Genomic DNA, 72,089 nt, shown 5'->3' with positions numbered 1-72,089 from the left:
AAGGTTGCACAGTTTTAAAGTTTTGTGAACATTTCCTTTACTTTAATCAGATTGCTAAATCTTTTTAAACTTATAATCCAATCATTTCCCCCAAAGACCATGAAGAAGTGTGAAGGTAGTGTTAGTCACTCAGTCATGTCCAAGTCTTTGTGACCATAAGTTTTGTCAAGTCAGATCTCCCCATCCTTTGCTTTTAGATCAATTGATATTTTACATGTGACAAGCATGTTTCATAATTTTAAACTGTTTCATAGTATTATAAATAGAAATGCTTTCTATTTCAACCTTTTGAGTCCTAGTTGAACTATCCAACATTGCAATATACTAGCTATCCCTCCTCACTTTGAATTAACTTCAAACTTAAAAGTTAAACTTTCTAGATTTTCCAGCCACAAAATCAGTAACTGTTAAAAGTCACTTGAAGTCTTAAATCATATCAATGCTTTCTTAAGTCAGTCTACCAAGGCAATAGAAACAAAAGTGAAAATAAACAAATGGAATCTAATCAAGCTTATAAACTTTTGCACAGCAAAGGGAACCATAAACAAAACGAAAAGACAACCTACAGACTAGAAGGAAATATTTGCAAATGATGTAAACAACAAGGGCTTAATTTCAAAAATATACAAACAGCTCATAGAACTCAATAACAACAACAACAAAAAAACACCCAATGCTCGCTTCAGTGGCACATATAATAAATTGGAATGATACGGGGAAGATTAGCAGGGCCCTTGCACAAGGATGACATGCAAATTTGTGAAGCATTCCATATTTTTATTCACGTGAGGTTTGACAGAAAACAACAAAATTCTGTAAAGCAATTATCCATCAATAAAAAAATAAATTTAAAAAAAACAATCAAAAAAAAGGGCAGAAGGCCTAAATAGATGTTTCTCCAAAGAAGACATATAGATGGCTAATAGGCACATGAAAAGATGTTTAATATCACTAGTTATTAGAGAAAAACAAATAAAAATCACAAGTGTGTGGTACTACCTCACACTTGTCAGAATGGCCATCAATTAAAGTCTACAAATAATGTATGCTGGAGAGGGTGTGGACAAGAGGGAGCCCTTCTACATTGTTGGTGGGAATGTTAACTCATGCAGCCACTATGGAGAACAGTATGGAGTTTCTTTAAAAAAAAAAAAAACTAAAAATAGAGTTTCCAGACAATCAGCAATCCCACTCCTAGGCATATATCTGGAGGAAAAAAAAAACTGTAACTCAAAAACATACATGCATCACCACGTTCATAGAAGTACTATTTACAATAGCCAAGACACGGAAACATCCTAAATGTCCACTGAGAGAAGAATGGATAAAGAATTTGGAAATACCTATACACAGTGGGATATTACTCAGCCAGAAAAAAGAATGAAATAGTCATTTGCAGCTATATGTATGGACCTAAATGTTATCATACTAAGTGCAGTAAATCAGAAAGAAAACTATAAATACCATGTCACTTATAGTGAAATCTAAAATATGACCCAAATGAATTTATCTATGAAACAGAAACAGACTCACAGGTATAGAAAATAGACTTGTGGTTGCCAAGGGATGCAAGGGGTGCGGGAAATGACAGGATGGCAGGGGAGAGATGGATTGGGAGTTTGGGACTAGAAGATGCAAAGTGCTGTATATAGAATGGATAAACCATAAGGTTCTACTGTATAGCACAGGGAACAATATTCAATATCCTGTAATAAGCCATAATGGAGAAGAAAATAAAGCCACTTGACGTCTTACTGTGTCTTGCTGCCAAGTCTTGGTTATTGCACAAGTAATGAAGATGGCTATGGAACTCACTTTGCTTAGTGAACGTATAATTGAGGTATTTTCATAATGCTACACATTTTATTGACTATGTGATCACAGATATTTAAGCTCACCTCATTTCAATGTTCTGGAGAAGGCAATGGCACCCCACTCCAGTACTCTTGCCTGGAAAACCCCATGGACGGAGGAGCCTGGTAGGCTACAGTCCATGGGGTTGCAAAGAGTTGGACACGACTAAATGACTTCACTTTCACTTTTCACTTTCATGCATTGGAGAAGAAAATGTCAACCCACTCCAGTGTTCTTGCCTGGAAAATCCCAGGGACGGGGCAGCCTGGTGGGCTGCCGTCTATGGGGTCGCACAGAGTCGGGCACAACTGAAGCGACTTAGCAGCAGCAGCAGCAGCAGCAGCATTTCGATGTTCACACTTTTGCTAGGGTTTGTCATCATCCTTGGATGTGTCTGGTGACCCAGTACAATGTCACCTGACACCCTTTAACTAGACTAGGACATACTGCTAACTAGGCCACGACATACTGGCCTTTATTTTACAGAGAATTCTGAAAGTATCTCCCAGTTACTGCAAATAATGACAAAAGCAAAACAAAAGGGACTATGTGCAATAACGTTCTCCCCCTAGTATTCAGGGAGTCATCCTCCAGAAGAGGTTTCCTGTTATTTAGCAGCAGATTCATAAGCTCCCTTATCGCCCCCCTTCCTCACCCACACTTCTTCCCTTCCTCCCCGCCCCCTCATAAGGACTAAGGCACTTGACAAGCCTCTGGCTCAGCCTCAAGTGGTTTCTTTTGAAAGAAAATCACTGATGAGTAGATTACAGCTGATTGGAGATACCTGCCTGAGGGAATTTCCTAAGAACTGAGCGCAGACAAGCCTCCCCCAAGTCTTAGGAAAGTTGCTACTTCTTCATTGTGGATGACTACACGAAGCAGATTTTGCTCTGAACATTAGTGATAAATGACTTGGAAGCAAGAGGAGACTTTCTTTTACTTGCGTGATTTCAAAAGGAAAAAAAAAATTCTTTACAATACACTCCAAGACTAAGTCTGTCTTTCCAGTGGAAGGAGGAAACGTAGGAAGTGACTTTTCTGAAACAAGACAGCATGCCTCCCTTCAAAGGAACAGAGAAATCTGGGTAGTAAGTCCAAGTTCACGGAAAACTGATGACACGGTTTTATAAGATCAGAAATTTTGGCATTCTCAACACGTCTGTAGAGATGTGAAGGGCAGAAAGAATAATGAATTCAGGATTCAGAGGGGACCTGGCAGGGAGCGTTATCTGAAACACAACTAGGTGTAAAACTACCAGTTAGATGGAAACAAAAAGAGGAAACTGAGTCTAACACACTGACTTGGAGATGGATAAAAGTCACATTGGCTGTGTCATTTGGGGATACCATTTAGGATATACTATCTCAGTCACTTGGATGAACAGGGACAGAAGCTTCTTGTTCCTCCTCACCCCCTCCACATTGCACCAAGCCATATAGGTCCTTACATGCAGTAGGGATGCTCTGTGTCAGCAGGGCTGGAGAAAGAGAAGTCCGGTGTAGGCCCAGTTAACTTGGGAACCCCTCTGAGAGGTAGGCAGCAGGAGCCTTCCAGGTAGAGATGCAGCCCTTCTTCAGTGAGGTCTGCCACTGCCTCTGATGGCACATGTAAGCATTAACTGTCTGCTACCCTCCTCATTTCCCTTCTCAATCCAAGTATTCTAGTGCTGGCTGCTGCAAGAAATCCAGCACAGTCCTTCTCCAATTCTATGTTAAGAAAGTTCGGGGTTTTTCAGGGTTTCTTTTAAATTTCCAACCCATACCTTGAACTGGTGAAATGAAAAAAAAAAAAAAAAAAGTCTAAAATTTAAGTATTAAGTTTAACAAAGATAAAATTATTTTGTCAAATTGTTACAAAGGTTTCTGAATGCTTACTCTCAATTTCTGTATCTATCTTGTCTCAGACCAGTAACAAAGTTCACCAAGTGGCCCCACTTGGTAAACCACGCCTTGAGCCCTAGAGCATGTTCTTTTGACAATTAGAATAGACGGACATAAAAATGTCATTAGACAGCCCTAGGTTAGAACCGGAACATCAGCTAATATCTGTCATAAAATAGTCACCCAGGAGAGGTGAGAGCCATATGAGACACTGAAGGAAAGCTTAATCTCTAGAAGAAAACTGATGTTGAAACAGAGAAAGAAACGATGAACAGGTGAAATAGATATGCAGGAGCATGGACAAAGAAATATATAGACATTTATGCCTGCTTCAAAAATAAAAATAAGTTTAATCAAGATACTGAAAGACTGAATATACAATCAGACTGTGGCCAGACCATATATAAAAATAGAACATTTTTTATATATGGAACTTGCCCACAAGTTCCATACATAAAAAACAGGCAGCAACCTGCCCACAAAGTCAACCAATTATTTATAATAAATAACCCCAGAAGACAGTTGGCTCTAAGTTAGACTTGTAGGAAGCCAGACTGCCATCTCTGGAGATAATCAAAGCTAAACAATAACTTAAATAACATTCACTCAGAAACAGACAGGACTTGATTAATAACTGACAGATTCCCTAATTTTTGTCCCTTCTTCATCTCAGAATCAACCAGAAGTCAGACATGCATCTCTAACTAATCATTCAGGATGCCCTGCTTCCCAGTAGCCCACTTATTGCTTCCCCAGGACAACAGCCACCAATCAGGGCATTCCAGAAGCCTTCCCTTTCTTCACTATAAAGCTGCCTGCCTCTGGGTCTCAGCCTAAATTAGAGTCTCTACCAAAATGCAAATGTCAGTGGCTGACTCCCTTGCCATAGCACGCTCTGAACAGTCTTTGGTTTTCTCATTTAGTTGGCCTTCATTTATTTCCACAAAATGCTTATTTTTGTTTGGAGACCTCAGGGCTGTTCATAATGGATAAGCATTTCATAGAAATCTGCACATTCTTAATAACAAAGTCCTATCAGGAAGTCCTGTCAAGCCTGTTTCTAAAATGTAACCCAAATGGATTCACTACTCCCCTACCTCCAGTCCCATCGCTGGAGTCCAAGAGACCAGCCATGTGCTTTGGATCACCACAATGACCTCTTCACTGCTCACCGCTTCCTCTCTTGCTCATAAAGCAGCCAGAGAGATCTGCAAATCCAGTACATCATTTCTCCTCCGCTTAAGCCTTCAAATGGCTTCTATCCCACTCAGAAAAAAATTCAAACTCCGATAACATATGGCATACTCCCTCTCCGGCCTCACCTTGTTCCACCCCTCCTGTCATCCACAGCACTCCAGTTACACTGGCCTCCTCAAATGTGCCAAACGTGTACCCATCTCAGGGCCTCTGTGCCAGCTGTTCCCTCTGCAAGGAATACTCTTCCCCTTGACCTCAGCATGGCTGGCTGCTTTCTGTTTAGATCTGAGCTTAGCAATCACCTTTGCAGAGAAGCAAAGAAAACAGCTGCTCTACCGTAGTCACCCAGCCACTGTCACATCACCTGATTCTACCTCTCTGGATAATGCTCACCACTACCTGAGACTGTGCTTTGTTAGTCCGTTTGATTCTCTGTTTCCCTCTACCAGAGCAGGAATCTATCTGTCATGATTATCCACTGTATCCCCAAGCCCAAAAAAGGCCTAGAAGCAAACTGATGCTCAAGAAGTATTTGTTGAACAAATAAATGAAGGAATTAAAAATTGAACTGCCTGAGACTTTGGACTCTGGTACGTGAAACAAATTCTCCTTCATCACATCTCAGCTCAAATCTAACTCCCATTAACTGAAGCACCCAAATCAATTTCCAGCTTCTCTGGAAAGTCTTCCAGTTCCACTCAAAGGCTGTGCTTTTTCTCTTCCTCACATATAGCTCTGTCTGAAAGGTTCGTTTGAATTTGGTCACATCGAACTTGAAGCCTGCTGCCTAGTCCTGTTAAACTCTTCCGTTGCTTCTTTTTCCAAAATTACTTGTTCATTTATTTGTAATTTTGGCTGCACTGGGTCTTTGTTGCTGGGTGCAGTTTTCTCTGGTTTCAGAGAGTCAGGGTTACTGTCTAGTTGTAATGTGCAGGCTTCTCTTGTTGTGGAGCATGGGCTTTAGGTACGTGGACTTCCGTAGATGTGGCGCACAGGTAGAGTTGCCCTGTGGCATGTGGGATCTTCCTGAACCAGGGATCGAACCCTGTTCATTGGTAGGTGGATTTTTAACCACTGGACCAGCAGGGAAGTCCCTTCCCTGCTTCTTACTGTAGCACATGCACAAGTCCTACTCAGCAAACACACACTGCACTCCATAAAACAGTGCAGTGAACATAGTGAAAACTCGGTGACCAGCTGTTGAATAAATTTTCTCAGATGCATATCAGGTAAAACTAGGATAACATAAGGCTAAGTTGTAAAGGACAGAGCCGGTGATGAATGAGGCCAAAGCAGAGATCTCAGAGCACTTCCTCAAATCCACATGGATTCCTTCTTGGGGTGATGGCCTGTGTTACCCATTGCCTGTTCACTGGTTTGTTCTGTGCAAAGTTATCTCATCTCTTTTCCTAAGATGCATTCTGTGCTCCAAAGGCAATGCCATGCATGGCTTAGGATAACATTATTAAAGACAGGCTTATAGGCCCAGTGGGCAGCCAGCCAGAAAGTGCAGCTTGAATGACATTTTTTTTGTTTGTTTGGCAAAAAAAAAGCATTGCTTCACCACCCTGGAGCTCAAACACCAGTTCACCCAGTTGGTGAAGGCTTCTTGCTATTTTATTGAAATTATATTCCTGAAAACTCATATAGTGGTTGCTCCCATAGAGTCTGGTTTGTAATACCACTCTTTCTGAAGTATGTAAAAGAGCTAAAATAATGTTTTTAGGAGTGAATTTTCAAAAAAGATCAGCAATTCCACAGGTTACTCCGGCTTTTTTTCCCATCTGCTGTGACAGCAGGTGTGATTTCACAAGCCCACTCCCATCAATCATCCTCCCCAACCTGTCTCTGGTGCCTGACAAGGTGTTTATGTGCATAACATGGAAACCATCACTAGATCCTGCAAACGAGTAAGGCTGCCTTTCACAATCCTCTAAAGGAAGACTTCCATGGAAACCTCGGTGCTGGGTTCAGGTGGGTGATTTACTGAATCTCCACAGTGTCACCTGCTTCCAGGAGTTGCAAACTCAAAACCCTTCAGGGGCAAGTGGGTACTATGAAATTCGGAAGCATCCTAGTATAAGACAACAGAGTGGAGAAAAAAGTGGCCAAAATGCATAGTGCACGCTCCATCTTAAAAAAAAAAAATGCATTTGCTTTACAGAAAAATGTGCTGGCTAAACCCAAGTTTAATATGGACAGGCATCACCAGTTTTCAATCTCTATGCTTCTATTCAGTCAGTATCCTAGCCTGAGGCCCAAGCACAGATGCTTTCCACAGAATTTGAGAATTTATAAAATTATGGACAATGGAAACTGGAAATGATCTTAGAATTTACTTATTTCAACTTCATCTTTTCAAGTAAGGGAACTGAAACCCAAAGGTTGATAAACCAATCAAAGTGTGCATAGCAAGCATGTAGCAGTGTCAAGATAAAACTCTAGTCTCCAACTCCAAGTCTGATGATTTTTCAGCTACTTGCCATCACTTTTCCTATGTGTTAGTAACAACCTTAGGCTTCATGTTAGCATGCTTAAAGTGAATATTGCTTTAAAGCTATTACAACATTAATAACAGTAAAAGATATCACTTTAAAGCTATAACAGTAATATTAATAACAGTTATAGTAACATCTGAATAGTAAAAGTTCAGATGATAGAGACTGGATTAAAATGTTATCACATCCCTAGTGGCTCATATGGTAAAATATCTGACTGCAATGTGGGACACCTGGGTTCTATTCCTGGGTTGGGAAGATCTTCTGGAGAAGGGAATGGCAACCCACTCCAGTATTCTTGCCTGGAGAATCCCATGGACAGAGAAGCCTGGTGGGATACAGTCCATGGGGGTCACAAAGTGTCGGATACAACTGAGCAACTAACATTTTCAGTAATTTTGTCATTTAAGATAACAATGTTTAAGATGTGTTTCACAGTTATTTTACATGATAAACAATGACTATAAAATTAAAATTTCAACTATGCAAAAGTATGTGTGCACGTGGACAAAGACAAGAATGAAATTTGCAAAATGAACTTAGAGTAGCATGATGATACTGTCATTCTTTTAAAAAACATTTTAATGTGTAGTAATATTCCCCGTGGCATTTTAGATTATTCTCTTTAACATGAGAATTCATTTTAATCTCAAGGGTAGTCATTTACCACTTCCTATCTTCTTCCTTATTAGCAAAACCTCATATTTGGTTCAGCTATCTAGGAAAAGCCTAAGGAGAATGTCCTAATAGATCTGTCAATAGAAATGTTTCCATTCCCTTTGCTACTGATTGGCTGAAGCATGGACATATGATATAAATCTGGAAAGTGAAACACAAAAAGAATTTGTGTAGAACTACTTGGAATAGGTTTCCTAATCTTAGTAACAGGCCTCTTTCTCCACTTCTGGATGTTGTTTGAGAATATGAACACCTCTAGCTGCTGCAGCCATTTTGTGACCATGAGGCGAGCCAAACTAAGATCAAGACCTATAAACTGAGGCTGGCAGAGCAGAAAGATAGAAATGACCCCTAAAGAGTTAGTGTAAAGTCACCTACCTCTTGTACATATTTTCTTGTAGTAATCAACTCCTTATCATTTAACTCAGTTGAAAAGGAAGTTTCCTGTTGTCTTCCAAAGCCCCAGCCAAAATAATAAGCTTAATTCTCTCCTCTGTATTTTGGGGAGTGTAGCAGGATGCCTTTGTGGAGAGTGGAGCATACCTTATGTTTTCTTCTCCTTTCCTCTTGCTAAGGCATAGGCAGCATGACTACATTCAAATTCTCTGGTGCCTCATTTCAGGGGTGTGATCAAGAAGGATATAAGCACAATTCTCGTGCCTGAGCTATCAGTTATGGTTCTACTAAGCCCCCCAATATGACCAGAACCTGATGACCATCAGCACTTTAATCTGACATCTTTAAACCATAAGAGAGTTGAAACCAATGTGAGAGAGAAATCCTCTCTTAAGAGAAAATAAGATAGAAAAGAGGAGGAAATGAGCATTTCTAGGATAGGCATGCCACCCAATAAATCTGAAATTTTAAAAACTCCCCCAAGAGCTCTAGTGATACCAAATATCCTTGTTTGGATGCTTGTATTTGTCCTATTTCAAACCAGCTAGTTTGTAATAATCCATCATTTTTCTTTACTCTGAGAGTGACTGTATTTCAATCACAGTACTGCAGTAGGCTATCTGGACATCAATGACAAGTTTGCAAAGGGGCTGTGGAGGGGACAAAAGCTACCACTGAATGCAAGATTATTGTTATTAACATACAAAGTTCTACAAGTCTTGTCTGCTAGGGAGAACTGAACTTTGGAGGATTAGAAAATGTAACCCACAGAGAACAAACTGCAGATACATTTTATACATGCTGAGAATCTTGAAAAATCAGATATGAAGATAAAGGAGCTCCTTTGTGCTCGAGGGCAGGGATCAAACTATTATAAAGGCACTTACCCAAGAAAGGCATGGTGTGTGAACACTCAAACCTCAATTTATGACAATAATAATAGTTTATTTTTAATGGGAGAGAACATTTCCTCCTGGGAAATCCTAAAGGGTTTAAAAGAATTTTTACAAAATAAACATATTTTTCATAGGCATTTGCAAAAAAAAAAAAGTACAACCTATCCTATAACAGAATGTTATCAACTATGAAAAAGTTAAGAAACATCTATTAATCCTCCATCTTATTCCCCACAATGCCCTTCACCTCTTAATGTAAAACAGTTGAAACATGCCACACCCATTGTAGGGCTTCTAGGCCCCTTCTGCTTTCTTAGGTATCTCTCCTTCTGTCATAACATTTCTCCTCCATCTCCCGCATCTCTACCCCCTACATACAGCCTCCTAATTTCCAGGAGAGTGGTAAAAACAAATGGAAAATAAATAACAAACTCTTCCTGTTGTATCTGTAACTTTTAGCAGGCTTGTTCTTTACACCAGTGCTTCTCAAACTTTAATGAATAACCTAAGACTCTTGTTAAGACAGTGATTCTAGATCCAGCAAGTCTGGGGTGGTACCCAAGATTCTCCATTTCTAACAACTTCCAGAGTAAAGTTACCATTGCTTCTCCTGGTCCATGGCCCAATACTTTGAGTAACACAGTTTTATAAAATCAGTTACATAAACAGCAGCTGAGACTCAAAAAAAAAGCCCACTCTAAATAATTAAATGGCAATTGCTTCAGAATGTGATGGGATTTGATAGAATTTGAAATGTGCTGTTCTGAACACTAAATATGACAAGTGCTATAAAGACTGAACTCAATATATTACCTATTGCCATATAATAAAATTATTGGCTTAAACCAGTATCAGACATTTATAATGCTCATGAATCTGAAATTTGGGCAGAGCTTTGCAGAGATGGCTTGTCTCTGTTGTACATGGCGCCTACTGGACAGCTCAACTGGAGATTAGAATAGCCACTTACAAAATGATCTACTCTTAGGGTTGACAAGTTGATGCTAGGTTCCAGCTGGAAGCTCAGCCAGGGTTGTGGGGCAACTGTCTTTGGGTTGCCATTTCCTTCTCCAGATCTTCCTGACCCAGGGATCAAACTCACATCTTCTGCACTGGCAAGTGGACTCTTTTACCACTGAGCCACCAGGGAAGCCCTCTTTGGAAGATACAACCTGCCATACTCATCAACCCAAATTCCTTTTTAAATAAATGATGAGTTAAATTTTTCTAATTCTATTCCATCCCCATTCCCATTTGTATGTAATTCGGGGAAGAAGAAAAGAAATCAAATATTGGGAAAAGTGAGAAAAAGGTTAAAGAATGAAAGATTATCTGATGGAGATAGGGAAAAAAAAAACAGGAAGAAAATAGGTAGAAAAGTGAAGACAGAATTATAAAAAGGGAGTAAGATGCAAGCAGACAAACTTGTGCTTGCATGCAAAAACAAAGGAAAACATCACTTATTTACTTCCTACTCTTACTCTCCTACCTGAAAAACAGTGGAATGGGTACTAATCTGATTGGCTGGGAAGCTTATATTGTAACTTGCTGCCATTTTCTGATAGAAAGGAAGAAAGACTGGAGCACCGTACTAAACAATAATAAATTAATTGAACTATTTTTCTCTTTAGCACATTTATTACAGTAGCAGAGTGAATTCAAACATAAAATCCAGGGCTTTCTCATTTATGGCAAGACCACTACATCACCGGTGAGACATGGGGGCAGGGATTGGGACGATGCGACCATACTATCTGGACCACTTACTACGTCTGCCAGAGTACCTTTGCACTCTGCAACTGGAAGTCTGATTCCGGTGAAAAACATGCCAAAACATTATTCATTGATGGTATTTATGCAATTTAAGATCATCGTGACAATCAAATCTACCAGTTCACACTGAAAAATCCTAGTTACCTTGACCTTGACACCGAGAAACAAAATGTTCCTCTGTTTATACAGAGCCCTGAAAATTGACTCCCCACATTGCCTCATTTGGTCTCCACAGTGTCATGCTGAGTGTGAGCTCTGTGGCAGCTTAAAGTGATGTCAGAAAGTCATGTTGCACTCAGTGGTTGGTGCTGAAGGCAAGATTCCTGTAGAGAAACCGAAGAGTTGCCACCCTGGAGCCAAATTTCAAAGACTTCAAAGAAGCATTTCTACCACAAAATTCACACCAATCCCCTTTCAGACAAAACTCATGAACACGCCTATGTATCAGAAACCTACCACCTTTTAACTGTCGCTCCAAATCTCCCAGTTCAGCTTCAAAAGATGAAGACTTCCTTGATGAAGCACTGATGACTGGAACATGAGCTGTTCCAGTTATGCTATTGAGATGGGTTCCTGGAAAGAAAGTGAAAATGATCTATATTTTTCTTGATTTCTGCCCAAGCATGTCTGTTTTGTAGGCGTCCTGGAGTCCTTCCCAGAAGGCAAATCTCAAAATCTTCAATGCCAATCATGAATAAGAGTTTCACTCACTTAAAAGAATGAAACTTGTTCAGCGTTGTATGAATGGAAAGTGCCAGATAAAAGGAGCAATTGCTGACTGTCATGTACACTGAAATCCTGAGAAAAAGGACCCCTCCTTCATCCTCCCCTGCCCATTCTCTAAGGCACTGAGTTGACTGCTTAGATGTGTGACTTTGGGCATGTCAGTTAATTTCTCTATCTGCTGCATTATCAGGCAGGTTCTTACCATGGAGCTGCCTGGGAAGTCCTTGGATGGCTTCAATAGCATAAGTTAATTTTCCCATAATTCTGGAGGCTAGAAATCCAAGATCAACTTGTTGGCAGGTCTGGTTTCTCCTAAAGACTCTTCTTGGCTTGCAGACGGCTACCTTCCTGCTGTATCTTCATGTGGCCTTTTCTCTGTGTCTCCCTAGTGTCTTTCCCTCTTCTTATAAGAACACCCATCAGATTGGATTAGACACCCCATAATGGCCTCATTTTTACCTCATCACCTCCTTAAAGATCTTATTTTCAAATAGAGTCACATTATGAGATTATGAGCTTGAAAAGGATACAATTCAATCGACAACAGTCTCTGTAAAAATGGGCATCATGAGGATTTATGTAAGATACAGATGGGAACATGAATTAGAGGATGCATTATAAATGATAAGTCACCATAATATTGTATCATTGAATATTATCATTTTTGTCATCATAATTATTATTCTGTATGACATATTGGGGGAAGATCCCCTGGAAGAGGGCATGGCACCCTACTCCATTCTCACTTGGAGAATCCCATGGATAGAGGAGCCTGGTGGGCTATAGTACATAGCATCACAGACTTGAACACAACTGAAGCGAATTAGTATGCATGCACACATGACATACGTCAGACTCCTGAGAAATCTAAATATTTCACTTTTGAGACAACTGTAGCATAGCAGTTAAGAGAACGTGCTCCAGAAATAGCTGATGGCAAGATCCAGATCCTGGCTCTATGACATGTTAGCTGTGTGATCTTCAGAAATTCTACAAGTCTCAATTTCCCTATTTATAAATTAGGGATGTAAAAATATTACCTACCTTTTAGAGTTGTTGAAGGGATTAAAAGAGAGATAGCATTAAAATGACTGGCTACTAGTACATGCTCAATAAATGATGGCTGCTGTTAATAGCCATACTTAGACCTTGCTGCTGCGGCCTTTCTCAGCCAGCAGAGATCCCTATCATAGTCAAACGAGGACTAGCTTCCCCATGACAGTCCACACTGCAGCTGCCAAACATATCCATTGCCAGTGGTGAGGGTAGTGAAACAGTTCCCACCCTTTCTGAAGGAAGGAAAAGAAGTCAAAAACAAGAGAGTAGGGGATAGTTAGGATTCCATGGTTAAACATTATATGAACAGGTGATCATGAATTAAGATTGTCTAAATTTTAGCGCTGCTTCAGAAACTGACTTTCACTGACTGTCCTTCATTGCATCTCCCTTTAATCAGTTCTAAATTTGTTTTTTTTTTTAATTACTCACATATACCTCAGAGGAGCCATAAGAATGAATTGGCAAATGTTATTGTAAAGTTCTCCAAAAACAAGTAGTGCCGCTAAATAAACATTTTAAATTTCTCATAGTATTAAGCTTATTTCATCTTTATCACCAGTTACATGCCTTGATTTTGCTTCCTCTGTAATATATTTCCTTTAACCTTCTTTTCCAAGACAGGCTTACACCTCCAAGTTCAATTATTCTGTCAGTTGTGTTTTAAATTGTACTGATTTCTATTAACCACTTGTGGTATCAATTTGTTGATCTGCTCATTCTTCTGAACCAATCATCTTTACACCCACCAAAAGCTGGAATGACAATTAAACTGAGAAAGGTGAGAATTATTCAAAAGAAATTAAAGCCATAGAAGTAAAGACAGTGGGAAACTGAGATTCAAAAGAGCATTGAGGGGAAAATACATATGTACTAAAAAGCATAGCACAAAGCACGTAGAGGCACAGAGGGAAAAGAGAAAAGCAAGGTAGAAAACGGATTCTGCTTCTGCCTGCTACACTTCTCTTTCAGCACCAAGGACAGAGCTTCTGAAGGGCTGACCCAAGCGACACTCAGTTCAGGGTCCCTCCCAAATCCTCTAGAGAAAATGATGCATTTGAAAGTAGTCATGAAACATGCAGTAAGATCTAATAGGGAAGCTGAAAGAGCAGCACACAAATGATTTCACCTTAGAGGCAAAAATGGGTGATTTTATTTCTGTTCATTTCCACAGTTTCTGTGTCCTGAGAATGGCAAAGTTTGCTTTGCTTGGGCAAGTCTGCTGTTCGTAAATGGTTATAGGAGCTGAAGTGCTAAACCCCACAGCCTCCAGAAATCAGAAGAAATTTTCAGGGTAAGTAATTTTATTTCATTTCTAATTTAATACACAGTGTTTTCCTAAGAGGTTATTTAAGCAGCTTGGGGTTCTGTGGTTCTCTGAGACTATACGTTACAACTCTGTACCCTCTCTCAAAAACCTGAACCCCTGAGGAAACTGTTTTCATTTTCTCCTCATTTTTTGGACAGTAGAAATGTATTTTATTTCTCGTTTTTCCCCCAAAATTAGATCTTCATGGGCTCTAGAAACTATATCAAGGCAGAATTTTAAAATGAAAAATAAAAAGCTGTTACTATTCCTGAGATTTGTATGGAAGTTGATTATTTTCCTCTTAAGGGTTTTACTTAATTGAAAGTGTCTGTTATTTTAAACTCCCCAATTCAGCACCCTGGTAATCCAGAGCTGAGGGTTTGGAGAGGCACTGTTTTCAATGGTTTATTTTAAGTTAGGCTGCTTCCAAGTCAGAATCCAATTATTCCCAACAGAGATATGCAGTACTTGAGATGATGATTGTGTATATTTTCTTTAATGATGGCAGATGATTTTGAGGATATTGTTGTTTAATTGTGGGACTTTCATTACTTACAGTAGCTTATTGGGTCAATGGAAGTTGTTGCAATTAGGCATTTGTTCCAGTTCATGCCTTCAGTTTAATCAAATACTATCAAAATGAATGCACAAATAATAAGGCAGCAATAGCAAGTGAACTTGGAATCTAGACACATTCTGCATCCTGCTTGAAATTTATAGGTGAAGCCGTTTGCTTACTGACACCGAAAGGTCAGTAAAATGCCTGTCCTTAGGTAAGAGTGAAGAATTGATGCTTGATACAGCATTGGATTTCTTGTAACCAAAGAGAAGCAGATACAATATGAGAAAGATTCTTACTCAGACACTGTTTATTTATAGTTGAACATTTTCAAGGGTCTGCTTGGCCAGCAGTGTGCAGAGGTGTTGAACAGAGTAAATACTGACAGCATCAAAATGCATACCTGATATTAATGAATCTATACAGAAGGCTGCTTATTATGGAATGTGAATTAAAACAAATGCCAAGTAGACTTTACCCAATACTAAACTCAGTTTCTAATACATTGCAGTTGTCATCAATCAATATTTGCTTATTGATTGACTAATCCATTGAGTTCCCCATTTTACCTCTGACTAAAATAGTAGGATATTCAGATATCAGAATTTGTGATGGAAAGTGGGGATGCTCTGCTTTAATGGGCAAGTTTAATGAAGAAAAAACTATATTACCTTAGCTACTGGATCTCAATAACCAGGCATGATTTTTCTCTGTATATTTGCCAACAATGTAAGTGTGCCCAAATATATAAATAAGCTATGGATTTCAATTCATTTATGAATCTTCAGTAGGAAAATAAATTAGACACAAGTTTGGAGAATTAAGTGCCATAGAAATGCTAAAGACTGTCTCTAATAATAATGACAATGTAACTCCCACGGCTCCTACGTGCAGTGTGCACCTGCGTTGTCTTCTCTGAGCTTGGTCAGGTCATGTGCACAAGATACTCTGAAAAAGTGAGGTTTTAAAATTAGCCCCCATTTCTGGCTTGTCTGTCTCACCTGAATAATGGGGAAGTTAAGAACATGGGGCTCTGGAAACAGACAGCTCTTGGGTTGAATCAGCTACATAATTACTGGTGTATGACCTCAGTGACATCCTTAACCTTTCTGTTACTTACTTTCTTCATCTGCAAAAATGGCGATAATAATAGCACCTATTTCTTTCATCAAGTTGTTATGAGGTTTAAATAAAATAATGCTTATAAATGAATAAATTAGTTATGATTATTAATTTTTTCAGGCAATATAGCAAGTCTGAATTGAATTCCCAAGCCAGAAAAGCCTTGGAGACTAGAGATCAGGATGTAACTGAGTAAAAGTTCAGAGATGGCAAAAGACAGGGATCTGTGACACAAGTAACTGGTCTTGCAACCCTGTTGTCACCTGGAAATGATTGCCCATAGCTACGGCCACCCCCAGAATGAAAGAAAGTGAAAGTGAAGTCGCTCAGTCATGTCCGACTCTTTGCAACCTCATGGATGGTAGCCTACCAGGCTCCTTCATCCATGGGATTTTCAATGGCAACCCATTTCCAATACTGGAGTGGGTTGCCATTGCCTTCTCCAGGAGATCTTCCCAATTCAGGGATTGAACCCGAGTCTCCCACATTATAGGGAGACGCTTTACCATCTAAGCCACCAGGGGAACCAGCACAGATACATTAAATAAGTCACAAATTTTGGATTTAGGAAGACACAATCTGAAGTTGGGCTCAACTCAGACCCCTATATTGTGCAATCCTGGGAAAGTTACTGAAATTCTGTCTCAGTTTCTTAATCTGTAAAAAGAAGATATCAGTATCCACCTTCAGGGTTACTATAAATATTAAAATGAGGTGATATCTGCAAAGTACTAGTGCCTAGTACAGAGGGCAGCCAGAAGTGGTAGTGACTCTTATCTTCAGAAGGAGGTTAAGAACTCAAGGTGTTTTTGTTTTTGTTGTGTTTTGCTTACTCCATGTCCTCAAAGAAAGAAAACAAATAATTAACACCGTATAAATCTTAATGAGTAACTTCCTAACAAATTCAAATGGGAGTCTGGTATGGAACCAGGAGCCCAAAAAAGGCAACGGACAGATATTCCAGGCAGATTGTGGTTCCACACTGAGGGACAGAATATCATCAAAGCAGAATGCATGTCATAGCTCATGGGGGCCTGACCACACAATGTTCCTCTGATTTTTAAAGCAGATTAGACACTCACTCAAAGAGATGCTGTATAATCATAAGGGATTTGATTTAGATCATACCTGAATGGTCTAGCGGTTTTCCCTACTTTCTTCAATTTCAGTCTGAATTTCTCAATAAGGAGTTCATGATCTGAGCCACAGTCAGCTCCCAGTCTTGTTTTTGCTGACTGTAGAGAGCTTCTCCATCTTTGGCTGCAAAGAATATAGTCAATATGATTTCGGTGTCGACCATCTGATGATGTCCATGTGTAGAGTCTTCCCTTGCATTGTTGGAAGAGGGTGTTTGCTATGACCAGTGCGTTCTCTAGGCAAAACTCTATTAGCCTTTGCCCTGCTTCATTCTGTACTCCGAGGCCAAATTTGCCTATTACTCCAGGTGTTTCTTGACTTCCTACTTTTGCATTCCAGTCCCCTATAATGAAAAGGACATCTTTTTTGGGTGTTAGTTCTAAAAGATCTTGTAGGTCTTCATAGACCCATTCAACTTCAGCTTCTTCAGCATTACTGGTTGGGGCATAGACTTGGATTATCGTGATATTGAATGGTTTGCCTTGGAAATGAACAGAGATCATTCTGTCATTTTTGAGATTGCATCCAAGTACTGCATTTCAGACTCTTTTGTTGACCATGATGGCTACTCTTTTCTTCTAAGAGATTCCTGCCTGCAGTAGTGGATATAATGGTCAGCTGAGTTAAATTCACCCATTCCAGTCCATTTTAGTTTGCTGATTTCTAGAATGTCGACGTTCACTCTTGCCATCTCCTGTTTGACCACTTTCAATTTGCCTTGATTCATGGACCTAACATTCCAGGTTCCTATGCAATATTGCTCTTTATAGCACCAGACCACTGGTCATTCAGGTATGACCCAAATCAAATCCCTTATGACTGTACAGTGGAAGTGAGAAATAGATTTAAGGGACTAGATCTGATAGACAGAGTGACTGATGAACTATGGATGGAGGTTCATGACATTGTACAGGAGACAGGGATCAAGAACATCCCCATGGAAAAGAAATGAAAAAAGCAAAATGGCTGTCTGAGAGGCTTTACAAATAGCTACGAAAAGAAGAGAAGCAAAAAGCAAAGGAGAAAAGGAAAGATATAAGCATCTGAATGCAAAGTTCCAAAGAAAAGCAAGAAGAGATAAGAAAGCCTTCCAGAGTGATCAATGCAAAGAAATAGAGGAAAACAACAGAATGGGAAAGACTAGAGATCTCTTCAAGAAAATTAGAGATACCATTGGAATATTTCATGCAAAGATGGGCTCGATAAAGGGCAGAAATTGTAGGGACCTAACAGAAGCAGAAGATATTAAGAAGAGATGGCAAGAATACACAGAAGAACTATAGAAAAAAGATCTTTATGACCAAGATAATCATGATGGTGTAATCACTCACCTAGAGCCAGACATCCTGGAATGTGAAGTCAAGTGGGCCTTAGAAAGCATCACTACGAACAAAGCTAATGGAGGTGATGGAATTCCAGTGGAGCTATTTCAAACCTGAAAGATGATGCTGTGAAAGTGCTGCACTCAATATGCCAGCAAATTTTAAAACGCAGCAGTGGCCACAGGACTGAAAAAGGTCAGTTTTTATTCCAATACGAAAGGCAATGCCAAAGAAGGCTCAAACTACCACATAATTGCACTCATTTCACATGCTAGTAAAGTACTGCTCAAAATTCTCCAAGCCAAGCTTCAGCAATACGTGAACCATGAACTTCCAGATGTTCAAGCAGCTTTTAGAGAAGGCAGAGGAACCAGAGATCAAATTGCCAACATCCGCTGGATCATCGGAAAAGCAAGAGAGTTCCAGAAAAACATCTATTTCTTCTTTATTGACTATGCCAAAGCTTTTGACTGTGTGGATCACAATAAACTGTGGAAAATTCTTCAAGAGATGGGAATGCCAGACCACCTGACCTGCCCGTTGAGAAACCTATATGCAGGTCAGGAAGCAACAGTTAGAACTGGACATGGAACAACAAACTGGTTCCAAATAGGAAAAGGCATATGTCAAGGCTGTATATTTTCACCCTGCTTATTTAACTTATATGCAGAGTACATCATGAGAAACACTGGGCTGGAAGAAGCACAAGCTGGAGTCAAGATTGCCGGGAGAAATATCAATAACCTCAGATATGCAGATGACACCACCCTTATGGCAGAAAGTGAAGAGGAACTAAAAGGCCTCTTGATGAAAGTGAAAGAGGAGAGTGAAAAAGTTGGCTTAAAGCTCAACATTCAGGAAACTAAGATCATGGCATCTGGTCTCATTACTTAATGGGAAATAGATGAGGAAACAGTGGAAACATAGTCAGACTTTATTTTGGAGTGCTCCAAAATCACTGCAGATGGTGATTGCAGCCATGAAATTAAAAGACGCTTACTCCTTGGAAGAAAAGTCATGACCAACCTAGATAGCATATTCAAAAGCAGAGACATTACCTTGCCAACAAAGATCCGTCTAGTCAAGGCTATGGTTTTTCCAGTGGTCATGTATGGATGTGAGAGTTGGACTATGAAGAAAGCTGAGCGCTGAAGAATTGATGCTTTTGAAGTGTGGTGTTGGAGAAGACTCTTGAGAGTCCCTTGGACTGCAAGGAGATCCAACCAGTCCATTCTAAAGGAGATCAGTCCTGGGTATTCTTTGGAAGGAATGACGCTAAAGCTGAAACTCCAATACTTTAGCCACCTCATGCGAAGAGTTGACTCATTGGAAAAGACTCTAATGCTGGGAGGGATTGGGGGCAGGAGGAGAAGGGGTCGACAGAGGATGAGATGGCTGGATGGCATCACCGACTCAATGAATGTGAGTTTGAATGAACTCCGGGAGTTGGTGATAGACAGCGAGGCCTGGTGTGCTGCAACTCATGGGGTCGCAAAGAGTTGGAGACGACTGAGCAACTGAACTGAACTGAACAAAGAGATGCTACAATAAACTCTAAATACTGTGTAAGAAATTAAAAGCCTCATTTAAATTTGTAAGTAGTGTGATATATAATGATTCTTGAAAGAGTAAGACCAGCAATAATCTTCTAGTCCTTGCCTTCTCCACTTTCTCACTTCCATCCACTCTTAACTAACACCCTTCACTGAGGTCATCAGTAATCTCATAATTTCCAAGTCCGTTAGACACTCTGCAATTGTAGTTTATTTGACTCCTTCACCTATTCCCACTTGCCCTTAAACAATAAAAGCTACAATATTTTATGTGAATTGTGCCAGACATGATGTTAGAGCCATGATTCTCAATGGGGAGAGCAATTTTGCCCCACAAGGGACAGTGACAATGTCAGAGACTTGTTTCACTGTCACCTCTGGAGGGAGGGCCATGTTACTGGCATCCAGTGGGTAGATGTCAGGGATGTTGCTAAAAATCCTACAGTATAGAAAACAGTACCCCCTCACCCCAACAAAGAATTTTCCAGCCCCAGTTGTCAATAGTGCCAAGACTTTGCATGTATAATTTTATTTGATCATTACAATAACCCTATAGAGTGGGTAGGATTGTCCTCATTTTGCTGATGAGGAAATCAGGCTATTGTTATGAATTACTTAGAAAGTCAAAGAATTGATGCTTTTGAACTGTGGTGTTGGAGAAGACTCTTGAGAGTCCCTTGGACAGCAAGGAGATCCAACCAGTCCATCCGAAAGGAAATCAGTCCTGAATATTCACTGGAAAGACTGATGCTGAAACTGAAACTTTGGCCACCTGATGCGAAGAACTGACTCATTTGAAAAGACCCTGATGCTGGGAAAGATTGAAGGCAGGAGAAGAAGGGGACAACGGAGGATGAGATGGTTGGATGGTATCACCGACTCAATGAACATGAGTTTGAGTAAACTCTGTGAGTTGGCCATGGACAGGGAGGCCTAGCGTGCTGCAGTCCATGGGGTTGCAAAGAGTCAGACACAACTGAGTGACAGAACTGACTGACTTAGACAGTGACTTTTTTTTTCCCAGCTGGGCTGGGTCTTCATTGCTGTGTGTGGGTTTTCTCTAGGGGCAGCAAGAGGGAGCTACTGTCTAGTTGCGGTGCGTGGACCTCTCATTGCAGTGACTTCTCTTGTTGCAGAGCATGGGCTCTAGCCTGTGCAGGCTTCAGTAGTTGCAGCATAAAGCTTCTAGAGTACGGGCTCAGTAGCTGTGGCACTCAGGCTTAGTTGCCCCATAGTATGTGGAATCTTCCCTGATCAGGGATTCAATCCTTGTTCCCTACATTGACAAGCAGATTCCTAACCAGTGGACCACCAGGGAAGTCCACTTAGAGAGTGAATATTAAGTTCACAAATTCTCTAGACTCTTTACTTCTCCTACTAGAGAACAGTTTACTTGATGGCATATCTATCAAAAGAAGAAAGAAAAAAGAAAATCCAGCCCTGTTCTGTGTTATATAAGCAGTGCTGCTTAAAAAAAAAAAAAAAAAATCCTAAATAAAATCTAAGGAGGGAGGAAGTTGAAACAATTAGCTGAGAAATAGGGAGTAACCTAGCATCTCAGTCATTTTCTGCTTTCATCTCCCACACCCACAACCCATCAGGAACTGCCTGGGCAACCAAGGCTTACCCCACAGCTATGCTAAAGAATCTAAGACCAGAGATAGTGTAACGCAAAAAGTAAGTAAATCAGAAATTGTAATGGTGATTCCAACATCAGGCTCAGAATTGATTTTCAGAGTCAAGGGTTTCCCTTCATATAATTAGTCACTGACACTCAGCTGTGCTATTTTTAAGCAGCTGCCAAACCTCAGCAGAGTAAAATGTCCAGCACAATGGTAACAAATATCCCAAGGTTTTATGCTTCCCTCCTATCCAAAAGATGAGATAAGGCCAAGACATCACTACCCAACTGCAGACCCCAGGAAAATGTGATTCCTGGCCACTGATTTCCAACATGGCCTAGTTGCAGAAGCAAAAACGTTCCAGGCCTGAGCCTGTCTCAAAGGTGAAAATATCCTTGAACAATCAGAAAGCTTTGTATTTTCCCAAAAGCTCTTGGCAGTAACAGTGCTATCTCCGGGGTAGCGGCTGCCCTTCTCCGAATAATGAGAAAATTATAATTATTATCAAAAATTATTATTATGCTTTAAAATATATTTAGTGCAAACAGTGTGCCAAGATAAAGAACGTTTTTTTTTTTTAAACAATCCTCTGAATCCATTCCAAACTGCTCGCCCCTTACAATTAATTATTTGTTCACTTTAACACTTTCACATTCCAGGCTGAAACATTCAAAATGAGATACAAAATGACAGCCAGGAATAAGCCAATCTCCAAATCAAAGGAGAGCTGCAGTTAGCAGAATTGAGAGCAAATGCTGGCCACCAAGCCGGGTCCTGGAGCAAGAATTCCCATGGAGGCCCATATACTACATGTCTACATAGTTTAGTTATAACTAACAAACAGTATTGAAGGAGATGCTTAATCCTCCTGCCTTAATAAAGGTGCCTTTTCAAAAACCTGGAAGGCCAGGTTTGAATTTAGGATCCAGGCAAAATGTGAGAAGGCAGGAGAAACTACCCCACTCCTCATCCTGTCCCAGGCGCTCTGTCTTCTCTCCCCATCTCAGGCTACCTCCAAGCTATTCATCCAAACTCCCCCAAACAGCTACCCCGGGGGCCCATGGGTCCCAAACATATGCCACAGTCTTCCTTCAGGGTGACAAATCCAAAATGAGGCTGGTGCTGCCCTAGAAATAGGGTCCAAGCAGTCTGGGCAGAGAATCCTGTGATCCGGATACCAAGAGTATGGTCTAGAGGGCCTCCCTGGTGGTCCAGCGGTAAATCATCCTCCTGCCAGTGCAGGAGACACGGGTTTAATCTCTGGTCTGGGAAGATCCCACATACCACGAGGCAATAAAGCCCGTGCACCGAAACTATCAGGCCTGCACTCTAGAGCTCGGGAGATGCAGCTACTGAAGCCCACTTACCCTGCCGCCCATTCTCTACAATGAGAGAAGTCACTGCAACGAGAAGCTTGCACACCACACTACAGAGTAGTCCTCGCTCGCCACAACTAGAAAAAAGCTTGCACAGCAATGAAAACCCAGCATGGCTATAAATTAATAAGTTAATTGAATTACATATTACACATGCATATATATACACATATACACATAGATAGATAGATAAAGAGCATAGTCTAGAAAGGGAGTGTGGACTCTGGGTGGTTCTGCTCCTTAGTGCCACGGGAAGGCACAACTTCATTCTCTGGGGAGGTTATGACCAAATGGGGTCCAGAGTGAAGGCCTCAGAAGCACAGAGCCCCCAGGAAGCACTCTGCCCAGGTCTCAGGGTCATGCTATAGGCTACAAGCTTTGTGCTTTCCCAGCATGTGGCATGTGGGATCTTCCCGGACCAAAGGCACTGCTACCCTTGGCACAAAGGCATTTCCCTCTCGTCCCCCATGGACACACACAGCTGGCTTTAAGGGCCCAGAGTCCCTTCTGGCTGCAACAGGTTGGTGTCGTTGGCCAACTGATGGGCTCTGTTGCCTTTGCCACTCTACATCAAATGTCCCCACAGTTGGAAGGTTGGCTTTTCCTAGTGGGTAGTAATATGACTGCTACTATGGCTTTCAGATGCCAAAGAGCACTGGAAGGCCTGCATGCTGGTTCCCTAAGAAGCTGTATGATTTAAGATATGTTACTAATCTCTCTATGTCTCAATTTTCCTGTTTGAAAGTGAGAGCATTGAACCAGGTCAGGGATCAAAAACTGGTGACATATAGTTCATTGACCTATGGATGCTGGATTTTTGGGGGGGGGATGGGAGACTTCATAAGGCTTAAATTTTTTTTAATTAGTAATGAGTCTTTAAAAATTAGGAAGCTTCAGGAATTCCCTGGTCATCAAGTGGTTAGGGGGCTTCCCCAGTGGTTCAATGGTAAAGAACCGGCCTGCAATGCTAGAGCTGCAGGAGATGCAGGTTCAGCCCCTGCATTGGGAAGATCCCCTGGAGGAGGGCATGGCAACCCACTTCAGTATTCTTGCCTGGAGAATCCCATGGACAGAGGAGCCTGGGGGGCTGCAGTTCATATGGTCACAGAGTCTGACAGAAAGCAACTTAGCATGCACGTACTCGTGGTTAGGACCCAGCATTTTCACTGCCGTGGTGTGGGTTCACTTCCTGGTCTGGGAACTAAGATCCCAGAAGCTGCGCAGCACAGCCAAAAATATAAAATGAAATAATTAGGAGGTTTCAAATAAAATTCCACATGTGGGTTTTTCCTAAATATAAAAACCACTATACTGCCTCTAAACCCCATTACTCTTCAGACTTTCTCCCATAACCCAGTCTCCAAAACCACCATGTCCTACTACCTAAGACCCAAGAGAAAGAATGGTAGACTGAAGGAAGTGAAGAGAGACAGAGGGAGGCAGGGGAGAAGGCCAGTGCAGGCAATGGGAGTGGGGTGAGCAGGAGGGGAATAAGGAAAGGGGAGTGGGAAGCTACGAGAAAAGGACCAATCAGAAGAAAAGAGCTAACACGTCACTTTCTAGCTGTTGGGCATGGCTATCAATGTCTTACATATATTATAACTCATTTAATCTTCACAAAATCCCTATTTGGACAAGTTCCATTACTTCCCCATTTCACAGAGGAGGGAAATGAAGCTCAGCAAGGTGAAGTGACGTGCCCAAGTCCCCAGAGTTAGGAAGTGGTAGACTTGGGGTTGTAATCCTGCAGCGGCTACCCAGCTCACTCAGAGCCCAAGGGAGGTTCTTTCAAGGGCCCTGCATGACCTCTCAACCACACCCCTCCACTCTGCCCCTGCCTCACCTGGCTCCAGGCACTCTGGTCTCCCTGCAGCCCCTTCCCCCCACCAGCCGCTGCCTTCTGTACCCGCTGTTCCCCCTGCTTGGCTCTGTGCAGTCGGCTTCCTCGGGCCCTCCAAGTCATGACTCAGTGATCATCTCCCTGAGGGCTTCCTGATTACTCAAGTTAAAATCTGCACTCAGAACCCTTACTGGGTGTCTAGTGTGGGAAAGTCACAATGTCCATCTAGATATTGGTATAGGAGACACTGCGACTTCCCCACACTAGCAGAAAATTGCACACACACACAATCCTCATCCTATCCTCACCTCCTTCCCTAATTTATTGTTTTTCAAAATACATATCATCATCGAACACACCGTTGTCGTTTTTTTTAGTCTCTAAGTTGTGTCCGACTCTTTTGTGACTCCGTGAACTGTAGCCTATCAGGCTCCTCTGTCTGTGGAATTCTCCAGGCAAGAACACTGGAGTGGGCCGCCATTTCCTTCTCCAGGGATCTTCCCCACTCAGAGATGGAATCTGCATCCCCTGCAATGGCAAGAGCCACGACTGAGCCCCCTGTGAAAATCTTCATCAGACAAACTACACGTTTGATGTACCTTACTGCTGTCTTCTCCTCTGGAATGGAGGCTTCACAAAGGCAGGAATTTTTATCCCTTTCCTCACTGCTGTATATCCAGGCCTTGGAATAGTGGCTGGCATATAGAAAGTGCTCAATAAAATATCTGTTGAAGAAATAAATCAAAAAATGTACCCAGGCAAGTCAAACTCCAAAGAGTCTAATTTGACTGACATTGTTTTCTATCTCCTCCCAGGAAACGTGCGGGGGTTACCCCGCTCCCTCCAGACGATGGCACCTCTCAACCAGCTGGGGGGCCACATCAACGTGACCTGTGCAGCAGAGAACTCCACAGGGGCCGGCCGGGCCCGCCCACACGCCTACTACGCCCTCTCCTACTGCGCACTCATCCTGGCCATCGTCTTCGGCAATGGTCTGGTGTGTGTGGCTGTGCTGAAGGAACGGGCCCTGCAGACCACCACCAACTATCTGGTGGTGAGCCTGGCCGTGGCGGACCTGCTGGTGGCCACCCTGGTAATGCCCTGGGTGGTGTACCTGGAGGTGAGTAGGTCACACGTGCAAGCTGCCCATGTGACCGTGCTTGTCTTTGTCTTCTTCCCTGAGCATCTGGCGCCTGGGCTCAGAATGCTCCCTGCCATGATGCAGGGTCTGGGGAAGGAAGGAGAGTTCCTGTTACTCTCCCTTTCTCGAGGGAACTGAAGGTCCTGAGAGCGGCATTTATTCAGCGTTACTTGCCCACGCCAGAAACAGGGAGCCGGGAGTGATTCTTCCCCGGGCCTCCAGCATCCAGGTGACTGGACCTGAGTAATTCATCCTACAAAATACACCAGGTTTACTCCCCGTGTCAGTCACGCTGCAAAGGCATGGAGGGTTGGGGGAGGCAGTCCAGTGGCCATCCTCATCAGTGTTTCAATATACGAATACCTAGGGGTGAGGATGTGCAGCAAGGGCAGAGGAATTCTTTTTTAATGAAATCTTTTTTACTGAATGAGAGGAAACAGGAAACGGGGATGGGAAGGTAAGAGAAACAGAGCAGAGAAAATTAGAGAAAAAGAGAGAAAGAACAGTCTGCAAACGGATCAGACTTCTGATGGCTCAGTGGCCCTTGGACTCAGCACTTTCCTCCTGGGTACCAGCTCTCCACATTCTGCTTCCACAGGAAAAGACCAAATTTTCATTTTCGATGCCTCCATTAATAGTACAGAGCCCTCACCAGTTAGATAATGCAGCAGACCCTGGAGAATTCTTCCAGAGAGAAACATTTCTTAAATTTGAAAGTATTTTCATTGGAAAGTGCAAAACAGAGTCAGGAGGTGATCAAGGCAAAACATCCATTTGCTAACAAGGAGATCGGGGTGCCCACACCTGTTCAAGAAACAGACATTCCTACCAGGAAAACATGCAATTACTAAGGAGTTTTTTTTAAAAACACCTTAATACACTATTAATATTTCTCCTCTGCACTGTGTATCATCATTCTAAAGAGGTATCCAATGAAGGCTCAAAATGATGCCATGATTAAGAGAAATTAAAATTCATCAAATTAATATCTCAGTTAATATTAATAGTGAAGATGACAGTTAATTAAGTATGACATATCACAGGAGAGCAAAAACCTCGAACACAGACTGCTTACCCGAGTAACCATATTAAAGAATGACTGGGAACTAAAATTAGACTTATGATCTCAACAGGGAGATATAAAGGAACAAAATCAAGAAGACAGAAAAGGAAATTCAAGAATAAAAGCAACTAGGCTGACTAGGATAGATTTCAAGGCTAAGGGAATACTCAGAGTGAAAACTACGCATTTATTTTTCCATTAGGATGTTCCTGATGGTAAAGGGTCTTGTAATTATCTTGACTTTTCCATCAACTCAATTGCTGTGCTTAGTCACTCAGTCGTGTCCAACTCTTTGTGACCCCATGGTCTATAGCCACCAGGCTTCTTTGTGCATGGGGATTCTCCAGGCAAGAATACTGGAGTGGGTTGCCATGCCCTCCTGACCCAATTAGAAACATTCTTGAAGTCAGAAGCCATGTCTTTGTGCTTTTTTCCCCATAGTCCAAATATACTACTTGGCACATAATACGTGCTAAATAAATATTTGATGTATGAATGGTTAAATGAATCTGCTCTGAACAGTATGCATTAAATAGACCATTTCTGCTTACACCATCGGCAGCTACATCTATTGTTACAATAAACTATTTACTTTAACTTTTTAATAATGATGCTGAAAAGGAGTTAGAAGCATATATTTCTGTTCAAGAGAGAGGAAGACTTTAGCAGCCGTAACCCAGTGTGGATGGATCAGGCAATACTTCAGAACATCCCTACACCCCACTCAAAAGTGTTTCTGTCTATCCTATACACTATAAGGATTTCTTCAGTCTTTCAGAAGGATGGATGTCAGAAAAAAATGCAGGAACAGAACTTTCCCTCTGATAAGCATCTTAATTGCATCTGAAATAAAACCAGGCTTTTGGTGTCTGTGCACTTAGGCCCTCTTTGGCTGTCCATCTGTGATTGTTTCCAGGACTCTGGACGGATCACGGTTGGAGAATCTCTGTAGATACTGGTATAGGAGATGGACAGTGTGACTTTCCCACACGAGACACCCACTGTATCCCCTTCTGGCCCCAACTGCCAGTATGGCTGGTGCCCCCACTCTACTGCTGAGCACAGAGGAGCACCTGAGTCTGCAGAAGGCCAGCATGAATTCTCTCCAAAGGCCTTAGTGGACTCCCTGCAGGTTATATCTGTGGCTTTTCTCCATTGGAAAAGCTCTTGTTTCTCCTTATCAAAACCAATACACCCTCTGTCCCAACAGGTTATTGGCAACAAGCAGGCATTCAGTGGTCAAGAGGATGGTCACATAAGTCTGAAATCAAACCAAAAAGATTTGGAGGCGCAAAGCCATCTCTCCACTGGGAAATATAGGCTTTGTGACCTCTTTTTGGTCCTACTCATTCGCTTCAAGGCTCCAGTAAATGCAACTCAATAACTCTGCATCACTTTTTCCAACAGTCAACTAAGGGCCTGTCTCAACAAAAGACAAAATATGGCATTAAGTAACTCTCATTAACAGACAACCAATTAAGACAACAGAAGATTCTATTCCAGAGGATCAGGTCTCCCTACCCCACCCCAGTCTGTATATTTTCCTTAGTCTTAGATGCCAGCTTCCTGTGGACTTCAGAAGCAGACTGGGTGGTTAAAGAGAAATAAGAGCACTTTGAGCTCTTAAAGGAATCATGAATATATAAATCCATGTGTCTCAGGGAAGAACAAACTGTTACTCCCACTAACTTGTCTTAATGACAGTACAGTTTGGGTAGCTGGTCCAGAAATTACAAGGTCATACCAAAGAGGAGAAAGAGGGAAGGATGCGGTGTTGACCAGAGAGACTACTGTGGGCCTGGGGGTCCTCAGGGGGACAGGATGAATATGAGAAGACACCATGAGAGTGCAAAATTAACTGTCAAATTCCCAGCTTTCTGTACTTTGATTTGAATGCATCCATACTGTTTGAAGGGAATATTGGCTCACATTGGCCAGACCTCCTCCTTCAAAGGAAAATTGGCTCATCATGCCAGACACCAGTTTGTTTGAGTTACGAATGTTTTGGCTGTAAATATTGGAAAATTTGACTCACTGTGGCTTAAACAAATAGGAGTTACTTTTCTTACATAACCAGAATTCTGGAGGAAGGGGTTGTGTGGGTATTGGGTCAGCTGCCTCAGGTGTCATCAAGGATCAGACTCTCCCATTCTTTCTGTTCACCATCCTTGATAAACTGACTCACTTCCTCATGCTGCTCACAAGAGGGCTACTATCGCCCTCAGCATCATGGCCATATTCAAAAATAGGATGGGTGGGGACAGCAGGGAAAGAGAAAAAAAATCCTTCCTGGAGTAGCTTGAAGATCTCTCTAAGGGACTTCATTTAAGTCTAATTGGCCAGAACCAGAATATAAGGCCAATTTTAGCCACAAGGGAGGATAGAAAAGAAAAAGTGAAAATGTGGGTTTTATTAAAACAAGATGTGGGGGAGAGATAGGCAATATAATGTCATATAACTTTGTGCTTCTGCTGGAATTCACTGGGATGAATGTTATTTTGATACAGTCATGCTATGAGAATGACTCAGAATTGGGAGTCAGAAGGCATGGAGTTACATGAATAAAATGGAAACGACGACTACACTTTCCCCAGCTCAAAGGGTTGATTTAGGCTCAACTGTCATCAACTGAAAAAGTGCTCTGATAACTAAAGTGTGATCTATAAGTATCTTAGTTAATACACTTTAATTTGTAAGTAAAAGAAACCTTAACTCCAGTTGACTTAAACAATGAACATTGTTTGTCTTCAGTGCATTGGCTCTCCTGTCCTGTGGCAGGGTGGACTGCAGGCACAGTTTGAACAGGGTGCCAGTCCCATCTCTCTACAATTCTCTCAGCTCTGTCTTCTTCCATATCCTAGCCTTATCCTTTGGCAAAGGACCTCACATTGCACACCATGCCATTCACAGCAAGAGAGAAAAATCTATATCCCAGAATTTCTATTAGAAGTATCCAGATGTACTTGGATTGGATTGGTTTATGGCACACGATTTTCTGAATTAATCACTGAAGAGAATAATCAGTTTGGCACAGGTTATGTGTACCTTCCATAGAACACATCAACTGCTCAGGGATTCTAAGTGGAATCCAAGGACAATTGGAAAGAAGGAACACTGTCAGCAACAATGTACCACAGTGGCTTTAATGGGTAGCATTTTCATCGTGAAGGCACGCAAGAAGGCTGGGCTTGGACAATATATTAAAAGGGACTAGAGGGGGCCAGTCACTATCCTTCTTCAGATTTCTCTGTCCTCAGGGCTGGCAGAGAAGTTGAGGACAAAAACCATGCGGGTAACCTCAGAGTACATTATATTCCAGAGGGCCCTGGCCATCTCTTTAATTCAGTTTGCAGCATTTTTGTGAAAACTCTTTTCTGGGTTATACCAAATAGTTCTATCTCAGATTCCCTCTCAAGTTTTTAATTTCCTGCTTTAGAAGCTGCAATCTGTTTAGAGCTCCTTCTCCAAGCACAAACATCCCATCTTGTTCCACTTGGTTAAGCACCTTTTGTGATGTTTAATGCACTTGTATCAGGGCAGAAAGGCAGCGTAAGCAGCCAGGGGAACATTGAGAATACTAACCAAAGAGTATTTGGGTCCCAATGTGGACTGAAGGAAAGATTCGAGGGTTAGGTAATATAAACAAGTAAAAAAGTGCCAAGTGGGTTCAGGCAGGGGCACTCATCACAGAGAGCATGGTCCAGGTCAGAAAATGGTGACAGAAAAGAACAGCGCTATTTTGGGGAGAGAGATGCCTTTGGACCTTGTAATGATCCTGATTATTAAAAATAAAGACTTTTTTAAAGGAAAATTTCACCATTGTCAAAAAACCCCAAATGACAGCAATTTAAGCTCTAGAAACAAAAACACCAGGAGTCTTTTCACCAAACTCTAGATTTTGATGGAAGTCATAGACTGTGAAAGCTGGAGGGGCTTGGAGAGTGTTTCTACTGTCATTTCTCTTTTTCTTTAAATATATATTTATTTATTTGGCTGTGCTAGGTCTTAGCTGTGGCATGTGGGATCTAGTTCCACCACCAGGGATCAAACTCAGGCCCCCTGCATTGGGAATGAGGAGTCTTAGCCACTGCATCACCAGGGACATCCCTCTCCTGTCATTTCTAAAGTGTCATCCAACCTCAGGAAGTTTCTGGCAATATCCTAGTGACCAGGATTCTCTGTGGGAATGGGCCTCAGGGTTGAGCTAAACCTTCATTACAGGGAGCTGCTTGTTCAAAATACAGACTGATGGGTCTACCCTAAATGTACCAAACTGGACTGTGGCAAGCAAAACTAGAGTGAAGAGGCTAATCAGAGAAGTAATTCCATGTCTACCCCTTGGATATCACCCCAAACAACTAAAATTCCACCCCTTAGAGCTGAAATTCTTAATCTGGGGAGCTCATCAACTTGGATATAAATAAAATTACTTCTTTATTTTCACTAAACCAAAATTAAGCATTTCCTTCAATTATGAATGTCAGCATCAAGCCACAGAAGAAATCCTTTGTGTCACCAGTAGAAGTCACAGATGTTTATATTTTCAAATCGCATTTCAGTTTTTACAGACACCAAAATAGCATTTACACTCATCAGTACTCTGAAACTATAGGAATTTGAGGCCTGCACCAAGGTCTTGTCATTTAATGCATTATTAAGGAATCACATATATTTTTTAAAAATTTGTAACTACAGTTTGATATAATTGGTATCCTTTGTGAGTCATTGTATTTTATTTTATGCATTTAAAACACTCTTCTGAGAAAGAGCTATAACGTCAAAGGCACCCAAGGGATAAAGGATGCTTCAGGAGCCCTAGGACAACCATTTCTTTTTCTTTTAATATTTTTTTGTTTTATTAAAATACAGTTGATTTACAATGTTGTATTAATCTTTGCCGTATAGGAAATTGACTTCATTATACACACAAATATGTTCATATATTATACATATATTCTTTAGGGACATATATACACATATATTCTTTAGGGATAACCATTTTGGAAGACAAAGTCATGCCCTGCCCTCACACAACATCCTGTGGACCAGTATTTCCCAAACCTCCCAGGCAGCATGAATCACTGGAGGTATTTATTATCCTGAATTGGGACTAAAAATCATTTTAACAAGAGCCTCAGGTGATTTGGAAAATGCTGCCTTATCAGTGAATTTGGGAAATGCTGCCCTGGCTGTGCCTGTTGAAAATCAATAGCCAACTTCAGTACCTAAGACACTCTCCTGCTCCACCCCCTTCTGTATTGCCAAAGGGAGTCAGTTATATTCATTAGCAAGTGAGAGTAACACCACCTGGCTGCTGTTTAATTCTGAAGTGAGTTATTCATTAAAATTTAGGGGAAAGGTAGAATCACATCTCTTAAAAAGCCTTAAGTCAATCAGATTTCTTTTTTCTGCTTTTCTCCTGCTTTAATTTCAAAAATCACTTTACCTTCCATTTTCTCCCAACCCTGTACTCATCTGTCAGCACTTATAGAGATTTTCTTAGTGTGCCTCTCCCGGGCCTTCAGTTCACCCCTTCCCATTCACACATGACTTCCCGCTCCCCCGCCACCCCCTGCCATCCCCCCCCCCACATGCACTGTATTCTGGCCCCACAATACAGTTTAATTCATCTCACAAGTTTAATTCATTTCAGTACACCCACCCCAGCAAAGCGTCAGCCCCATAATGGGCCCTCAATAAACACCGGACGCGTGGGTGGATGGATGATGGACCAAGGCCAAGTCTTCCCCCTCCTGTGATATGAGAATGGAGTTAAATTGTACACGTCTCAGAGGCAGCGTGTCAAGGTGCTGATCTCTGAGAGGCTAAACAGAGTAACGGTTAACATTAAGGTTTGAAATTCCAGCTGCTTTTACTAGCTATGTGTCCTTAGGCAAATTATTCAACCCCTCTCAGACTCCCATTTCTTTTCTATAAATTGGGAAGAATATTTACCTCATTGGGTTGCTGTGAGAGTTACTTAGCATGTTCTTTACTTGGTGAGGAGGACTCGTTTTTAAAAAAATATATAGATATTTTCATTATACATACCACCAATTAGAGACACATCTTGACGAGCAAGCTCCAGAGAAGGCCAAGTGATGGCACCTTAGCGGGAATTACTTAAATAGCTAATCAGGTTGTTTTCTTCTTGACACTGAGCTGAGATCAAGGGGAGAGTATTTTGCTGGCAGAGTTGGAGACGGGAGGAGCGGAGAGCCAGAATGGGGTAGCACAGAGGGGGCCTGGAAGACAGAGGACAGCTTGAGGGCTTTGGCCCTGAGGAGCTCAAGAAACCAGGGACCTGCCCGGTATGTACTTTCACTAGCTCCAAAGTCAGCGGGCCCCCACTGTTTTGCACTGTTTTTCTGGAATCCTGGGATGCAAGCAATCAGAAGGTCTCCCATTCCCTGGAAGGCGGGTGATGTGGTCCATTCCACAAAATTCCCTGATGAGCACATGGTTTTCTCTTCCTCCTTGTGTCCACCCACTTCCATCCCTTTCCAACAGCTGCCCCCTCCTCACCTGATACCCCCATACAGTGATGTGTAACAATCTACATTCCAGGGCCCCGTCTGTCTCTAGATCCATGCCTTCCTGGGCCAAGGTGCTGCACTTCATCAAATGTTAGTCTCTTTCTCAGCAATGAAGATAACAACAGTCCTCTCTCACAGGACAATAACCAGCCCCAGAGGCCATGTATGTAATTGTTAGTATTAACACAGATTATGTCAGAGACCCTTCATCCTGTCAGAATATATTTGCAGGCTGGGATTCCTCTAGGAGAGGGATGCAGCGGCAAACAAGAAAAACTCCTTGCTCCTATCAGATTGATTTAGTAGCAGTCATTTAATCTCCTATCAAATAAGTGTATAATTTGTCCTCAAAAAGTGTTGAGAGCACATACAGTTAAAAAAAAAAAAACTCAGGGATCAAGTTCCAAAGTTACAGAAATTTCTGCAATGGGTCATGTGGATTGAAGACCCACATAGACTGAGTTCTCAATAAATGTTAGCTTCTATTAATGATATTATCATCTCATGATGATCTCTATTTTATTTAGAATGCCTTGCTTCTTCAGTACTCTACAAGGACGGGGCCTGAAGAACTCTTTAAAAAACACATAATATACCCTCCTCTAATGAACTAATAGGAGTTTTGCAGGTACTTGTGTTATGGATGAATGAATGAATGAACAGGACGTCCAGCAAGCCTGGAGTTTGCTACTGTTCTAATGATCCTCTCTCACATACACAGTCCCCCAACACACATAAACAAACAGGCACTCACAATTTCACCCCCCAAAAAATGGTTTCCCCCAATTTAAGTTACATAAAGAGATTAGCATATAAAGAGATGTTAAAAGAGATTTAGCATACAAATTCCCCTGGTGGCTCAGACAGTAAAGAATCTGCCTGCAATGCAGATTCTGCCTGCGGGTTTGATCCTGGAATTGGGAAAATACCCCAGAAGAGGGAATGGCAACCCACTCCGGAATTCTTGCCTGGAGAATGCCCTGGACAGAGGAGCCTGGTGGGCTACAATCCACAGAGTCACAAAGAGTCAGACACAACCGAGTGACTAACACACTACTACATACAAATTTCACCTTTTGCAAGAAGCTTTTATAGCAAAGAACTGTCCTATGGACTGAGCAAAACCCTCTTCTATTCTCCTGGCTGCCTTAAACAGACGTCCCTTTAAAAAATTTTTCATTTTCAGAATTCCTCTATATTCATTACTAGGCTTTTATTTACATAGCACCAAATGACTGGACTAAAAGAGAGAAAGTAAATCCACAACTAAATGAACAAAAATGATGACCTCATCACTAGTTTGAACTTCTCATTGTTGCTCTTAAAATACTTTTGGTAAGAGTTTCTCATACTAGAGGCTGGAGATGACCGAATATAGGGAGAAGATCAAATGCTGAAAAGGAAATAATTCTACGGGGAAAAGTTATTAGTGGCGGGGAAACAGAGAGAGCCTTCCAGGAACGTGCATTAATGCCATAAAACAAGGATACCCAGTGAAGTGGTCTGGTGATAATAACAAGACTCTTGGATGAGAAAAATTAGAGGAACAACAGGATTTTCGTGCACTATTGTTGGCAGTTTTTTCCTTGAGAAGCTACTTCAGAGGCTACTGAATCTATGTCTCACTCCCCTTTCTCTTAAATAGCCATTTGGCCTGCCAGCAGAGCTATCAAGAACACCCAGCTAAGCCTAGGGGGCCAGCCTCACAGGTTTCCCCTTAAGATCCATGGTGCTCAAGAATGGCAGCCCCAGGGGCTGGAAGCTGGCAAAAGCACAAAAGCCTCCGGGCCCCAAGAGCAGCGTGTGTGCATGAAAGTGATAGTCTCCCTGACATATCTCTCTGGCTCAATTACATTATGCAAAAAATTTTTAAAAATTTACTAAAATAGAAAGGAGCTAGAATATAACTTAAATTATCTAAATTCCTGACTTATTTATATATGTTACTCGGAAGAGTTATGGAGCTCGGAACACACGTGTACATGCATGAAGTCAGAACCATCTTCTCTGATTCTGTGAGTAGCAAAGAGGATCTGGGCCCCTTTCCAATGCCCTGGACACACCTTTCCCCCCACATCTTGGTGAGCAGGACCACGGTGATGAAGGTGGGGGCACTGGCAGAGACTGATTTTACATAGGCTCTTACAGATGCTGCTAAAGCTTCCAAGCTTTAAGACCAGAAGCCAGATAGACTTTTATTGTGGAGGGAACGTTTACAAAAAATGTGTTCTCAGCTTATTTCCTGAACAGGGTGAGCTCTGCACTGGGTGGAGGGCTTCGAAGAGGTAGTCTTGGCACAGCACACACATCTGGCAGTCACCCAAGCTCTTTCACCACGAGCTGCGCATCTACGGACACATCACCTAACCACGATGAGCTCAACCTCAGTCGTGTCCGACTCTTTGTGACCCCGTGGACTGCAGCACACCAGGCCTCCCTGTCCATCACCAACTCCTGGAGTTTACTCCAACTCATGTCCATCGACTTGGTGATGCCATCCAACCATCTTAACATCTGTTGTCCCCTTCTCCTCCCACCTTAAATCTTTCCCAGAATCAGGGTCTTTCCCAATGAGTCAGTTCCTCACATCAGGTGGCCAAAGTATTGGAGTTTCAGCTTCAGCCTCAGTCCTTCCAATGAATATTCAGCACTGATCTCCTTCAGAATGGACTGGCTGGATCTCCTTACAGTCCAAGGGACTCTCAAGAGTCTTCTCCAACGCCACAGTTCAAAAGTATCGAATCTTCGGCACTCAGCTTTCTTTATAGTCCAACTCTCACATCCATACATGACTGCTAGAAAAATCATAGCCTTGATTAGACGGACCTTTGTTGGCAAAGTAATGTCTCTGCTTTTTAATATGCTCTTCAGGTTGGTCATAGCTTTCCTTCCAAGGAGTAAGCGTCTTTTAATTTCATGGCTGCAGTCACCATCTGCAATGATTTTGGAGCCCAGAAAAATAAATCAGCCACTGTTTCCACTGTTTCCCCATCTATTTGCCATGAAGTGATGGGACCAGTTGCCATGATCTTCGTTTTTTGAATGTTGAGTTTTAAGCCATCTTTTTCACTCTCCTCTTTCACTTTCATCAAGAGACTCTAGTTGAAACAGATCAGTGATTCACAAACCTTGGTGTGATGGGTGGGGAGTGTTCATTTTAAAAAGATGATTCATGGGCCCCAGATCCAGACACTGTGACTCAGTTGGTCCAGGAAATGGTTCAGAAATCTATGTCTTTAATGAGCACCCCACTGAGGACTGCACTTTGAGAAATGCTGGAATATTTGATTCAGAAGATCCATTTCAGTACTGACATTCCGCCAGTTTGACCTTTCTCAGGCAAGCAATCTTGGGCACCCTGACATTCGCTCAAGGTCTGCCTACCCTTGGTGATGAGATTGTACCCACAGAGATGGCATGTCTACGTCTGTGTGGGACAGCCCAGGGAAGGCAGTATAGTTGATTGGGTTGCTGTCCCTTTGTTGGGAGGAAACACTAATGTCCTTGTCTCTGATGCCCAGGTGACAGGTGGGGTCTGGAATTTCAGCCGAGTTTGCTGCGATGTATTCGTCACTCTGGATGTCATGATGTGCACAGCCAGCATCCTGAACCTCTGTGCCATCAGCATCGACAGGTAAGGCTGGGCTTTCCTTCCAGGCTTAGGAGAGAGGTGACTAGGTCAGGTGGTGAGGGACCCCTCCTAGGGAAGCTGGCCTTGCTGTGCTGAAGGCACAGGCTCGGCATCTAGGGCACGGGGCTCATTGTGAAGTGCAACTTAACACTGGGACATTTTCTTTTCTCTCTTTTTCTTTTAAATGGTGGTTTGTAGATGAGATGAAACTCCTGTGACAGGAGAGAAATAACTATTCTGGAAGTTTTCCTTTCCCACAGATCCCTAAGGAGGATTCTGGTTTCACTTTTCCACCATCCTTGAGGCTTTCACGACTCTTTGTAGCGAGAAAGCAGAGAGACAGGGAGGTGAGATTAGGAGAAAACGTTCCTGCTGCTATTTTGTTTGTTTTTGGTAAAGGGAGGGAGACAAAGGGGCCAGGGGCAAAAGACAGAGAGGAGAGAGAAAAGTTTGGGAGTATCTGTGAGGACGGAGAGAGGAGTGGATGAGGAAGAAAGGGAATTGCAGAAAACGTGGCCATGACCTGTGTGTTAAATATTTATTTCCCTCATAGAGTTTAAGAAAAACAAGAACAATGTTTTGTAGAATTGCTTTTCAGTTGCTGGAGTGACATCTACGATTTTGACTCGAGCCTGTGTGTATTCCATCAGAACAGCATCACTTTCCAGCCCTAAGTGTGTCCTGCCCCAGCTCTGGGTGCTCCGCTCCTCTCTTCCCTCCTCTCTATGTTTCCTCTCCTCTGTCCCTCCCTCCATCCTGAGTCAGATTTGTCATGGTTCCCATGGACACCTCCAGACCCGCGGAGCACCCTGGGAAAAGGAGGTCGCTGTCCAGCCTGTGGCCTCTGTGGCCGGTCAAGAGCCTCCATCTCCCCTTTTCCTACTCGCCATCTACCTCTTGTCTTCCTACACTCTTTCTCCCAGAACTTTCTTTATCCATCCACTCCATAGCTTGAACAGGTGACCCCAGATAAAATCTGCCATCTACTGAGAATTTACCACGTTGTGCGAAGGCATGTCTAAACCTTAACCCATTTCCTTTTCACAACAACCCTTCAGCCAGTCGGTTCAGCCGCTCAGTCGTGTCCGACTTGTTGCAACCCCATAGACTGCAGCATGCCAGGCTTCCCTGTCCATCACCAACTCCCAGAGATTACTCAAACTCATGTCCATCGCGGTGGTGATACAATAACCCTTAGGTAATATTATTAGCTTCATTTCCAGCTTCTTGGAATAATGAAGTTTTCCCAAGTCACACAGCTAGTATGAAGCAGTGCCAGGATTTGAATTCACGTCTATCTGATTCCCAAGGTAATAATCACAGGCTTTGTGCTAAGCCTCCTCGAATCTCCAACCTCACCTCTAATCTGATATCCAGACCACATTACTACCTGGATATACCACTGGCTCCTATGAGGCAAAATGTTAAAAACCAAACCATCAAAGCACCAAACCTTCTTGATGATCTCTCACTGGCAACATCATTCTTCTCGAATCTGGGATTTTGTTCAGCTCCCTTCTCTTCCTCATCTCCTTGTTTAGATACACTGATGTAGCTAAACAATCGGTCCTTTTAGACTCTGTCTCTGAAATGTTTTCTAAATATGCCCCATCTTTCCTTTCCTTCCTCACCTGCTTGTTTTAGACTCCTCTGACCTCCCACAGCTTCCTAATTGGCCCTTCAACCACGCTCAGAATTATTCCCCCAGAATTGGAGCCTGAATGCCCACTGCCCTACTCAAAACCCTTCAGTTACCTTGGCCTGAGGAATAGAAATGGAAGCTACCCTCACAGCCTAAGATTCAAAGGTTTCCACAATATGGCCTCCCTCTATTTTGCAATCTCATCTCTTTCTGGGTTGCCCTCTGGCTCTCTTATGCTCCAAGGCTGATCACACCAGTCCCCTTTTCTGCGAAGCCCTTCCAAACCGTCTACAGTTTAATTCAGTCACCCCTGACCTCCCATGGTGCTTCCCTTGTAAACATGTTGTGGCATCGTCAGGCTCCTTTCGCAGGAATCCTGAGGCAGGCCCTCCTCACGGCCCCACGTGTGACATTCACATGACCCACAGTTCTGCCCTAAACTTCCCTGCATGTGTGACCAGTGACTGGACGTGAAAACCCAACCCTCTGGGGATACTGCAAACCTACCAGCCAACTCAATGGTCTTGACTTTTATCATTTGATTGGCTAGCACTTGACTTTTATTACTTGACTAGCTATGCTGAGAAGGAACATCAAAGAATGTGTCTATAACACTAAAACTAATACCATCAAAGAATGTGTTAAAAATAAAGGGGAACAGTTGTATAACTCTGTAAACATACCCAAAAACCCACATTAATTTTATACTTAGATGAACTGTGTGAATTACATCTTGATAAAAGCTGTTTAAAAGTAAAGGGATTGTTAGGGATTTTATAATATTTTTAGCTCTCTGAGAACAGAATTCCTCCCATAGCATCTATGCCTTTTGTGTGATTGCTGGACATTTAGTACGTGTTTTCAGAAATGTATGATTTACAGAAATAATGGACTGTGTTTGGTTTGCTACATGACCACCTCCACCACCCAACAATTACACCATCCTAGCTCATCGCCCATGAATGTCCCTGCTGTACCTATTTCAGAGCCTTGAACAAGGAATATTAACCTGGATCCAGGGATCCCTGCCTGAGGATAGCCAGTGTGTACACCACAAATATGCATCTTCAGAGAGGACATGAGAATGGAATCAGACCAGCCTTGGAGGAGTTAGGGAAGAGCTGCGTAAAGAGAGCTCCTAGGACAGGCTCTGGGCCTCTAGCCTTCTAGTTCCAACCCTACCCTCTCCCATCTTTGAGGGTGTGCCTATACACTCCTGGAATGCGGAGTCAAGTGGGCATTAGGAAGCATCACTATGAACAAAGCTAGTGAAGGTGATGGAATTCCAGTTGAGCTAGTTCAAATCCTAAAAGATGATGTTGTGAAAGTGTTGCACTCAATATGTCGGCAAATTTGGAAAACTCAGCAGTGACTGACTGGAAAAAGTCAGTTTTCATTCCAATCCCAAAGAAAGGCAATGCCAAAGAATGTTCAAACTACCACCCAATTGCACTCATCTCACATGCTAGCAAAGTAATGCTCAAAATTCTCCAAGCCAGGCTTCAACAGTACATGAACCGTGAACTTCCAGACGTTCAAGCTGGATTTAGAAAAGGCAGAGAAATCAGAGATCAAATTGCCAACATCCATTGGATCACTGAAAAAGCAGGAGAGTTCTAGAAAAACATCTACTTCTGCTTTATGGACTACACCAAAGCCTTTGACTGTGTGGATCACAACAAACTATGGAAAATTCTGAAAGAGATGGGAATACCAGAACACCTGACCTGCCTCCTGAGAAATCTGTATGCAGGTCAAGAAACAACAGATAGAACTGGACATGGAACAACAGACTGGTTCCAAATCAGGAAAGGAGTACATCAAGGCTGTATCTTGTTGTCATGCTTATTTAACTTATATGCAGAGTACATCATGAGAAATGCTGGACTGGATGAAACACAAGCTGGAATCAAGATTGCTGGGAGAAATATCAATAACCTCAGATATGCAGATGACACCACCCTTATGGCAGAAAGTGAAGAACTAAAGAACCTCTTGATGAAAGTGAAAGGGGAGAGTGAAAAAGTTGACTTAAAATGCAACATTCAGAAAACTAAGATCATGACATCCATTCCCATCATTTCATGGCAAATAGATGGGGAAACAGTGGAAACAGTGCTGACTTTATTTTGGGGGGCTCCAAAATCACTGCAGATGGTGACTGCAGCCATGAAATCAAAAGACGCTTGCTCCTTGGAAGGAAAGCTATGACCAACCTGAAGAGCACATTAAAAAGCAGAGACATTACTTTGCCAACAAAAGTCCATCTAGTCAAGGCTATGGTTTTTCCAGTAGTCATGTATGATGTGAGAGTTGGACTATAAAGAAAGCTGAGCACCAAAGAATTGATACTTTTGAACTGTGATGTTGGAGAATACTCTTGAGAGTCCCTTGGACTGTAAGGAGATCCAACCAGTCCATCCTAAAGGAAATCAGTCCTGAATATTCATAGGAAGGACTGATGCTGAAGCTGAAACCCCAATATTTTGGCCACCTGATGGGAAGAACTGACTTATTTGAAAAGACCCTGATGCTGGGAAAGATTGAAAGCGGGAGCAGAAGGGGACGACAGAGGACGAGATGGTTGGATGGCATCACCGACTGGATGGACATGAGTTTGAGTGACCTCTGGGAGTTGTTGATGGACAGGGAAGCCTGGCGTGCTCCTGGCATGCGTCCGTAGAGTCACAAAGAGTCGGACACGACTGAGCGACTGAACTGAACTGAACTGAACTGAACTACACACTCCACCCACACACACTTTCACGCATGGGGTGGTAGGGGAGGTTGTGCCGGTTGTGGCTAGAGTGTGGGAACTGAATTCACCCAGGGCTTCATGCCCAAGCCTGGAGTAGACCAAGAGAGGGTACTTTTTTTACAACTCACCAGCCAGGAGAGGATATCTTTTTGTAAGTTGCCCAAAAGCACCATTTTGCTGGCAGCAGCCGTGCTTAACACACACTTCTACTTGCACCACTTAGGACACAACCAACAAGAGCAAACTTTGCATTAGCTTCTGTCTCATACAGGAAGAATTTCCAGAGTACACAGCACTCACCTACCTGCAACCTGAGGGACAAGTTCCCATCTTAGACCCCAATGGACAAGGATGCTCCCCTCTTGGCTTGTAGGTCTAAAGAAACCAACCCTCACCAACCTTAAAATGTAGACTCCTCCCTCTTCTAGGACCGAAAATAGGCCTTGGAAAAGCTGTCTCTATTATCCTTCACAGCAGTTTGCAGTACACAGCATTAAATTCTGTTCATGGGATGCCAAATAGCCGGTCAATTCATTAAAAATGCAATCATTCATGCAGACCTTTGGTCTTCACACAATGCTAGTCACCCATCTGACAAACTTGACCAAATGGATTCAGCATTTTTTGGTCATGAAGCCCTGATCTGTAAGAATAGGGTAGTAGGAGATAGAAAAGAAAAGGAAATGATAAAAGGGTTTTGAAAGCAAGTAATACCATTGTCATTAGATTCTCAGGCATAGCTCTGGATGCTGGCATTAATGCTGCCTTTTCTTTTCTAAAAAGCAGAGTGGGTGAACACCACCCCCAGAGCCCCCCTCCCTTGGCTCCTTGCCTCCCAGTGGGCCAACCCCTCCCGCCGCACCCTGGGTCAGAGCTAACTCGGGGAGAGGGCTGAGAAAGTGTCAAAGGAGGAGGACAAGATCCGCGCGAGCGGTGAGAATACGGGTCCTCCGCAAGGATCCCGGGAATAATGCAACCAAATTCATTCACCAGGGAGTTCTTTAAGTGGCTCTCAAATGGCACCCATCACACAGGCAAGCCTCCGCGTCTTTGCAGCAAGCACAATAGGTACCGGATGAGTCACAGGCACCTTGGATTTTTTAGTTTGCATCTAAATAAGCACTTTATGTTTGCAATGGGCTTTCCAGTCATTTGCAAAAAGCTTTCTCCTTCAACAATTCCACGAGGGGAGTCCACAGAACTAAAGATTTATTGAGCCCCCTGTCTGACCAAATAAAAGGTGGTGAAAAGCAGCGCTCACAGAGCTGGGGGCTCATTAAACCCAGGCGGGGAGTCAGACTCAGGCCCTCCCTCCCGGCCCAGCCTCCTGCCGTCCCGCAGCAGCGTTCTCAGGACGCACTCTCCTCGGTTCCCACACACACACCTCCCACCGGTCGATAGGGCTCCAGGCCGAGGTCGAATTCTGTGAGGACCTGAGACCTTCAGTAAAGTGGCAACCCCACGAACCACAGTCACAGAATTGGAAGTCAGAGGGGCAGTAAGAGCTTAACTTGTTGGTGCAGGAATGAGTTAAATTAAACGCTCACCAGGGTCCCACAGCCTCTTAGTTCTGAGCCTAGAACCTGAATCTTCTGACTCACATACCACCCCTCTGTCTGTGCCAACGAGTGGCCCCTTCATTGCTGGAGGCGAGGACGGGGCTCGGAGGGAGGGGCCTCTGGCCAGGCTGGCACCCAGCTTTCTAGGTGCCATTTCCTGGGAGTAAGCCAGGACATCTCCTTTGTCTCCAGTGACCTGGCTACCACTCTGCTGATCCTAACATGAGTGAATCTAAAAGCAATAGCAGTAGAAATGCTGCATTGGCCAAAAAGTGCATTCAGATTTTTCCATACCATCTTAAGGAAAAAATCACATGAACTTTTTGGCCACCCCAATAGCTACCGTTTCTTTAGCATGTACTACAGGCCAGGCACCAAGAGCTTGTCATTATTCTGACCCTCACAGCACCCCAGCAAGGCAGGTGTATTACCTGCATTCTACAAGTAAAGAGTCTTTAGGCTAGACTGTGCAGATAAGCTTGCCCAGATCTCACAGCTGGTAGGTAAAGGAGGAAAGACCCAGGCAGCCTCTTTCTCTTCCAGCTCACTGCCTTTCTCAGAGGCTTAGCCACACTCTGGGCCCCCTCGCTCTGAGTCATGGGGCCTGGCTGGAAATCCTGGCTCTACCACTCCATAAGCTTCCCTGCCTACAGTGCAGGAGACCAGGATTTGATCCCTTGGTTGGGAAGATCCTCTGGAGGAGGGCATGGCAACCCACTCCAGTATTCTTGCCAGGAGAATCCCATGGACAGAGGAGCCTGGTGGGCTACGGTCACAAAGAGTCCGACATGACTGAGCAACTAACACTTTCACTTTTTTTTTACCAGTTCATAGCAATGTGACCTTGAATAAGTCAGTTAACCTCTCCGGGCCTCAGCACCCTTCCATTTAGTGGGGATCATAGCAGAAGGGTTGTTATGAAGAACAAATGAGTTAATATTTGTAGAGCACTTCAAACCGTTGTTTGACTCGAAGAAAGTGCTGTATACTTGTTTGTTTGAGAAATAAATAAACTTAATGGTCCCTGATAATCAGGAATAAGGTGCAGACACCCGCCTCCCCAAAACTGATTGATATGAACAGTTGCAGATCCCCTGACTAGCACAATAATAATGACAACAATAATAATACTGTTTTTCAAATGCTTAATAGGTACTGGGCATTGTGCTAAAAAACTTCACAGAGATCATCTCATTCAATACCCAAAACAGCCCTATCGGGCGGAAACATCCCCACTGTGCAGATGAGGAAATTGGGTCTCAACGAAGTCATATCTCTGGTCCATGGCCCCACAGTTCAGCGGCAGGCCAAGTGGGATTCAGTCGCTAATCAGCCTGTTTTCCAATGCCCATTGGCTTACCACTGAGCACACCGCCAGTGTTCCCCGCCACGCCAGCAAGGACCCAGAAAGCTCAGAGCTCAAAGGGAGGGGCCTGGCCAGGCGCGCTGCAATCGGGACAGCGCACGCAGCGCATTGGCGCTTGGCTGAGGACCTGGAAGCGCCGAGGGAGGGCACGGGCCCACGCCCAGCCTGCCTTGGCCTAAGGTCGGTCATCTGCCATCGATTCGGGGGCAGACCAGAGGCTAAGCAGTCTGCTTGAGTGGGAATTCGGGGTCCCTGCAGGGCTGCAGGAACCAGGGGGGTCTCCCGAGCTTTCCCTCCCCACCTCCCCACGGTGCCTGGAGAGCCCCCAGGTGAGCCGTGAACTTCTCACCCCGCCGCGCTGTCGGAGCTCTTGCTGCATTCTGGCGCCCTCCGGTGGCCAAAGCCGGAACAGCCTCTGGGTCTCCGCCCATTGTGGCAAGCTTCCTGGAGAAAAAGCCCTGAAAGCAAATTGGGGTGAGGGGGGTGCAAAGGGGTGTCACTTATTCTAAAAGTTTAATCATGTTTTAAAATTAAGAAAAAATTTTAATTTAACAATGGCAAGATGTAGTCTCATCTCTCACTTCTAACCCAAGTTCACAGGAGTTTTTGACACAGCAATGTTCCCCAATGCAGACTTTCTCCAGCTTGTCTAATTAAAAGATACACTTGCTTGTCAAAAATACACACTTCTGGAGTGAAACAAATATCCAAGGGTGTGGCCTTGAAATATGCATTTTTAACAGGACCTGCAGGAAATTAATAGAATCAAGCTACTTGGGGAACCTCAGTTCCAGGCAGCTGGTTGCTCTCAAAGTACAAAGCACCCTTCAATACCATGTTTCCTGAAGAAGCCCTTGTCCCCACAAGGCCTCGTGTGTGCCTGCTCAGTCACTAAGATGTGTCCAACTTTTTGAAACCCCATGGACTGAGGCTGCTAGCCAGGCTCCTCTGTCCATGGGATTTCCAGGCAAGAATACTGGAGTGGATTGCCATTTCCTTCTCCAGGGGACCTTTCTGACACAGGGATTGAACCCACATCTCCTGCTTGGCAGGCAGATTCTTTACCACTGCACCACCTGTGAAGTCCCCACAAGGCCTCAGAGACTTGCAATGCCCTGGAGACGCAGCGGGGCAGCCAGAAGAGGCCTGGCCTCTGCCACCACTAGCTATGGGAAGTTGTTTCCATCATGTAATCATTCAGTGACAGTGCTCCCTATGTTTACTGACTTATTGAACAAATTGGAACCTCCAAGAAGTTGCTGAACATTAAAGCCTATTTAGGAAAATGAGCAACTATCAGTGGCGGGCTTGGAGTCAGCTTGTAATGGCCAGTGAGAGCTGATGGCAAAATTTTAGGAGCTTTTTGAGGCAGTTACTAAACCACTGGTGTTACTTGAAATGGACAATGGTGGGAGTATTTGTACCACATAAATTGACAAATGGCATAAATTAAGGTTCTTTTTCACCTGCAGAGCCAGTTATTAAGCATTTAGCAGCATATCACTGAATGAATGGGATGGTCAGGTTCTTCTACATCAAAGGTAATTATGTAAATGAAGGCCTGGGTCCAGCTGCAGGTCTGAAGGGCAGGAAGTGCCTCTTACCTTTCCTTTCTGACCCTCAGCAGGTGTTGGGCCAGGGCAGCTACAGGACTCAAGGCTCAGCCTCTCCTCCGAGGTGCCTCAAGGGATCACTGCTAAGGGCCAGGCCCCGGTAGATGTATTTGACTTGAAGCCCCAGCAGAGCCTGAAGTCCTGAGCAGAGTGAGAGCCCGGAGGAGTGCCAGGCAGTATTTGCCCGCCCCTTCATCTCCAAGCTAGGGATTCAAGGGAGGATTTGTAATGTGCATCAGGAGAAGGAAACTGGGCCATCATGGGCCGTCCTTGGAGTTGCTGGTGGGATCTAAGTTTGACCTTACTAAATAAGGGCTCGGTTTCTCCTTCTTGAGAAAGAATCACCTCTGTCACATGCCAGGGTGCCAAGGCCAAGTTCTATCAAGTCTGCATCCATCCTTGCCCTTGGAGCTGACTTGCAAGGCTCTTTGGGGAAACAAATGTTAACACATGAACTCTAAGGCCAGATTCACAAGAGGCAGATGAGTCAGAGAGCTGGAGCATTGGGGAGCACTGCCCCACCACCTCCAGCTCAGGGTCTGTGCTTCCTCAGCCCCAAGCCTTGGGGTGCACAAGAGGAGCTAAGGGGGTTCCTGCTCTGCATCTGGCCTCCAGGTTCCCTGGATACCGAGAGGACCATGAAAATCTGAGCATACGTGCTATTTACAATAGCCAAGATAAGTGTCCATCAACAGATGAATGGATAAAGAAGCTGTGGTACATATCCATAGTGGAATACTACTCAGCCATGAAAAGGAATGAAACAATGCTATTCACAGCAACATAGATGCACCTAGAGATTATCATACTAAGTCAGAGAAAGACGACTATCACATGATACCACTTATATGTGGAATCCAAAAAATGGTACAAATGGACTTATTTACAAAACAGAAACAGACTCACAGACATAGAACACAAACAAGATTACCAGAGGGGAAAGGTGGGCGGGAAAGATAAATTAGGAATTTGGGAGTAGCAAATACACACTACTATATATAAAATAGATGAACAACAAGGACCTACTATGTAGCACAGGGACCTATGCTCAATGTTTTATAATAGCCTATATGGGAAAAGAATCGGAAAAAGTGTGTGTGTGTGTGCATGCTAAGTCGCTTCAGTGGTGTCCAACTCTTTGCAACCCTATGGACTGTAGCCAGCCAGGCTCCTCTGTCCATGGAATTCTCCAGGCAACTGTACTGGAGTGGGTTGCCATGCCCTCCTCCCGGAGATTTTCCCAAGCCAGGGATCAAATATGCATCTCTTAAGTCTCCTTCATTGGCAGGTGGGTTCTTTACCACTAGCGCCTCCTAGGAAGCCCATACACACACACACACACACACACACACACAGAGTCACACACACACAAAAATATATATATATATTTTTTTAAATCACTTTACTATATACCTGAAATTAACACATCATTGTAAATCAATCATACTTCAATAGTAAATAAATGTTCAGCACTTGTAGACTCAGCTGTATATATTAGATCCCTTGAGCGGGGATAGAATTAGAATTGTCCTCTTTTGGGGTAGGACACCTAGAGGATCCATGAGGCAATCAGCCTACAGCTTCTTACTACTTGCCTTGTGCAAGGACCTGCATGGAATACCAAGGCTCTAAGATGAGTTGAGCCATTAAGCAGCTTAACGGAGTCTCTCTCTCCAGCCATGAGGTAAGTTCACTAGTGAGGCAAGACGCTGCATGCAGAAGAGCAATGTGACTGATTGTCAGAAGAGTACTATGCGTTTAGAGTTAGAGGGCTTCATGAGATGGTTACTGAGAGCTGATCTGAGATTAAAGGGGAGAAAATATGAGCTACCTGGAGAAGGAAAAGGGACAATGGATTGAACAAAGACTATTGAAGATCACCCATCAGTAACATGGCTTACATGGCTAACATGGCCGGAGTTGTAAGTAAGTGTCAGGGACCAATGGGAAGTCAAATTGGCAAGACAAGTTGGGGTCATGTTGGGGAAGGCTTAGTATTGACACTGTATTTGTTTTCTGTTGCTATGTAACAAATTATCACAAATGTAGTGACTTAAACTATATCCATTTTTTATCTCACGGGTCAAAAGTCTGTGCACAGTGTAGGCAGGTTCTCTGCTCAGGATCTCACGAGGCTGAAAATGGGTATAGGCTGACTTGTGTTTTCCTCTTTCAAATATATTCATGTAGTCAGTAGAATTCAGTTGCTTACAATGGTAAGATGGAGGTTCCCACTTTCTTAGTGGTTGTCAGCCAGGGGCTGTTCTCAGCTCCTGTAGGCCTTATGCTGTCCCCTGCCAAATGATCTTTTCCCAAACGTGGCAAGTTGCCTCTTCAAGGCCAGGGGGAGAATTTCTCATGCTTTGACTCTCTCTTATTCAGGAAGTACTGAGTTCCTTTTACGGGCTCGCCTGACTAGGCCCAGCCACCGAGAATCATCTCCCTTTCGGTTACACAATCTGTTGATCTGTAGTCTAATCCCAGGAGTTCTGCTCGTTCTACAGTGCATGAACCTTGGGCGCCCTCTTAGAATTCTGCCCATCTTAGACAGTTGTCAGCTGAGCGACCGTGGGGTGGGGAAGACATAACGAAATCTATTTTGGAACCTGGCACAGGAAACCAGCCAGGAGGCTGTGGCCATCACAGATAGAAGGTGGTAGAAGTGCATGGACAAATAGGGACATTACTATAAAGCATAAATTTACAGGACCTGCTGTCCTTCTGCCTAAAATGCTCTTCTCCTACCTTCCCTCATGGCTGGCTCCCTCTCACCCCACTCATTTCCTCCCATCTGGTGTCAGTTCGCCCCTTCTTTATATCCTCCTCTACCCTTAAACTGGAGAAGGCAATGGCACCCCACTCCAGTACTCTTGCCTGGAAAATCCCATGGATAGGGGAGCCTGGTAGGCTGCAGTCCAAGGGGTTGCGAAGAGTTGGACACGACTGAGCAAATTCACTTTCACTTTTCACTTTCATGCAATGGAGAAGGAAATGGCAACCCACTCCAGTATTCTTGCCTGGAGAATCCTAGGGACGGGGGAGCCTGGTGGGCTGCCATCTGTGGGGTAGCACAGAGTCGGACACGACTGAAGTGACTTAGCAGCAGCAGCTACCATTAAACATGTCACTCAACTTAATTCTTTCATGATAGTTTTCATTTTATATTAACATTTTTTTCACCCATCCACTCTACTTACCTTCAAGCTCAATAAAGAAAGAGACCATTGTCCCATTTGCACATCTTTGTATTTCCAGAATAAGGCCTGCCTGGATAATAGTAAGTGAAGTGAAGTCGCTCAGTCGTGTCCGACTCTTTGCAACCCCATGGACTGTAGCCTACCAGGCTCCATCCATGAGATTTCCCAGGCAAGAATACTGGAGTGAGTTGCCATTTCCTTCTCCAGAGGATTTTCCGACCCAGGGATTGAACCTGGGTCTCCCGCATTGCAGGCAGACGCTTTACGATCTGAGCCACCAGGGAAGCTAATGCTGGATGAATGAAATGTTAAATGAATGGGTGAGCAAATGATATGGAAAGGCCGAAGAAACTGTCAGAAAGCCTGAGTGTTGGGTGTGGATGTCTTGAAGAAAGGCAGGAATTGGAGCCAGATTAAGAGATGTAGGGAAATAGGTCTACTTCAGATAGCTTGAGTTTGGGACAACCATGGGACAATTGTACAGGTAAGTCCAATAAGCAGCTGGAAATGTATGTGTGGATATGCCACAGAAAAGACAATATCCAACAAGAATAAAAAACAGCTTTGACCATCTAAAAGCGTGTTCTGCAGACTGAATGTTTACATCCCCCACCCCCAAACTCATATATTAAAATCCTAACCACCACTGTGATGGCACTAGGAAGTGGAACATTTGAGTAGGAATCTACCCTCATTCATGGGATTTTCCCTTATAAAAGAGACTCCAGAGAGCTCACCTCACCCCTCCCACCATGAGAGAACACAGCAAGATGGCTGTCCACCAACCAAGTAGTGGGTTTAACACCAGATACCAAATCTACCAGTACATTAATTCTGGACTCCCCAGTCTCCTGAACTGTGAAAAATAAATATTTAGTGTTCAAGTCAAACAATGGTATTGAGAGTCCTTGGACTGCAAGGAGATCCAACCAATCCATTCTGAAGGAGATCAGCCCTGGGATTTCTTTGGAAGGAATGATGCTAAAGCTGAAACTCCAGTACTTTGGCCACCTCATGTGAAGAGTTGACTCATTGGAAAAGACTCTGATGCTGGGAGGGATTGGGGGCAGGAGGAGAAGGAGACGACCGAGGATGAGATGGCTGGATGGCATCACTGACTCAATGGACGTGAGTCTGAGTGAACTCCGGGAGATGGTGATGGACAGGGAGGCCTGGTGTGCTGCGATTCATGGGGTCGCAAAGAGTTGGACAGGACTGAGCGACTGAACTGAACTGATCACATCTATTCTCTATCCCCTTCCTTTCACAGGTACACTGCTGTGGTCATGCCAGTTCACTACCAGCAAGGCACGGGACAGAGCTCCTGTCGACGTGTGGCCCTCATGATCACAGCTGTCTGGGTGCTGTCCTTTGCTGTGTCTTGCCCTCTCCTCCTTGGCTTCAACACCACAGGTAACAATGACAGTGTCACTCCAACAGCCAAGTGATTCATAGCGCATCTGAATGGCTGTGAGTGGTGTTCATCCCTGAAATGTCTGACCTCAAAGGCAGTGTACTTTGTAATCAAATGAGGATTCTATAGACTGCAAAGCACTGGCCTCTATTGATTATAAATAAAATAGAAAGCAAAATCTCTTCAATTAATGGTACAGGAGCCACCTTCTGCCCCAATTAATGAAGTTTGGCTTACTCCTATTTTGAAAGAAATACCATTGTATTCATTTGAAGAAATATGCCAGTTAAAAAAAAAACTATACTATATGAATAATTCAGGTGAGATTTGTTAATGAAAAGATGATAATTTGTAATGAATTTATAACACAAAGTAGCATATCATAAAAGCCCTTGAGCAGGGTATACATTTCTAGCTTTTTACTCAGTAAGAATCATTTCTAGCATTTGAGAACTAGGATAGCATTTAGGAACTAGGAGGATGTATTTTATATTTTTAATATACAGAAATTTTTGACCATGGTGCTTGGCACATGGTACATCTTCTATCAGAAGGATGGATGGTTGGCAGGATGGATGGATGGACAAATGGATAAAAAACGTGTTTATCTGACATGTCCAGGACTTTTAAATACAATACTGATCCAAATCTACACCTCATGTGCTTCAGAACCTTCCATGTCTATTCTATGACCATCTTTCAGCCTCAGGAATTTCATGTGTTGAAAGAAAATTGTTAGCACATATAGTGAAGTTATAGGCATTGAGAGTAAACACTGAGTATTCACTAAGAGATAACTAATTAACTCCTGTTCTAGTGTTCATCTGGATTTCTTACTTTGTCCATTTGAATTGGTTCATTCAATTCCTGCTATGTTCCATTTTTATGAATTTCTGGCATACATGTACAAGTCACATAGCTATGTACTTATGTGTACAGATTTATGTAACATATTACACATAAATTCAGGTAAATCTTAAGTTATAAATAGTCTTCAAAGAGTCATTTGCTGGTCAATTATTTAGAAGCCAGAATACATTTAAGAAGGCAGAGGCCCTGGAGTCAGAAAAACCCAGATTCAAACTTCAGTTCTACTACTTAACAGCTGTGTCTGTTTGAACAAGTTACTTAACTTTTCTAAGTTAAGCTTCCTTATCAACAAATTTGGAGTAATAATATAGTAGAGCATAAACGAACAAAATCAAATATTTGGACTCAGTTTGGTTCAGTTCTGTTTAGTCACTCAGTCGTGTCCGACTCTTTGCAATCCCATGGACTGCAGCACACCAGGCCTCCCTGTCCATCACCAACTCCCGGAGTTCACTCAAACTCATGTCCATTGAGTCAGTGATGCAATCCAGCCATCTCATCCTCTGTCGTCCCCTTCTCCTCCTGCCCCCAATCCCTCCCAGCATCAGAGTCTTTTCCAATGAGTCAACTCTTCACATGAGGTGGCCAAAGTACTGGAGTTTCAGCTTTAGCATCATTCCATCCAAAGAAATCCCAGGACTGATCTCCTTCAGAATGGACTGGTTGGATCTCCTTGCAGTCCAAGGGACTCTCAAGAGTCTTCTCCAACACCACAGTTCAAAAGCATCAATTCTTTGGTGCTCAGCTTTCTTCACAATCCAACTCTCACATCCATACATGACCACTGGAAAAACCATAGCCTTGACTAGACGGACCTTTGTTGGCAAAGTAATGTCTCTGCTCTTCAATATGCTGTATAGGTTGGTCATAACTTTTCTTCCAAGGAGGAAGTGTCTTGGTCTATGTATTTAGTTAGGAAGTTTTCAGCATTTGTTTTTATATATGGCCTCCTGCAAATAAGTGGAGCAACTTCATCTCTAAAATTACATGCTATGTTGAACTCTTTATAAAAGATGACATATTACTGCATGTGTCATATGTCTTTACTTATTACTGTTCAGGGTTGTAATCAAATCATATATATTTTTATATGTGATTCAGGGTGAACTTTGACTCTCTATAATTTTCATTGACTCTAGAATCTAAGCCTACATATGCTATAACTTCACTCCACCTCCTTCATGGAACCTTTTTTTTTTACAATTAAGTGAAGATTAAATTGGGAAAATATACATAGACATGCTAAGCACATATCCCCTGCTCAAGGTGAGGCTTGTTTCTCTGCCATATTAGAGGTTAAATTGAGAAGTTATCCAATGAAGATGTGCCTGGTCAATTCAGGGTGCTCCTAAAATATGATGTTGTTGTCATCCTTGCATTACTTTTTACCGTTTCCCATTTCCAGTTACCAATGACACATTATATACACAAACACACATGTGCACACACATACGCCAAGGCAACATTCTCTAACATAACAATAGAGATTGACGCTGGCACTCAAATACCATTTCGATGAGTCTAAATGTGCTTTGGGCATTAGTCTGATAACTAAGCCACCCTTTATATCCACGTTTCTATAAGAAAATGCATTCTGGACTTCCCTGGTGGTCCAATGGCTAAGACTGTGCTCCAATGCAGGAGCCTGGGTTCGATCCCTGGTCAGGGAACTAGATCCTACATGCCATAACTAGGAATTCTCATGCCACAACTAAGACCCAACACAGCCAAATAAATAAATAAACACTTTTTCAAAAAGAGAAAATGCCTTCTAAGTTGGAATCTGCAGTATGGGGCACTCACTACCACTGCTAGACCAAAGTGGTCCTTACCTGGCCAGCAGCAAACCTCCACCAATGTTTGCTGGGCAAAGTTATTCCTCTTACTCATTCTTGGAGGCTGGCAGGGGCAGTCTTACTCATGCTCACACACACACACACACACACACACACACACACACACACACACACACACACAGAGGTAACAGTCTCAAAATCTGACATGAGACAGAGTTCCCAGTTAATGTCAACACGTAAAGTGAAGAAGAATGATGAGCTAATTGCAGTCTTGTTGCCACCAGTGAGATCATAATTGTTCCAGAAATAAAACTTTCCAAAAGAATTTTCAAATATAGAATTGAGAAGGCAAAAAAGACTTGTGACTTAGCACGTATAGGCTTGCTTCTCTCTCATCTCTTTCTCTTTTACTTTTAAATGTATTCATTAGACTATATCCACTTCAGTGTTCTTGCCTGGAGAATCCCAGGGACAGGGGAGCCTGGTGGGCTGCCGTCTATGGGGTCGCACAGAGTCGGACACGACTGAAGTGACTTAGCAGCAGCAGCAGCAGCAGCATTACACTATAGTAAGTGAAAGTGGAATTCTCCAGGCCAGAATACTGAAGTGAGTAGCCATTCCCTTCTCCAGGGGATCTTCCCAACCCAGGGATGGAACCCAGGTCTCCCACATTGCAGGCAGATTCTTTACCAGCTGAGCCACCAGGGAAGCCCAAGAATACATCAGGGGCTTCATAAACTTGTGCTGAATGAATCAGTGGGTGAGTCCTCACCATCATTCTTTGCCCCTTAGCTGTTGAAATCAGTTGGCTTAGTAACTTCCTGGCCTTCCCTATTAGGCTTCGGCGCATGACTGCTGATGTTCTTAGGGAAAATGCTCCTCTGTACACGTTGCTCGTTGATTCATCATTCAATAACTCGTGCTGACAGCACAGTACTGTTTCAGTTAAATAATCAAGACAAGGCACCTCGTTTCCTGGGGAAGCCTAGCTCTTGAGGGGGGCGCTCCCTGCTCTCACTACCTCCTTGGGATCAAGCAGAGAGAAGCTTTCAGAACTGCACCACTGTGCGTGGTGCTTCACTCTTCCCTGCCCACAGGATCCACTCCCAGGCCTTGCCTGGAGGAGGCTGAGGCAGGGCCCAGCTCACTGCCCATCCTTCTCCAATGTCACTCTGCCTGCTGACAGGCCTCACCAGCCACATAGTGTGGAGAAATTGTGGGAGAGGCTTCAAAACTCCGTCTAAGCTCAGGCAGCAGGTTCTTAGGGAAGGAAGGACAGGATAACAAGGCAGGCTCAGGGGGTGTCTTCATTGCTCAGTAACCCCAAAATAACTATGGCTTTCTCTGCTCTCTCTTCACTCTGTTTCTCATACATATGCTCTCAATATTTTTAATGGAAAATGCTTGCACATGGCAAAACATAAAGGGTAGTGATATATATACACACACACACACACGTATACTTACATGTAAAAGCATGTACGTCTTCCTCTACCCTTGACTGCCAGCCCCCATCCCCTCCCTAGAAGCAAACACCAATCTTCTTAAAAGATCCATCCCCTCCCTAGAAGCAAACACCAATCTTCTTAAAAGATAAGACTTGAAACAAGTGCATACACACACACACCCATGCATGCATACATGAGTGTGTGTGTGTGTGTGTGTCCATTTTTACAGAAACGGAAGCATGCTATACCCACTTTTGCTCCTGGCTTTTTAAATGTTGTAGTTAATGTATAAAGTATAGAGGTCAGCCTCCCAGAACCCAGAGAAGGATAAAGAAGTGGAGAAGGTCTAGCTGGGGAGACTCATGGAGACCCAGCACACCAAGGATGGCAACCAGATGAACAGGAGGAAAGTGACTCTGCCACCCCTCTGACCCCCTCTCACTACAGATGTGCAGAGGTGCCTCCTCATTAGAGGAGACATGTCAGTCTCTGACAACAAGGGCGCTGATGGCAGGGGCAGGCTGCCAGCATGGCTCCTTATAGACTCAGGAAGACCACCAGGTGCCACCCTCTCCCCACCCCCAACCCCATTTCCCCAGATGACCAGAAATGCCAATATGGTGATCACTGTTCAGAGTCTTAAGAGCCATTTCCTAAAGGATGAAGACACAGGCTTTGGTGAGAGGATATTAATTTTCCTTGAATTTTACCCCCTCCTCAGAGAATCAGAGAATTTGGAGTGGCTCATAAAGGTTCTGGTGGCAGTGTTGTCATTAAAATGCCTCACTGAGCACTAAACACATTCAGTTTGGTTTGTTTTCATTCTTACCTGTTGCTCCCTTCTCTCCTCTACAAATACTGTTCCATACAAGTCTCTCTCCAAATTTTCATTCCAAGTGATACCTTCCCTTTCAAGTTCAAAAAGCTCAGTTCAGTTCAGTTCAGTCACTCAGTCATGTCCGACTCTTTGCGACCCCATGAATCGCAGCACGCCAGGCCTCCCTGTGTATTACCAACTCCCAGAGTTCACTCAGACTCACGTCCATCGAGTCAGTGATGCCATCCAGCCATCTCATCCTCTGTCATCCCCTTCTCCTCCTGCCCCCATCCCTCCCAGCATCAGAGCCTTTTCCAATGAGTCAACTCTTCACATGAGGTGGCCAAAGTACTGGAGTTTCAGCTTTAGCATCATTCCCTCCAAAGAAATCCCAGGGCTGATCTCCTTCAGAATGGGTTGGTTGGATCTCCTTGCAGTCCAAGGGACTCTCAAGAGTCTTCTCCAACACCACAGTTCAAAAGCATCAATTCTTTGGCTCTCAGCTTTCTTCACAGTCCAACTCTCACATCCATACATGACCACTGGAAAAACCGTAGCCTTGACTAGATGGACTTTAGTTGGCAATGTAATGTCTCTGCTTTTGAATATGCTCTTCAGGTTGGTCGTAACTTTTCTTCCAAGGAGTAAGCGTCTTTTAATTTCATGGCTGCAGTCACCATCTGCAGTGACTTTGGAGCCCCTCAAAATAAAGTCTGACACTGTTTACACTGTTTCCCCATCTATTTGCCATGAAGTGATGGGAATGGATGTCATGATCTTAGTTTTCTGAATGTTGAGCTTCAAGCCAACTTTTTCACTCTCCACTTTCACTTTAATCAAGAGGCTTTTTAGTTCCTCTTCGCTTTCTGCTATAAGGGTGGTGTCATCTGCATATCTGAGGTTACTGATATTTCAGAAAATGAAAGTGTGAAAGTGAAGTCGTTCTGTCGTGTCCGACTCTTTGCAACTCCAAGGACTGTAGCCTACCAGGCCCCTCTGTCCATGAGATTTTCCAGGCAAGAGTACTGGAGTGGATTGCCATTTCCTCCTTCAGGGGATCTTCCCGACCCAGGGATCAAACCCAGGTCTCCCGCATTGTAGGCAGACACTTTACCGTCTGAGCCACCAGGTGTTTTGATATTTCAGAGGAGGTATATAATAAATAATAGTAAATGATATTAATAATAATAATAATAGCTGGCATTTAGTCTCACAACCTCTACATGAGACAGGATTTTTGTCTTTCTTTCACAGATAATGAAACTGAGGGTTTGGCATGAAAGTGAAAGTGACCTCATAGACTATACAGTCCATAGAATTCTCCAGGCTAGAATACTGGAGTGGGCAGCCCTTCCCTTCTCCAGGGGATTTTCCCAACCCAAGGATCAAACCCAGATCTCCCGCACTGCAGGTGTATTCTTTATCAGCTGAGTCACAAGGGAAGCCCGAGGTTTGGCACAGTTAAGTAATAAACCCAAGGTCAGATAGTTAGTAAGTGGAGACCTGGGTCTCCCACCTCAGGCTGCCTGGGCTCTGCCTACATCCAAAGACCAGGAAGCAGAATGAGGGGTCCAAGGCCCTCTCTCATCAGTTCACATCCAAGGCTACATCTTCTGAGGCCAGATTGTGGATTGGACAATCCCCACCCCTTCATCAAGATTGACTGGATGTGCCGACACCTGTTGATGATAGGACAAAGTGCAAGTTTGTTGTGTCCCAGTGGTAGAGGGAAGCAGAGAGTTAAAATCCTAGAAAGAACATTGGCTTTGGGATCAGAACGACTGGAGGAATCCATCTGGGCTCCACCCCTTTCAGACTCCGTGATGTTGGGCCACTTACTGAATCTCTCTGAGCCTTCATCAGCTCATCTGAGAATAGAGACAGTAATGGCACCTGCTTACATCATGTTGCCACAATGATTAGGTAAGACAATGTGTATAAAGCCCTCGGAATCACCCAGAAGATATCAGTTTTCTTCCCTTTTCTTTTCCAAGGCGGAACAAGTATCAGGTCTCACTCTGGCTGTTGGAGGAATCTCAACATCTGCTAATGAAGACAAAGTTGCAGGGCCCTCCTAGAGAGGAGGCCCAGGAGCATTTCAGGACATAAAGCAAGGACAAGGACGTGCCTCAATTCACATCGTCCATGATGGCAATATGTTTACTGGCTCTTTTCCCATCGCACCCTTGAGCAGAACAGGGATTCCCTGAAAAATAAACTTGCCTGTATTCAGCCACCACCTGCCCCACACTTCATTCAAACTTGGAGACCTGGCATTCTCAGCACGGAAGCCTTCCTCCTTTCTCTCATTGCATTCACTGCTCCTTTGATGGCCTCCACACCAGCAGGCCCTTTTCCAGGGGCTGCATCCCTCCTAGGAGCCTCTGCTCTGTTACTCTGTGAAAGTCCACCCAGCTTCCCAGGCCGCGTCCCTCTGTGACACTTAGCACAGCATACAGAGAGGATTGTCTGTCTGTCTAGATCGTGAGCTCCTTCAAGGGTAGACACCGAGTCTTACTCATCTTTGTAGCCCCGATGTAGAGTGGTGTCTGGCATGTAATCAGTAAATTTTTTTTTTTAAGTGAACTGTGAGCAGCACAAAGATGAATTAGATTGAATTAGATTTGCATTTCTCCAATATTTAGTGATGTTGAACATCTTTCCATGTATTTATTGGCCATCTGTGTAAATTGATACAGCCACTGTGGAGAACAGTATGGAGATTCCTTTAAAAACTAGGAATAAAACTACCATGAAAATGAAACATTAGTCACTCATTTGTGCCTGACTCTTTGCGATCCCATGGACTGTACACTGCCAGGCTCCTCTGTTCATGGAATTATTCAGGGAAGAATACTGGAGTGGGTAGCTGTTCCCTTCTCCAGGAGATCTTCCCAACCCAGGGATTAAGCCTGGGTCTCCTGAACTGCAGGCAGATTCTTTACCACCTAAGCCACAGGGAAGTGAACTACCCCAACAATCCCACTACTGGGCATATACCCTGAGAAAATCATAATTGAAAAAGACACATGTACCCCAGTGTTCATAGCACCACTATTTACAATAGCCAGCACATGGAAGCAACCTAGATGTCCATCAGCAGACGAACAGATAAAGACGATGAGGTACATACACACAATGGAATATCACTCCGCCGTGAAAAAGAACAAATTTGAGTCAGTTCTATGAGGTGAATGAACCTAGAACCTGTTACACAGAGTGAAGTCTATCAGAAAGAGAAGACATTATATTGTATATTAACATATTCAATATCACGGTAATCCAAGTCTATGCCCCAACCAGTAATGCTAAAGAAGCTGAAGTTGAATGGTTCTATAAAGACCTACAAGACTTTCTAGAACTAACACCCAAAAAAGATGTCCTTTTCATTATAGGGGACTGGAATGCAAAAGTAGGAAGTCAAGAAACACTTGGAGTAACAGGCAAATTTGGCCTTGGAATGCGGAATGAAGCAGGGCAAAGGCTAATAGAGTTCTGCCAAGACAAGGCACTGGTAACAGCAAACACCCTCTTCCAACAATACAAGAGGAGACTCTACACATGGACATCACCAGATGGTTGACACCGAAATCAGATTGATTATATTCTTTGCAGCCAAAGATGGAGAAGCTTTATACAGTCAGCAAAAACAAGACTGGGAGCTGACTGTGGCTCAGATCATGAACTCCTTATTGCCAAATCCAGACTGAAATTGAAGAAAGTGGAGAAAACCACTAGACCATTCAGGTATGACCTAAATCAAATCCCTTATGACTATACAGTGGAAGTGAGAAATAGATTTAAGGGACTAGGTCTGACAGACAGAGTGCCTGATGAACTATGGACGGAGGTTCGTGACATTGTACAGGAGACAGGAATCAAGACCATCCCTAAGAAAAAGAAATGCAAAAAAGCAAAATGGCTATCTGAGGAGGCCTTACAAATACCTGTGAAAAGAAGGGAAACGAAAAGCAAAGGAGAAAAGGAAAGATACACCCATTTGAATGCAGAGTTCCAAAGAATAGCAAGGAGAGATAAGAAAGCCTTCCTCAGCGATCAATGCAAAGAAATAGGGGAAAACAATAGAATGGGAAAGACTAGAGATCTCTTCAAGATATTTAGAGATACCAAGGGAACATTTCATGCAAAGATGGGCTCAATAAAGGACAGAAATGGTATGGACCTAACAGAAGCAGAAGATATTAAGAAGAGGTGGCAAGAATACACAGAGGAACTGTACAAAAAAGATCTTCACGACCCAGATAACCTTGATGAGTGTGATCACTCACCTAGAGCCAGACATCCTGGAATGTGAAGTCAAGTGGGCCTTAGGAAGCATCACTACAAACAAAGCTAATGGAGGTGATAGAATTCCAGTTGAGCTATTTCAGGTCCTGAAAGATGATGCTGTGAAAGTGCTGCACTCAATATGCCAGCAAATTTGGAAAACTCAGCAGTGGCCACAGGACTGAAAAAGGTCAGTTTTCATTCCAATTCCAAAGAAAGGCAATGCCAAAGAAGGCTCAGACTACCGCACAATTGCACTCATTTCACATGCTAGTAAAGTAATGCTCAAAATTCTCCAAGCCAGGCTTCAGCAATACGTGAACCGTGAACTTCCAGATGTTCAAGCAGGTTTTAGAGAAGGCAGAGGAACCAGAGATCAAAATGCCAACATCTGCTGGATCATGGAAAAAGCAAGAGAGTTCCAGAAAAACATCTATTTCTGCTTTATTGACTATGCCAAAGCCTTTGACTGTGTGGATCACAAGAAACTGTGGAAAATTCTGAAAGAGATGGGAATACCAGCCCACATGACCTGCCTCTTGAGAAATCTGAATGCAGGTCAGGAAGCAACAGTTAGAACTGGACATGGAACAACAGACTGGTTCCAAATAGAAAAAGGAGCACATCAAGGCTGTATATTGTCACCCTGCTTATTTAACTTATATGCAGAGTACAACATGAGAAACGCTGGACTGGATGAAACACAAGCTGGAATCAAGATTGTTGGGAGAAATATCAATAACCTCAGATATGCAGATGACACCACCCTTATGGCAGAAAGTGAAGAAGAACTAAAGAGCCTCTTGATGAAAGTGAAAGAGGAGAGTGAAAAAGTTGGCTTAAAACTCAACATTCAGAAAACTAAGATCATGGCATCCGGTCCCATCACTTTATGGCAAATAGATGGGGAAATAGTGGCTGACTTTATTTTTCTGGTCTCCAAAATCATTGCATATGGTGATTGCAGCCATGAAATTAAAAGACACTTACTCCTTGGAAGGAAAGTTATGACCAACCTAGACAGCATATTAAAAAGCAGAGACATTACTTTGTCAATAAAGGTCTGTCTAGTCAAGGCTATGGTTTTTCCAGTAGTCATGTAAGGATGTGAGAGTTGGACACTAAAGAAAGCTGAGTGCCGAAGAATTGATGATTTTGAAGTGTGGTGTTGGAGAAAACTCTTGAGAATCCCTTGGACTGCAAGGAGATCCAACCAGTCCATCCAAAAGGAAATCAGTCCTGGGTGTTCATTGGTAGGACTGATGTTGAAGCTGAAACTCCAATACTTTGGCCACCTGATGTCAGGAGCTGAGTCATTTGAAAAGACCCTGATGCTGGGAAAGATTGAGGGCAGGAGAAGAAGGGGACAACGGAGGATGAGATGGCTGGATGGCATCACCGACTTGATGGACATGAGTTTGGGTGGAAAACCTGCAGATATTGGAAAAATGATATTGGTGGACATATTTGCATGGAAGGAATGGAGACACAGATATATAGAACAGACTTGACACAGTTGGGGAAGGAAAGAGTAGGATGAACAGGGAAAGTAGCATCGACATATATACACTACCAAGTGTAAAACAGATAGCTGGTGAGAAGTTGCTATATGATACAGGGAGCAGAGGGGTGTGATGGGGGGATGGGAGGGAGGCTTAAGAAGGAGGGGATACTTGTGTTAATATAATCATGGCTGATTTGTGTTGTGCAGCAGAAACCAACACAACATTGTTAAGCAATTTCCCTCCAATTAAGAAATAAATATATTTTTAAAAGACGAATTAGGCCTCCTACAGAGGACAAGTGGACAATGTGGGTGTCTGAGACGGGATAGCCTCCCCCACAGCTTAACAATCAGGCCATGAGTGCTAATTACACAAGACTGATGACAGCAGGAAATGTGGGGCACAAAGGAAGTAGGAGTTGCTTCTGACTGAGAAACTCGGGGCAGGTAGCCTTCTCAGAGGAGGCAGCATGTGAACTGGGACATGCGGAGGAGGAGACAGGACCGGCTCCCAGCACTTCTCAGACTTCCACTGTGGACGTGATGGTGGAGACGCCACATGTGGTGTGCAGCCTATTCTGTGCTCACCTCTGAATCCCGTACTTGGCCAACGACTTTGCTTTCTCCACTTCTCTCATGCACAGGAGACCCCAGCATCTGCTCCATCTCCAACCCTGACTTTGTCCTCTACTCTTCAGTGGTGTCCTTCTACCTGCCCTTCGGAGTGACTGTCCTCGTCTATGCCAGGATCTACGTGGTGTTGAGACAGAGGAGACGGAAGCGGATCCTCACTCGACAGAACAGTCAGTGCCTCAGTGTCAGACCCGGCTTCCCCCAACAGGTGAGCATCCTGGAGCGGCAGAAGGAAGACACGATGTCCCAGCCTTGTGTCCAGCAGTGCATGCTCTTGCCTGTTCTGCCCATCGGGGACACACATCTGCCACCTTTTAACCTGCAGATATTGGCTAGGCCTTGGAGGAAATCCAATCTCAACAGTGCATTGACAGTCTTCCCTAGAGCACCCTTTCTGGGCTTGTTCTGCTTCCTTTCAAAGTCTCTCATTGCCCTCAATGAGAGGGCTGTTCAGATATCACACAGGTATGAAATTTCAGTGTAGCAGCTTTGCCATTCACTGCTGCTGGGTTTCCAGGAATGACGTTTTGGCCAGACCATTCACATCAAGAATCACTAGGGGTCTGTTGAAATTTCTTTTCCTTTCTAGATCTGCCTCTGTGTCAAGGTGCTAACCAGCTGGTGGAATGGGATGCTGATGGCACGTTTTGTTAGGTCTTTTGAGGCTCTGAAAAGGAAGTTCATTGAAATATTCCAGTTGCTTGGGCTGTAAATTCTGCTTATTCCAGTGCCTAGTACATGGTTCAAGTGTATTCATTTGAAGCATAAATGGATACATACCTATCACTAGCAACTGCTAAGCAAGAGACAGCAGGGATATTATACAGCCTCTACCTTCATGGAGTTTAAAACCTTAGATAAGCAAATAAAACACACCTACACCCAAAATTAATGAGCGACCCAAAACTGAATGGAATGTTTGCCAAAGTGAGATGAAGACAACTAAGCACATAAATATTAAATGCTGGAGAGGTTATGAGAAAATAAAGTCAATATGCTCAGAAAAGGGCTTCATAGAGTAAGAACTGAGTGTGATCTTGAAGGTAGGTCCAAACTGGACATGTAGATCAACCTGTAATGACTTGAGTGAGAATCATAATCTCAAACTGAAAGTCCCAAAAGCTTGGGTGGAAGAGGAATATTAGCCCCCATGAAATAGGAGGTCAGGACCCAAGACTGAGGATAGGAACACATTGTATTCATATAGCGTCATCTATATGACCCAACTATATAGAGCTTAACACACAACTGTTTCTCCTTCAACCCACCCTAGTCTTTGTGTCTACGGTTGCACCCCATTCGGCAGTTTTCAATAAGGGCCAGATTTCCATCAGATGCCACAGGGAAAATGGTAAGTAAGCCATGCCTTTAGTTGTAGTAAAAGAATAAGAGACCCTTTCTCAAGACAATGGCTTCACTCGATTCTACTTCCACCCAAAAATGAATTTGGCCCTAGTTTCCTACTTGGATTTATGATAAATAACAAACCTGAGAATCTATCTGATTTAAGCTTCAGAATAGGCATTATCAAGTGATATTCCAGAAGCATGTGACTCTTGGGGTAGAGCCCAATGACTGGAGCCAGTGACTCTTAGATGTGTTGTGGAGTTTACTATCCAGAACCAGCTGCATTAGAGGGAAAGGACATGACTGAAACAGACATAGGCAGAGCCAAGAAAAGTAGAAAAAGGAGACTAATGGGAGAATTTCGTGTGCCCAATTGCCATCAAATATGGGGAAAACCAAGACATTTTCATAGTTGCCCTAATTCTTATCCTTCCCATTCAAACCAGCCCTGACTCCCTAAGCAAGCCAAGTGCCAAATGAAGCCTAAAAGTGTTAGAGAAAAGACCAGTATCCCTCTCCCTGAACACCACAGCTAAGTAAATATTAGGAATAAAGCTTCAAAAACCCATAATCATGAATAACAGAGCCTTGTTTAATTTCTGTATAGTTCAGTCTCTCAGTTGTGTCCAACTCTTTGCAACCCCATTAACCACAGCACGCCAGGCTTCCCTGTCCATCACCAACTCCCGGAGTTTACTCAAACTCATGTCCATTGAGTTGGTGATGCCATCCAACCATCTCATCCTCTGTTGTCCCCTTATCCTCCCGCCTTCACTCTTTCCCAGCATCAGGGTCTTTTCAAATGAGTCAGTTCTTTGCATCAGGTGGCCAAAGCATTGGAGTTTCAGTTTCAATATCCATCCTTCCAATGAATATTCAGGACTGATTTCCTTTAAGATGGACTGGTTGGATCTCCTTGCAGTTCAAGAAGTCTCAAGAGTCTTCTGCAACACCACAGTTCAAAAACATCAATTCTTCAGCACTTAGCTTTCTTTATAGTCATGTATAGTCACATCCATACATGACTGCTGGAAAAACCATAGTGTTGACTAGATGGATGTTTGTTGGCAAAGTAATGTCTCTGCTTTTTAATATGCTATCTAGGTTGGTCATAACTTTTCTTCCAAGGAGCAAGCGTCTTTTAATTTCATGGCTGCAGTCACCATCTGTAGTGATTTTGGAGCCCCAAAATATAAAGTTTCTCATCGTTTCCACTGTTTCCCCATCTATTTGCCATGAAGTGATGGGACCAGATGCCATGATCTTAGTTTTCTGAATGTTGAGTTTTAAGCCAACTTTTTCACTCTCCTCTTTCACTTTCATCAAGAGGCTCTTTAGTTCTTCTTCACTTTCTGCCATAAGGGTGGTGTCATCTGTATATCTGAGGTTATTGATATTTCTCCCAGCAATCTTGATTCCAGCTTGTGTTTCATCCAGTCCAGCATTTCTCATGATGTACTCTGCATATTAGTTAAGCACGGTGAGCATATACAGCCTTGACATACTCCTTTTCCTATTTGGAATCGGTCTGTTGTTCCATGTCCAGCTCTAATTGTTGCTCCCTGACCTGCGTACAGATTTCTCAGGAGGCATGTCAGGTGGTCTGGTATTCCCATCTCTTTCAGAATTTTCCATAATTGTTGTGATCCACATAGTCAAAGGCTTTAGTGTAGTCAATAAAGCATAAGTAGATGTTTTCTGGAACTCTCTTGCTTTTTTGATGATCCAGCAGATGTTGGCATTTTGATCTCTGGTTCCTCTGCCTTTTCTAAATCCAGCTTGAACATCTGGAAGTTCTGGGTTCATGTACTGTTGAAGCCTGGCTTGGAGAATTTTGACTACTACTTTGCTAGCATGTGAGATGAGTGCAATTGTGTGGTAGTTTGAACATTCTTCGGCATTGCCTTTCTTTGTGATTGAAATGAAAAGTGACCTTTTCCAGTTCTGTGGCCACTGCTGCATTTACCAAATTTGCTGGCATATTGAGTGCAGCACTTTCACAGCATCATCTTTTAGGATTTGAAATAACTCAACTGGAATTCCATCACTTCCACTAGCTTTGTTCATAGTGATGCTTCCTAAGACCCACCTGACTTCACATTCCCACCAGAATTTGTTTTGCTCTATGTGAGTGATCATACTATCATGATTATCTGGGTCATGAAGATCTTTTTTGTATAGTTCTTCTGTGTATTCTTGTCACTTTTCTTAATATCTATATAGTTTACTAACAATTTTTACCCGGGCCTCATATAGCAGTTACAGACTCTTGCTGCAAATGATTTTTTTTTTTTTTTTTTAGTAGATAGGAGGTTTAAAGTTACCTACAACAAATCCAAGGTCTGAGAAGGCTCCAAGGGCAAATGAAGGAAACGTAGTGACTATGTAGGAGAGATTGGAGAATCAAGAAGCTAGCATTGTCTGGAGTGTGGAGAATTAGATTCTGTCCTGCCATCTGGGAATGGAGGGCTCTGCCAGCCAGATCCCAAGGAGTCCAGTGTTTCTTCATGTCAGCCAGAGAGGTAGTGATAAAAGTTTGTAGAGAGAGCTGAGAAATATGCTCAGTAATGTGAGAACAGGAAGAATCACTTTCCTTCTGTGGGACTGAATTTCCAAATCTGTGAAAGGGAGACAGGCTACATTAGATCAGTGTTCTCCAATGTGAGATTTCATAAGCACTCTCAGAAATTTGTTCCTGGCCCTTTTGTTTCAGAAATAATGCACCTTTTAGAAGATCACTAGATGTCAGCTCAGTCATAAATATAATCTTACAAATGGTAGGCTGGATACATCACAATATACTTATATTAATTATTAGAAAATTCTATCAAAATGAAAACCAAATTTTTAAAAAACATATTATGATAGAATCCCTACAAACACATCTGTGAGCAGTTTATAAAACACAAAATTATCTTGAAGGCCACTTGCATTCATTCATTCATTTATTCAACAATGTTTCTGAGTGTGTGCAGTATACTGCCCCTGAGTATTTGGAAGACTATGATTCCTTGAACTAAGGAGAGACCAGTGAAAGTTCTTGGTTATTGACACTGACTAACATGTAAAAAAGGAATTTACTGGAAGGATATCAAGGAGCTCAAGCTTAACAAGAAGGCTAAAGAACAGCTTCCGAAGATGCTGTTCATGCCTAAGGAACAGTCTGGGTAGAATAGTGAGGACACTGGACACTGACTGTCACCACTGCTAGATGAATTCTGAAGTCTTGCTTCATGAGCAAGTTCAAGGTTGTAGGTGCAAATCTCCAACTGGCTGGGCTTGGTTCATGTGTTCATGAGCCAGAGTTCTAGCTGCCCTGTGGGGAGGTCAGGGAGAGTGAATATCTGATTTTCATGGCTTCGGTGCAGGTGTTGGGGAATCTTTCTTCTACTCAAGATTTACGCAGTATCTGAGTTTTCAAATGTGGGAAGAAGTGCTGTTGTTGAGCACACACACATCCTCAAAATACCCAAAACATCTGCATATCATCAATTTTCTACTCTGAGTCTGCTCACCCCAAACCTATTTCTTTTTATTTTTTTTCTGTTTTATAAGTGAGGCTCAGAGACATTTAATTAACTTGCCCAAGGATGCATCTAAGTAGTAGGAAGCTGAGATGAAAATCCTGAGTTTTTAAACTTTCTGTTATTAAAAATTTCAAAAGTAAAAAAGTAGAAAGACAAATATAACTAAGCCTTCAGTAGCCATCAGCCAAGCTCAGCAATTATCAGCTCATGGCCCCGTCTTCTTTCAACTACATGCCTATGTACATTCATACACCCCACTGGATTGTTGTGAAGCAGATTGCAAACATAATAACATTTTAACCAAAAATATGCTATAAGACTCTATATGCCAACAAATTTGGAAAACTCAGCAGTGGCCACAGGACTGGAAAAGGTCAGTTTTCATTTCAATTCCAAAGAAAGGCAACGCCAAAGAATGCCCAAACTACCGCTCAATAGCACTCATCTCACATGCTAGTAAAGTAATGCTCAAAATTCTCCAAGCCAGGCTTCAGCAATACGTGAACCGTGAACTCCCTGATGTTCAAGCTGGTTTTAGAAAAGGCAGAGGAAACAGAGATCAAAATGCCAACATCTGCTGGATCATGGAAAAAGCAAGAGAGTTCCAGAAAAACATTTATTTCTGCTTTATTGACTATGGCCAAAGCCTCTGTGGATCACAATAAACTGTGGAAAATTCTGAAAGAGATGGGAATATCAGACCACCTGACCTGCCTCTTGAGAAGTCTGTATGCAGGTCAGGAAGCAACAGTTAGAACTGGACATGGAACAACAGACTAGTTCCAAATAGGAAAAGGAGTACGTCAAGGCTGGATATTGTCACCCTGCTTATTTAACTTATATGCAGAGTACATCATGAGAAACGCTGGACTGGAAGAAACACAAGCTGGAATCAAGATTGCTGGGAGAAATATCAATAACCTCAGATATGCAGATGACACCACCCTTATGGCAGAAAGTGAAGAGGAGCTAAAAAGCCTCTTGATGAAAGTGAAAGAGGAGAGCGAAAAAGTTGGCTTGAAGCTCAGCATTCAGAAAACGAAGATCATGGCATCTGGTCCCATCACTTCATGGCAAATAGATGGGGAAACAGTGGAAACAGTGTCAGACTTTATTTTGGGGGGCTCCAAAATCACCGCAGATGGTGACTGCAGCCATGAAATTAAAAGACGCTTACACCTTGGAAGAAAAGTTATGACCAACCTAGATAGCATATTCAAAAGCAGGGACATTACTTTGCTGACTAAGGTCCGTCTAGTCAAGGCTATGGTTTTTCCTGTGGTCATGTATTGATGTGAGAGTTGGACTGTGAAGAAGGCTGAGTGCCGAAGAATTGATGCTTTTGAACCGTAGTGTTGGAGAAGACTCTTGAGAGTCCCTGGGACTGCAAGGAGATCCAACCAACCCATTCTGAAGGAGATCTGCCCTGGGATTTCTTTGGAGGGAATGATGCTAAAGCTGAAACTCCAGTACTTTGGCCACCTCATGCGAAGAGTTGACTCATTGGAAAAGACTCTGATGCTGGGAGGGATTGGGAGCAGTAGGAGAAAGGGACAATCGAGGATGAGATGGCTGGATGGCATCACGGACTCGATGGACATGAGTCTGAGTGAACTCCAGGAGATGGTGATGAACAGGGAGGGCTGGCGTGCTGTGATTCATGGGGTCGCAAAGAGTCGGACAGGACTGAGCGTCTGAACTGAACTGAAAGGATATGGGCTGTTTTATAAAACATATAACCACAATACCACATCACACTAACAAATTTAATAATAATTCCTCCCTGGTGGCTCATATGGTCAAGAATCTTCCTGCAGTGTAGGAGACCTGGGTTCAGTCCCTAGGTCTGGAAGATCCCCTGGAGAAGGGAATGGCTACCCACTCCAGTATGAGGAATCTGGTGGGCTACAGTACAAGGGGTCACAAAGAGTCAGACACGACTGAGCAACTAACACACACACAATGTTAAATGTTCATTCAAAATTTCCTCAAATGTCAGGTGAATTTTTATAGATGGTTTATTTGCATCAAAATTCAAGTAAGACCCATACTTTGCAACTAGTAGGTGTTGTTGTTGTCATTGCAATTTATTTGTTGAAGAAATTGAGTCATTGGTCTTGTACTTTCCCATATTCCAGATTTTTCTCCTTACCTCCTGATGGTGTCATTTAACATATCCAGGTCATTCTACCTCAGAAAGTCCAGGCTATAATTCTATGCTCCCCTCCTCAAGGGATTATTGTAATTCTCAGATGTTGTATGTGTGGTAGGTGTTTTTGGTTGTAAAGGCACAAGCACATTTTGTTTACCATAACTTCCCATGAGCCCACCACTCTCAGAGGCACCCTCTGTAGGTTTCACAGAATGATGGTTTCTTTTTCCTTCATTGCACTGTTTCCCTTTCAGGAACATTCAGAAGATAAACAATATCCCCAGAAACGTCAGGACCCACTCTTGTTACATCTACAGCCCCTCTCCCCTGGCCAGACACACATGGAGCTGAAACGCTACTACAGCATCTGCCAAGACACTGCCTTGGGAGCACCAGGCTTCCAAGAAGGAGAGGGAGACTTGCAAAGGGAAGCGAGGACTCGGAACTCCCTCAGCCCTACCATGGCCCCTAAACTCAGCCTAGAGGTTCGAAAACTCAGCAATGGCAGGCTATCAACATCCCTGAGGCTGGGGCCCCTGCAACCTCGGGCAGTGCCACTGCGGGAGAAGAAGGCAACCCAGATGCTGGTCATTGTGCTTGGTGAGTTTGAGTCATGTTAAGCTGGGATAGGTTGGATTACGTTGGGTTAGGCTGAATTCAGTGGAGCTGGTAGAGGATACTTGGGTAACCATATTTAACAGAAATTAGAAATCCGACAACTTTAATACTTGTAAATGTTAATATTTATAAATGTTTCGAATGTAAAGAGTTTGTGAATACATCTTAATGCTGATGGAAATTCAAAACACTTAGACTGAAATTTATGAAACCAAACAAGTCACTTAACTGAGCTGTGTTTTGCGTCTATCACTTGGAATTATAATGGATAAACCAAATAATAAATAGGACAACAATTCAATAAAACCATCTGGCACATATTGGGTATTTACTAAATGCTTACCTATTTTAAAATATTGAGGGGAGAAATGAGGATACAAAAAAGACTACTGTCATGATATTATAACATCTAGATTAAATATAAAGAAAAAAAGACTGAAAATAAATTCACTCAGATGTCAAAAGTGATTGACTGTATGCTGCTGCTGCTAAGTCGCGTCAGTCGTGTCTGACTCTGTGTGACCCCATAGATGGCAGCCCACCAGGCTCCCCCATCCCTGGGATTCTCCAGGCAAAAGAACACTGGAGTGCGTTGCCATTTCCTTCTCCAATGAGTGAAAGTGAAGTCACTCACGTGTCTGACTCTTAGCGATCCCATGGAATGCAGTCTCCGTCCATGGGAGTTTCCAAGCAACAGTACTGGAGTGGGTCGCCAGTGCCTTCTCCAATAGTGGCTGATTATTTTACTTTTCCATATTTACCAAGTTTTCCATAATGTATAAAACAGGAACTAGTTTTTATAGTAGAAAAATACAAACTTTATTTAAATAAAGAAATTAAAAATTGATAAGTTGCAGATACCATATAGAGTTAGCTAAGGTAACCATATCCCGTTCCAATGAGTCAGTTCTTTGCATCAGATGGCCAAAGTATTGAAGTTTCAGGTAACCATATTTAATAGAAATTGGAAATCCAACAACTTTAATACTTGTAAATGTTAATATTTATGAATGTTTAGAATGTAAAGAGTTTGTGAATATATCTTAATGCTGATGGAAATTCAGAATTGACTCATTGGGAAAGACCTTGATGCTGGGAAAGCTTGAAGGTGGGAGGAGAAGGGGATGACAGAGTATTAGATGGTTGGATGGCATCATCAACTCGATGGACATGAGTTTGAATAAGCTTCGGGAATTGATGATGGACAGGGAAACCTGATGTGCTGCAGTCCTTGGGGTTGCAAAGAGTCACACATGACTGAGTGACTGAACTGAACTGTATCCTGTTCACTGTCAGAGATAAGCCCCCAACTTGTCATATCTTAGGGACTTCTCATATCCAGGGAATCCCTATGTTAATCTCCTTAACAGCCTTAATTATGCCAATTGCATCTTCAAGGTCTTCCCCTATCAATGCCAAGAATCATATCTTGCATGGATAGACATAAAATAAACATTTGAATTGAACTGAGATGTAGACAAGGCTCATGAAGAATTATCTAAAGATCAAACTAGAAAACTGATTTGGAAGAAAGGTCTAGGATGAACAAAGATGTAAGGATCTAGTTTTCTCATCTAAAAAAAAAAGAAAGAAAGAAAGTGACTAATCATACCTGTTTCATAGGTTTGGTGTAAAAATTAGAAGTTTAAAATTAAAATTAAACTTGCAGCACACTGGCTGCCATTAAGTAGACAAGTGGGACTCATTTTCATGCTGCGACAAGGGAAGTAAACAAATCCCTGACCCAGTTTTTTTTTTCACTTTGCAACCTAGGGACCTTCATTGTCTGCTGGCTGCCCTTCTTCTTGACCCATGTTCTCAATACCCACTGCAGAGCATGCCACGTGTCCCCACAGCTCTACAGTGCCACCACGTGGCTGGGCTATGTGAATAGTGCCCTCAACCCCGTGATCTATACCACCTTCAACATCGAGTTCCGGAAAGCCTTCCTCAAGATATTGTCCTGCTGAAGGAGGATAGGAGAGAAGACTCCCTGTGCCCACCTTTAGCTGCCAGGCCACGGTGCTGCTGGCCAAGACCTGCTCAGAACGATGGTGCAATGTTTTCTGAATGGGGAAGGAAGGAGATCCCTGGAGCAAGGATGTTCCTGTGTGGCAGGTGTCACCAACTTCTTCTTCCAGAACAGCATGTTCTACCTCCCCAGCTAAAATCTGACTTCAGTCTGGCAATCTTGAAGTGGTTTAGGGCCCCTGAATGATAAGCAATAAGTCAGAGAGAAGCTGATAGAACACGATTCTACACACAAACACAATTGTCATCAGAGGCAAGATTCATTACAGTGAAGGAAAAAATGAACAGAGCTCATAATTTTCAGCTTGCCAGGGGTCCTTGGAATCTCAGCCAGTAAACCATCT

General features: G+C 43.1%; 1 protein-coding gene and 1 non-coding gene across 3 annotated transcripts; both read left to right on the top strand.

Moving 5' to 3' along the window:
- The first annotated feature begins 673 nt into the window (after positions 1 to 673).
- LOC138093472 (U6 spliceosomal RNA) lies at positions 674 to 779 on the top strand. The gene has a single exon (XR_011146099.1). It is a non-coding gene; the product is annotated as a U6 spliceosomal RNA (small nuclear RNA).
- A 24,866-nt stretch (positions 780 to 25,645) lies between these two features.
- Positions 25,646 to 71,684, top strand: DRD3 (dopamine receptor D3). Of its 2 annotated transcripts, XM_068978934.1 has the most exons (7): positions 25,646 to 25,915; positions 37,057 to 37,169; positions 50,572 to 50,714; positions 62,082 to 62,278; positions 69,414 to 69,549; positions 69,649 to 69,696; positions 71,488 to 71,684. In XM_068978934.1, exons 1-7 carry the CDS (start codon positions 25,646 to 25,648, stop codon positions 71,682 to 71,684), a joined length of 1,104 nt encoding a protein of 367 aa, XP_068835035.1. The 2 variants fall into 2 exon arrangements, with proteins under 2 accessions (XP_068835035.1, XP_068835027.1); XM_068978926.1 differs by having other exon boundaries at positions 69,414 to 69,696.
- Positions 71,685 to 72,089: the final 405 nt, after the last annotated feature.

This window comes from Capricornis sumatraensis, chromosome 1, assembly GCF_032405125.1.
Source record: "Capricornis sumatraensis isolate serow.1 chromosome 1, serow.2, whole genome shotgun sequence".
In the NCBI taxonomy this organism is placed as follows: Eukaryota; Metazoa; Chordata; class Mammalia; order Artiodactyla; family Bovidae; genus Capricornis; species Capricornis sumatraensis.
The sequence above is the reverse complement of the archived record's forward strand: the minus strand, read 5'-3'. Positions and strand labels throughout refer to the sequence as shown.

Excerpts from the sequence above, each read along its gene's own strand:
- DRD3 (XM_068978926.1), top strand. The coding sequence starts at position 25,646 with ATGGCACCTCTCAACCAGCTGGGGGGCCACATCAACGTGACCTGTGCA. Across the intron at positions 50,715-62,081 it reads CCTTGGCTTCAACACCACAG|GAGACCCCAGCATCTGCTCC; the intron begins GTAACAATGACA and ends TCTCATGCACAG. Across the intron at positions 69,697-71,487 it reads GATGCTGGTCATTGTGCTTG|GGACCTTCATTGTCTGCTGG; the intron begins GTGAGTTTGAGT and ends TTTGCAACCTAG.